Source organism: Malus domestica, chromosome 11 (genome assembly GCF_042453785.1).
Source record: "Malus domestica chromosome 11, GDT2T_hap1".
Lineage (NCBI taxonomy): Eukaryota > Viridiplantae > Streptophyta > Magnoliopsida > Rosales > Rosaceae > Malus > Malus domestica.
In genome coordinates, this window is record NC_091671.1 from 10,579,602 (window position 1) to 10,640,549 (window position 60,948).

Below are 60,948 nucleotides of genomic sequence, written 5' to 3' on the forward strand. Positions count from 1 at the left end.
ATACTTTGTCTGATCTAGTTTGGTAAGATCACCCTCAAGGTCTAAAATATCGATGATATCGAAAATATCGGTAGTCCAAAAACATGGAAATTTCAATGGAAATATCGGGATATTATCGATATTGATAAAAATTGAATAAAAACCACGGAAATTGTAAGAAAAACTTGGAAATTTTTATTGAAACTTTGCAGGATGTTTATTTAGTCAATTATCTATTAGTTTATCACAAAAAATTGGAAGGAAATGCATTGCATGATGGATTTAAGTTGATTATATAGCGAGCTGGCAAACATTGTGAGTGTAGAAAATATGTAGTAATTAATGAAAGAAGTTTAAACACACCATAATCATTTATATATAATGAATTAGTACAATATTTTACACTTTATACATTGCATGGTAAGATACATGAGTGACTTAGTACCACATAAAATTTCTATCAAGGTCTAAAATATCGATGATATCGGTAGTCCAAAAACACGAAAATTTCGATGGAAATATCGGGATATTATCGATATTTTAGACCTCGATCACCCTTCATGGGTGGCGGCAGTTGAATCATGGTTCATTCTTGAGCTAACGGAGAATCTGACCAATCAGAACTATGAACTTGGTGAATGCCTTAGGCGCTGAGTCATCTCCGTTTAGATATGCTTATTTTTTTGCTCATTCTCGCAGGACTGCTTGGCCTCATCCCACAGTGCGTGCTTCTCTACCAAAGCGTAAAAGTTTGCCAGGGTCAGGTTCTCGTCCATGATCAACTTTCCGAAAAATGGGTGATCTACTAAGAGCCATTTTCGGAATGCTGAGCATGCGATGCTGTCATCACATCCGACAATCTTTGCCTTCTCCTCATTGAATCTTTTGACGTATGTGTGGAGTGACTCATTCAGTCCTTCTTCATGTTGAATAGGTGGTCAGACTTCTTTATGATCCAGCGGTAAGACGAATATTCCTTAGTGAAAACCATGGAAAGTTTGCTGAAATTCCGGATTGAATGTGGTGGCAGGGTGTGGAACCAATCTTGCCTCTCGCCTTGGAGTGTCGCAGCAAAGATTTTGCATATGAACGCATCGTTGTTGGCGTAAAAGGTCATGGCGCTTCGGTAGTGCATCAAGTGCATGTCCAGATCTTTATCTCCTTTGAATAAAGTGAAGTATGGCGAGTTAAACTTTTGTGGTGGCTCCGTCTGCTTGATCTCGTTTGTAAATGGTGACCTACTCAGGTTGGCCACGTTTCTACGGAGGGCATCGTTAGTAGTGCCAATGCGCTGGAATCCGCGCAGCTGCTCTGTTATGAGCCTTTGTACTTCCTCATAGATTTACGCCTGGTGGGTAGAGGAACCTTCAGCTGCCCCCGGTGTTGACCTGTGGCCCATGTTGCTCTTCGGCGTGTCTTGCTCGTCTGTGCCACAGTTGCGGTGCACGTGGTTCGTCTTGTGCTGCTTGCTGTCACTCTAGGCAGGGGCTACCAATGGAACTTGAGCTAGACTGCTCACGTGCTCTTTTATGGGCGTCACGCGGCTACATACTCTGTTGCCTCGTAAGAGGATCTCCTTGCAGGCTTAGCCTCATGTGGACACTTCTCCCAAAATGTCTTGAGTGTTCATTGGAGTACGAACCCAACCTCAAATGCACACTGACTCGTGAGCCGAGTCGGGAATGAACGCTTATGTGCGTATCTATGCGGGAAAAGACGTTTCCCCGAGGGCCCAAACGAGAGTGTACACTGCCTGAACACTCGGTTCGTGGTGGGCTGAGTGGCTCTTTGTTGAGGCGTCACTGGAATGAGTCATGTTCTTCCGCCCTTGTCCTGCTTCGGGACACCTCATTTATGGCGTGCTGCATCTTGATGCGCTCAAGAAGTTGGTTCACCAACGTGGTCTGCTGCACGAGGGCGTTCATCAAATTGGCGACCTGCTAGGGCAGGGGTGCTCGCCATTTAGATTGGAAGAGCTTGGATGATGGTGTCTCCATGTGTGGTAGAAGTATAGTGAACTGCAAGTACAAAGCGGGCAGTCCTGTAGAAAAGTAGGGTGCAAGTGACCCTGAATCGATCGCTGGACCTGTGGTCGGAATCTGGATCGCTAGAGGTGGCCTCGGAATAGATTGGGTGACGGGTCGGGTCATCGGAGCAAGTCACGGAGCGCGTTGGACTGGCGTCTACTCGCCTTGGATCTGCATGGACGTAGGCCCTTCTGGCCGTTGGGTTGCCACATCTTAGCCTGCTAGCTGAGCAGGTTGAGCTTGGGCTCGTTGAGCTGCCTGGTTGGCAACAACTGCCGAATTCTGGGCTCGGGTTCATGCTTGTTGTGTAAAAAGGCTTGCTATTGCATTGGGCTGGGCCTCCTGCCCATGTGCTTGGAAGTAGACCTGGGCCTCCTGCCTAGGGTTTGGTGGGAGTGGTGTCATGGCCTGGTGGCCTTGCCGTGGCTGCTGGGTCACGATGGTGATGATGGTGGCATGGCTCCGTGGTGGTGAGGCTTCTCCTGCCATCGCGTTGAGCCTTGAGGATCTCCGTCGTGGGGCTACGTCCTCATCTCCACTCTCCAGTCCTAATCTTTCAACGTATGGGGTTCCGTTCGTCGTAGTTTCTGAATTTCCTACCATTGTATCCTTTCTCCAGGGATTGATCAAGAAATGTTTCTAGGAAAAATTAATTGATATAACGTGTAAGAATTTCAACATAACAAAAAATTCAAGAAACTAATGCGAGAAGCTTCTTCGAGTATTTTGAATCAGCTCTCAATGAAAGCACCAATTTGTGAATGCAAATTTACGCCATCTTCAGTCTTGATGAAAATGCACCTGCAAAACAATTAACACCTTTGATCATAGACCTAAGCCTCACGCGCCCACGAGGTTGGGGGGAGGGGTTAGGTCAACGGATCTCCGATGCCTAAGTTAGTTTCTTTGAGAGAGTAAATTATTTTGAGGCTTTTTAGGGTTGTCAAAGCTCTAAAAAATTGGTAGAATATGGGGTATTTATAGGGCTAGGGTTGGCCATATAGGGTTTAATGGAGAAAATATTCTCTAAATATTCCCCAAGATATTTAATATGAGATAATAGGGTAATAATCCTTAATTGATTTAAATTAGGATTACTTACTTGATTTGAGTCAATCTTCAATTAGGAATGTATTAAAGATAGGATTTGGGCAATTAATCCTTATCTTTAATTCCTAGCCATGGGCGGATGAGCTGTGGGCAGTTGTGTTTAGTTGTTGAGTCCTTCAGGGATGTGAGCTGTGCGTGGGAGAATCTGAGGAGTCTGCCCATTTATTAAGGGCAATCTTGTCATTCTTGAATAAAAATCCACGTGTCGCCTCTAGAATTTTTGGGATTATTTTTTGCTCCATAAATGTTACGTGTTCTTTATTTTTTAAACTCAAGAAAAATTAATGACATGTCCATTATTTTTTAAAACAATACATGTGTTAATTTATCATTGGACAAAATCAAAAGGTGAGTACTCACTAGTGATTATCCAAGTATTATCCATAAAAATGATACGAGTGACTTACATTACTAATTATCATGAGCAATTGTTAACCATTTGGTATATAAAATATTATAATGCATATTATTGACTAATCAGTCTAAACTTCATACTTTTTTTTACAAACGATATCGTTAGTGGTGGGGTCAAATTTTTAATTGTGAGGGATGAAGGATTGGTGGGGATTGAGCCCGCAAATCACCACCACTCTCCCTCTCCTCGCCTCGAGTCCAAGACCCCCAAATAAGTACCCAAACTCGAACTCAACCCGAGAAACAAGAAGCTTGGTTTTGAATCTGAAAACTCCGGCGAGATTCTCGCTATACCCGACCGAGGTAAGGCTCGATATCACCCTCAACCTTCATGAAATGTTGTTATGAGTTTGATTTAGACCTTGCATGTATATTTTGGATTCACATATGTAAAGTTTAAACGAAACCACTAACAACTTCGTTTTTAGGCGAAGTTGCAGGTTTTCCCCACGTGTTTTCAAACCAAACCTTGTTAAGGTGTACGAGTTTGACACTACCAAACAATTCACCATGCTTGAATCTACCACTGCATGTTTCAACAAATTCAATTTTGGCCAAGACTTCAAGGCCAAATTCCGACCACCTCCAACCAGTTTATTGACTTATTGACTTCTTTATCTTTAATGAATGTTGTATTTTCTAAATAGGAATCCTTCTGTAGTGCAGCAGATTCTACGTTTACCTATGCCTTTAAATGGAAAGGATGACAAATTGATCTAGGAGTACTGGGAAATTTTCCTTTTCTTTTGGCTATCTTCTTATTCGACAAAAACATAGTGATTGTGCTTGGGTTAAGGTTATTTGGCGATATTTTATCCCACCTCGACTTTCTATTTTGGCTTGGTGACTTTTTCATGACAAACTTCTTACTGAAGGTGCACTTCAGTGACGGGGTATTTCTTAGGCGTCCATTTGTTGTTTATGTCATAATTATGAGGAATCTACTGTTCACATTTTCTTCGGTTGTCGGATATCTAGGCAGCTTTGGAGGTGGCTAGCATGTCAATTTGCTACCTCTTTGTCTTTTTCAGATTCTTTAGTTGCTTTTTAGGATGCCTACGTACGTAAGCCTTTTTCCCAACAGTTAATCTATGGATATTTGAGGGTCTTTCTACTATTTCGGCTATTTGGAAAGCTCGAAATAAGTTTATTTTTTAGGGTCACCCAATCTATTTCCGTCGTCTTTGCATGCCTATCAATTCTAGGATCATTCATGGTGGTAAGTTTATTCCTGGTTATTATCAAGGTTTTGACACTCGTATCATTTCTTCTTTGGGGATCCAGCCTATCCCCTCCACAAGGCGCCAACTATTCTTCCTCTACTTTGGTCTTCTCCTTGGTTTCCTTGGATTAAACTTAATACAAATGGTTTGTCCAAAGGAAATCCCTGTCATATAGCTTGGGGAGGAGTTTTCAGGGATTGTCATGGTCAATTTCTTGGTGGCTTATGCCAAGGGATTGGTCATCGCAACTCTTTCTTTGCAGAATTATCAGCAATTATTATTAGTGTAGAGTTTGCATATCAGCGGGGTTAGCATTGCCTTTGGTTGAAAAGTGACTCTTCTAGTGTTCTTTTTGTACTCCAATTGACTTATTTTGATCCTCCTTGGCCTCTTCGTACGCAATGGTCTATTTGTTTGGATTGCATTCGGAAGAGGACTTTCTACGCCTCTCACATATATTGTGATGGAAATGTTTTTGTGGACAATTTTGCTAACACGGGCTTGTCTTCTCCAACTTTAGTATGGCATGATTCCCTTCCATTGGCGGCTCGTGCTGCTTTGTTTTCAAACTATGTTGGCTTTCCTGACTACCGCTTCTCAAATTAATCTACATATCGGCATACATGTTTAACTCACTTTTTTTTTCTTCTTAACCTTGTGATGTTGCTTAATCTGTTTTGCAGGTTTAGACTTTTACGTTTGGTTTTAGAGGGGTTAGGTTTCATGTCCCCCCTTCTTTTCCTTGTATCTTTATTTTTTACGTTTCTAGAAGGGTAAGGTTTATGTCCCCCTTATTTTTCATGTACTTTTTATCCATTTTTTTCTTGTATTATGAGGGGTTAGGGGGGGTTAGGTTTATGTCCTCCTTGACTAGGTGTAACTTCATTTTCATTATCAATAAAATTCCCCTCGTACCATCGAGGTTTCATAAAAAAAAATTAAAAAAATTCTAAATAAGAATTTGAGCGCCAAGTATTTTACTTTTTGCGTTTTTTGTACTCAATGACAATTATAACTATGTAAAGACGTGTTTCCTTAAGATGGAGCCAAGAAAAATTCTAACTTATTACAATATGAAGTTTTTTCCAATACATAATTGTTCCCAAGTTGAGACCGAAACTTTTATGACTTGAAGGGGTTATTTCATTATTTATAATAATGTGTTACTTTAAAAGAGGTTTTCCTGTATTCCTATACCACCAAAAGAAGAATTTAATGAGATACATAAGAATTTAATGAGATCCATCCTTTTTACCTTTTAGTACATAGACAAAATAAGTATGTTGTATTGGTATTCAAGATCACTGTATCGCTTCTTTGTCTTGATCAAAAGTTGCACACAGCTCTGGACTTTCTGAGTTCTGATATAAATTGCAAGTCTGAGTAGTTCTATTCATTTCTACTTTGTGGCTTTCAAAAAAAGAAACTAAAAGCAAAAGTAATTCGATTCACTTGCATGTGGTGTACTGGGATTAAACTCATGAACTTTATCGGACTTAAACAGAATTTTCTAGTACATATATGAATATGATTCACACGTACTCTGGGATTTTTCACAGCTTGATCGGGCAAAAAGAAGTCCCATGAGTACTTTTATCTTGATTAGCATGCATGCGTGTAAATCTTGGTCCAGCATTGATTATCGAGGACTAAATGTTAGATATGCTTCAAAATAAATCACAGCATATACTACTTGACTTAGAACTAGTTGCCAAAACTTAAAAGCCAAATAATGTGTGAATGTTACTTTTGTTCTACTTGTCTAAAATTGAAAGGGAATTTCTAGTATATTCCAGGATATTCTATATTTTAAAAATTTTAACTTTTAAAATTTGATTGAAAAAATATAGACCAATATTTAACGGTTAAAAATTTTATAATATAGGATACTTTGAAGCATCATATTTAATTTTTCCAATAACATTTGTACTTTAAAAAAATAAAATAAAATCTAGAGCTTATTACATTTTCCAGCCATGTGGTTTGAGATCAGTAATAGTTTTGTTTCTACCCTTTAAAACTACTAAAACAATTCTTAGTCTGTTTAATTAACTATCAAGTTAATCATTATTTTTTGATGTGACCATGAATGGGGCTTCTTTTACTTACATGAATGTTAGCCTTGGTTTGGTACTGAGGTAATTTTAAAAAAAATGGGTATCAAAAAAAGTTGGGAGAGTTTTTGGTGTTTGGTAAACACCCCAAACCAGCTTTATTTCAAAGTTTAGGATGAACAAAAGCCAAAAACTTGAAGCTGCAAAAAGCAGCTTAAAAAAACCGGCTTATTTGAAAAACATGGGTGAACAGTAAATTCATTAATGAATTTTTCAATTTGCCAACATTGCACTCCTTTCTCCTGCCTTCCTCGCACTTTCACTCTTGCAAGTCCCTCCGTTCCAGGCGATCTCATGGGTTCTCATCTACTGCACCAACTCCTACAAGTTCCTCCGCTCTTCCATCGACAAAGTCGCCAAAGCTTGAGACCATGAAGACCGACTCCTCCTCAGCCGCCAAAATTACCAAAAAATCCAAGACCAAGAAGATCGACCGCGTCGAGAGCAGCCTCAAGGAATCCAACCGTGATTTGTCGCTCTTCAAGTTCAAGTCCGACACCGTCATCGCCCTCGTCGTCTTCGGACTGCTCAACTCGCTGTTCGAGGGGAAGGCGGTGGCAAAATTACCCTTCAAGCCCTTTAGGTTGGTGATGAAGATAAGCCACAGAGGGCTGCAAGGGGAGGATGCAACGGACTGTTCATTGGTGTTTTTGTACTTTCTGTGCTCGATCAGTATTTGGACCAATTTGCAAAAGTTATTGTGCTTTTCGCTGCCGAGAGGCACCAGTTCTAGGTTTGTTCCCCATACCGGACCCGAAAACCAATTGATGGGTTCACTACTCAGGACTCCACTCACTGCCTATTGGGTTTGTTCTAAATTTTATTTTATTTTTTAAATTATTGTTAGGCTGTGATTTGTTATTGTTGTTCTTTAATTAGTGTTCTAATTCTCTAATGACAATTAAGATTTGCTTTTGTAATCATCATTGGGTCTCCAAAAAGGGATGAATTTTACTCTTTGTTATCAATTTTCATGTATTATTTACCAAAATAATCAGACTTTTTGTTAAGTAATTCAGTTATGAACAATTGTATGCACTCGAAGATGCTTAAAATGCCACAACATTGAATTGAATTTTTTATTTTCTAAATTATGTGGCAATGGTTATCCTCACTTAGTAGGAAAATGCTTTGTTGTTATTGTTGTTTGTATGTGGCAATGGTTATGAGTAATCAAGCTAAGTAATGTCAATGGTTTGATCATGCCAAAGTTGCGGTAATGCAATTTAATTAAGTCTCCATTTGCGAGGGTGATATGCGAGGGTCAAATGTCGTTGAAATCCGCAATTTAATTAAGTTGCGGTAATGCAATTTAACTAAGTGATGTCAATGGATTGATTAGTGTCATTAGCGAGGGTCAAATGTCGTCGAAAAAGGCATTTTGCCGTCATAAATACTTATTTCCTACGGGGAAAAAGCCCTTGTAGGGCGTCGGAAATTGTCCCATTGGAAATACTTTTTTTCCAACTAGCCATTGGAATTAATTTGTTTTCGACGCACATGACTTGTCGTTAGTAGTTAGTTTTTTTTATCGGAAATGAATTTTCAAAATGACAAATTTATTTTATTTTCGAAATAGAAATGTGGTCGTAAATAATTATTGAGTTGTCGAAATTACTTTTCAAGGGACGAAAAATATTTTTTACGGTGACTTTTTTTCTGACCAAACAATTGTGTTAGAAAATCTTTTTTCAACAAAATAAACTTTATTTACGAGAGTGCACAATCATCGCAATTACAATTACCGACCATACGAGGTTGTCGAAAATACGTAACGGCTTGACAGAAATAGGCACAAAAACATATTTGTTATGATCAAGTGTTGTCGAAAATATGTACTTCCAATGGTGAAGCTTTGTCGGTAATACATATTTGCAATGGTAAGCTTAGTTGGGAATATATATATTTCCGACAAAGAAGCCTCATCGAATATATATATTTGCAATGGTGAAGTTTCGTCGGTAATATATATTTCTAACGGTGAAGCTTCGTTAGAAATATATATTATTGACCATATTTAGTCGTTGCAAATTTTAACCAATATTTGGTTGAAAATGGGTATTTCCTATAGGAACATTTTTTCGTAACCATATTTAGTCGTCTCAAATTTTTCCATTCAGGCTTCTCCCATTTTTCAACCATTTTACACCAAATATCTTTAGATACATTTGATGGGCAGTTAATGTATCTCTCCCCAGTGAAAAACCGAATTCCTCAATGTGCTCAGCCAATCGGCATATCTTGTTTTAATATGTAGTTCAAAAGCAGCCATCATCTCTTCTTCAGAACACGTGTATGTGTATCCAATTCCCTTAAAATGACCATACAATTCATCCATTTGCTCTTTTGGATAACTTGATTAAAGAGCACCTCAATAGTTCTCATAGCATTTGTAGTTACAATTCTATAAAATTAAAATTATATAAAAACAATCACATATCTAAATAGTTAACTATTTGACAATCATGCTTTCAGTGACTTGTGCTCATTACCTGCTATTATGTATTACAATCAACGTGTCATTCTCATCTTTACCCTTGGCCTTCCCTCTACCTTTCTTTTTGGTAGGACCTAATCAATAAAAATAATAATGAGCTTGTATGTTTAATAAATAACCAATTACAAAAATGCACATTTTGAAACCGATATCAATACGGTACCTTCCATACTTGAAGATTGATTCTCAATAGATGTTTGTTGTGTCTCATGTATTTCGCTATCATGTGATGGTTGGTTAACATCAAGTTGGTCTGAAGAGTTTGTAGGTGAATGAGTAGTAGTGTGCGGTCTCATTCCTCTTGTTGACGTGGCTAACGTGGCTACAATTTTACAAAGAAAATACAAAGCCAAATAAGACATAATTATTAGAGAATTAGTTTCTTTTAACATATGACAAAGTTCATAAAACAACCAACAAAGACAAAAAAATTAGATGCCTAGTATCGAAAGATAGAAAAATGAAAAAATCCACATATAAAATTACCTTGCATATTTGCATGTTGGGTCTCTTACATTTCATTGGTGGTATCATGTTGGTTTAAAGAGAGTCTAGATGACAGAGGACGTGTGCTTGATGAATTTTTTTGGCTCCTTCCCTTTTTGCCATATCTATCAATCATACAAAGACAAGAAAATTAGATGCCTAGTACCGAAAGATAGAAAAATGAAAAAACAAAACCATGAAAACTAAAATAAAATCTACTAGAATTGGTGTTTCAATGGCAGAAGGCAAAATATATACATAAACCCTAATTGTTAGGAAATCCCAGCAGCCATGAAAAATGAATAGAATTGAAATTTAATATTTACATAAACCCTAAACTTAAAATTGGCACAAGGAGAACTATTGGTGTTTCAATGGCAGAAGGCAAAATATATAGATTAAAAAATAAAGAAACTAGAATCTTTGCTTTGAAAAATCAAAACCAAATCTAGACGGATTTGATTTGAAGTTTGAACAAGAGAACAACATGGTTGGGTTCAAGTTTGACCACTCCAATTCTAAAAAGGAAACCGAACTAGGTCGGTAATATATACATAAACCTTAATTGTTAGGCTAGTAAGCCAATTCTTACCAACTCAAATAGCGAAGAGGCACAATGTTGTCAGTACTACACTAGTTCACGATCATGCATTGGGTTTGAAACACGGTAAACAGAGTTGAGGAATTGATGTAGCCCTAATCTAATCAAGGTTAGAGGTGTTAATATAGAGAACGGCATAGATGTAGCCCTAATCTAATCAAGAGTATGATTTCCTTTTTAGTTTCCCACCCTTTTTTTTTTGCTGTGGGCAAAACAAATTCTACAAAACATTTTTGGAAATTGTGGGAGAAAAGGGAGGGACACGCCAAAACCCTAATTAATTTGGAGAAAAAGCCAACCCGCTTAAATTCCATAAAAACAAGAGTTTGAGAATTGTAGGAAAAAAAGAGGGAAGCCAAACCCTTATTTATTTGGGGGGAAACGGCCAAACACTAAATTCTACAAACATTTTCTTTTAAATAAAAAATAATATTGTTTCATTTGAGGAAAAGAGCCAAAACCCCAAACATTATCAGACATTAATATTTACAATCTGGAAAATTAATTTGAATGATCCGACAGTCATTTTTTTTTTTTTATATATCTCGAGATCACATGTGCCAAAAATCGCAAAAAATTGACATTCAGATATTAGGTGATGGGACGAAACCTTTCAACGGTTATAAAAGAAAACTCACGATTTAACGGTTATTTTAACTTCGATTTTGCTGATTTTTTACAACTACACTCCTCAACCCTATAAGAGTACAATGAACAAATTCGATCTTTAATTTAAAATATTTGCACTAGTGGATACCACAAAATATTATGTTCTACTTAATAGAAGTATAAAATAAACTCCAAGTGTTTGGTGAATCTATCGTTTTCAAAGAATACACATTCTACAAAATTAGTTTCAACGATCTAACCAACAAACTTGTTTGTATATGCTCCAAGATCGCATACGTAAAAAATCGCAAAAAAATGACATTCAGATATTAGGTAACAGGACAAAACTTTTCAACGGTTATAAATGAAAACTCACGATTTAACGGTTATTTTAATTCCGATTTTGTTGATTTTTTACAGCTACACTCCTCAACCCTATAAGAGTACGATGAACAAATTCGATCTTCAATTTAAAATATTTGCACTAGTGGATACCATAAAATATTATGTTCTACTTAATGGAAGTATAAAATAAACTCCATGTGTTTGGTGAATCTATCATTTTGAAGGGAATACACATTCTACAAAACTGGTTTCAACGATTCAATCATCAGACTTGTTTGTATATGCTCCAAGATCGCATACGTAAAAAATCACAAAAAACAGACATTCAGATATTAGGTAACGGGACAAAACATTTCGATGGTTATAAACGAAAACTCACGATTTAACGGTTATTTTAACTCCGATTTTGCTGATTTTTTACAGCTACACTCCTCAACCCTATAAGAGTACGATGAACAAATTTGATCTTCAATTTAAAATATTTGCACTAGTCGATACCACAAAATATTATGTTCTACTTAATGGAAGTGATATGGTTATACTTTATTCAATGTCCGTGACAAATGTTATGAGTTAACAAGGGCAAACAAATTATTTATTTATGATAGAATACTATATTAAGTTATACACCTTTTTGCTCAATGGTTTATTTTTAATTTTAAGTTCCAATCTTCTCCATATATATTCTAAGTTATATGATCTATTTATTGTAGAATTTAAATTAAGCATCAAACTTATTTTAAGAATATTCCCCGTAAATAATTGATTCTAACAAAACCACAAACCTTAAAAATTTATTCTGACAAAGAAAAAATTTTGTCGGAAAAAATATGATTACTTCCGACAACAACTAATCACCCTCGAAAATATAAAAGTATTACCGAGAGGACTTTTTCCCCTAAAAAATATAAAAATATTACCGAGAAAACTTTTTTCCCCTCAAAAATACTAAATCAATTTCGTCAACATGAGTAAACCTTCGGAAATAACCATTCTATTTCCGATAAGAACTTTACTCGTCGTTAATACAACTAGCACCAATTCTTCCCGCCAAACAAAAGTGCATTTCATGCGAAACTTGAGACTTTTTCCGAGGACATTATGTGCGTTGGTAATAAAAACTTGTTTCATGCCATGTTACCGACGACCCATATTTTATGGTCGCAAAATGTGCTTTTTACGACGGTTTTTTTGGGCCCTTGGAAAATCTTCGTCGGTAATGACTAATTTTTTTTTTGTAATGGTAGTTTGTCATACTAATTAATATTTAAGATAAAGTTTATAGATATTTTTCTTTTAAAAATAAAGTATGTTTAGTATTTCACCTTTATTTGTTAAGAAAATTAAATTAATGGCACATCTAGTATTATACCCTTTTTTGTCATTTCACACAGTTACAACTGTTTTACATAAAAGTTTACCAACACTATAATATTTTTTTTTTCCAAAAACACTTTTACAAAAAACATTTACCAAACACTCTACTGCTTTATTTCACAGCTATTTATTCTCACAGTACAGCAGAAGTAGTTTTTTTTTTCAAAGTACAGTAATACCAAACCAGCCCTTATATTAGTGTCATGTAAGCCATTTCGTTACTATGTAAAATCAGTATAACACTAATTTATCCTTATTTTGAAAACTATTGTTTATGATAAGGGGATAACAAAGTAAAAGCAAAGAAATGATTGGTATTTTCAGAGAGAGATTAGCAAGCTATCTTGTCACATCCCCGCCCGAGCCCCTATCACATCTCAGGCTCGATTTCACCGTAGCACGATATTGTCCGCTTTGGGGCCTGACCAGGCCTCCACGGTTTTGTTTCTGGGAACTTACACAAGAACTTCTTAGTGGGTCACCCATCCTGGAATTACTCTCGTGCGAACTCGCTTAACTTCGGAGTTCCTACGGAACCCGAAGCCAGTGAGCTCCCAAAATGCCTCGTACTAGGTAGAGATGTGAATATACATATAAGGCTTATAGGATCCACTCCCTTGGGCGATGTGGGATGTTACAATCCACCCCCTTAAGGGCCCGATGTCCTCATCGTCACACTTTCGGCCATGGATTGGCTCTGATACCAAATTGTCACATCCCCACCCGAGCCCCCATCACATCCTGGGCTCGATCCACCATAGCACGATATTGTCCGCTTTGGGCCCCGACAACGCCCTCACGGTTTTGTTTCTAAGAACTCACACGAGAACTTCCCAGTGGGTCATCCATCCTAAGATTGCTCTTGCGTAAACTCACTTAACTTCGGAGTTCCTACGGAACCCGAAGCTAATGAGCTTCCAAAATGCCTCGTGCTAGATAGAGATGAGAATATACATATAAAGCTTACAGGATCCACTCCTCTAAGCGATGTGGGATGTTACATATCTACCCTTAATAATATTGTTAATCGTTATCTAATTACCTATACTCTAATGCAATGAAGTAGTTAACTATGCTTTAAAATGGGATCAGACAATGGAGATTAAAATGTAAAGTTGGTTGTCGGTTGAAACTGTGTTCCTGGTTAGGGCCGACCCATGCCTAAAACGAGCAAGGCCTGGTAATTGAGCTACACTCTATTAAAAGGCCTCATGTTCTAATATTACAAATGTTGGTAAACAATGACTAGTTCTATCATTGTAAAACATTCTAAAATAATTTGCAATATATCTTCATCAAATTGTTAAGATTTTTAGGTTTTTTGTTATATCCTACAATGAAGAATCAACTTTTTGCGAGAAAATGGTGAACTTTAAGCGAGGAAATATTTGACGCAACAAGTTTCCACCAACGAGGAAGTTATTTCTCGCATTAGACTTTTCCTAACGGACCTGACGAGAAAAATTATGTAATTTCTGAGTAAAAATGTTTAGGGACGAAATGGGGAGCGAGGAATTTCTTTCTTGTTGCACAGCTATTTTGTTGTCGTTGCAAATAAAATTATTTATAAATATATTATACCCAACTTCTTTTATCTCACAAATATGGGTTAATTCTTCAACTTTGTTCATGTAGTATAAGAACAAAAAAGTTGGGAGAAAAAGTATGATATACAAGTAACTAATGATTAATTATATCATGGCATTCGTCCCAATTTTTCATCAATGGCTTTTTTGCAGACACTTTCCTCTTGTGCTTGATCCCAAATGGAGTGACCTCTTTATCATCACACACGTCCAAACCATGCCAAACATGGCGTGGCAATACCTGCGGAAGTAGAAGTAATTCGAGCTGAGATGGGAGTGAGACCGCTCCAAAACATGGATTTGTGCAAAACCAGGTCTCCAATCATCAGTTCCGGACAGTTTTAGATAGAGGTAGCAGACCGGCGAATCAACGCCCCTTCACTTGGAACTCATCACCACGCAGGCTTGAAATGGTTTTCTGGGGACATCGTCAAGGAGGTCAGGCTCTATTGGATCCACCCTTCTTATGTGCTTGGGGTTTAGGTGGTGAACCACAATGTCGTTAGAGTTTGTGTCACCAAATCTCAGGCTTATGTGGTTTGAGGTTCCGGCACCTTTTATGCATGTTGTTTCAATAGTAATTATAACTGCGTACGTACAGTTTTCCTATATAATGTCAAAAGTGAGATATTTATTTCATCTAGCTAGGTGTTATCAATTAAATGTGGTACAAATATTTTTGAGAAATTGGCTAAAATGATAATCACAAATCAAATAAATTATTAAACTGATCAAAATTAAATATCGACAACGTAACAATTAAATATTGACGACGCGCCAAAAAATTGATCATATCAGCAATTAAGAATCGAACATAGATCATTTTCCCAATTTCTGATGTACTTTACAGTAAGCAAAATAGTAATTAGAATGCTAACTGATTAACTAGCAAGTTTTCAATGTTAATATACTAGAAAAACAATTGCATTTGATGGGTTAAGAAATAGCCTATGTCCAACAAGTGCAAAACAATAATTAGAATACAATGCCAATCACAAAAAATAATAACAAACCAATTTTACATTAGTTTTCAATTCTCAGCTAGTGCGTGTGTGTGTGTGTGTGTGTATGCATGCATGCTGCATCTTCATCACCTTGTTTATTCTTGGCGCGACACTTTCACCTCCGGCCAATAAAACAATCAGAAGCACACAGCATATTAAGAACGATAGTCTGCAATTCTTTGTTGCCTTATGTTGTCTTTCTAGTATGCTAAAACAAATTAAATTATTGGCTAGTAAACGTATTAATATCAGCTCTCTCAACGTATATGTATGCAATTTATAGAGACCAGTCCAATGCTTCGTATTATTTGATTGGCAAGCTAAGAAAGGCATATTCTTTAGCCGTATGTGTGATCCACTATACCATATTTCATGTTTATGTGTACATTTAGACGTATGAATCAGGTTTCCTTCACTTCTACTTATACCATTTGCTTTTTTATGGAGGTTGATTACCTGGGTATTAGAGCAAAGCATCTTCTATTAGTGCTAATCTCCTTTATGTATAGGATTTTTTGGACATACATTGTTAGGGCCCACTCCATAATGTATATTCACAATTCAACTTCAACGTTTATTTTTTAGGTATTTTCTCAAAAATCATCTCTATAAAAAATAACTCAAATATGAAATTATATGATTGTTAGGTTAAATGGTACTCATTTTAGTTTTTTTATTTGTACAACCGTATCCATCCATTTTCTTTAGTACAAATGAATGTTGTAGTAGTTTTGGATTTGTTTAACTTTTTGTAAAAAAAATCCATGAATGATAAATTGAAATATAGATGTTCGGATTTTCGAAAAAAGTCACAAAATGAGAACCACAAGAAAGCGTGTCCAAAAATGTGTATCCCCCATCCTAATTACACTCGATTCAGTTGAATATCAGAATGAGCAACGAACAAGATTGCAAAATAATAAGAATATTATTAAATAAATTGAATGCCGAAACGGCTACATAATCCCAAGAGACTACATCGTGACTGACTTGTTAAAACTAACTAATACAAGCACTATTATTTATAGTGAAAACTAAAGCACAATCCTAATCCTTAAAGGATATAGAAAACTCTAATAAACCCTAAATCCTAACCCTTAAAGGATATAGAAAATTCTAACATCCTTGTCCCACAAGAAAACCATAAACAAAAATAAACTAATAACTAATTTTCCAACACTCCCCGTCAAACTCATGGCGGTACACATCATGAGTTTGCCAACAAGTAGATGTGGATGCAAGACTTCGAAATTCCAGTGCTAATGTCAATGCCGATGCCGATGTCAATACGAATACCAATGCCAATACCAATACCAATACCAACTTCTAAACAAACTTGAACAAAAACAAAAAATCTAACTTTCGCAACGTCATTCGAGTGATCACCAGTCCACGTACTCGAGCAATCATTACGGTCAATAATTACATGCCCCAAACACATGCCCAATATCAAACGTGGGCCCAAAGAAAAAACCAAAAACCAACAATTTCTTCTTGTTGCCCGTGTGGACCAAACCAATTTGACTTTTGTCCTTTTCCATCTTTCTCTTTCTTTTCTTCAATTCGCGCAAAACTAGCACAGGTGCAGATACGGGTTCAAGTTGCAGACAGCAGGTGTGTGGTGCGGAACAGAAACAGATGTAGGTTTACAGGACTTCAAGGGGAGACTAACTCGATCCGAGTGGTTCTCGGATATGGGCTTCGTTGGGGACAAAATGGTGCAGAAGGTCAGTGAGGCGGAGATGGATCCAGGAGTGAATGCATATGGGTTGCAGGTACGATGCGGGAAGAAGATCACGAAGTCACACGGGTGTAGTAGATTGTGGGTGCGGTGTGATAGCGAGGATGAATAAATTGCAGCAGTGGGTGCGTGCAGATGCGGATGGTGGTTTAACGGTCTATATGTAGAAACACTGTGGGATGTAGAAGTGGAGATGGTGGTGCAGGTTATCTGGGCAGATTGCAGTGTGGTGGTGGCGACAAGAACCGCTTTGACTACGGATGAGCGGAAGAAGACGGACGAAACTAATACCCAGTAAACTGACAACAAAACTGATACAAACAAATTGACACTAATCAAGAACATATTAAATCCCGAAGGATCAAACCTGCTCTGATACCAAGTTGAATATCAGAGTGCACAACGAACAAGATTACAAAATAATAAGAATATTATTAAACAAACTGAATGCCGAAACGGCTACATAATCCCAAGAGACTACATCGTGACTGACTTGTTAAAACTAACTAATACAAGCACTATTATATATAGTGAAAACTAAAGCACAATCCAAATCCTTAAAGGATATAGAAAACTCTAATAAACCCTAAATCCTAACCCTTAAAGGATATAGAAAATTCTAACATCCTTGTCCCACAAGAAAACCATAAACAAAAATAAACTAATAACTAATTTTCCAACAGATTCCATACTTGATTAACCTAGGATGCCTTTTTTTTTATTGTACTTCCTCGATTGCTTTCTTTAATGCATGTAATGGACCCTTTATTTCTAAACTCAACTTCTACTCACAAGCAACTTAATTTTATCTCCTCACTTAACAAAATTGAAGAATTTTAACCAAGAGCAGAGTCACTCTTGGGCTAGGTGGGCTTCATCGCTAAGTGAAAATTATCCCACCCCACCGAACTAAAAGTTGTCTTCTCTACCTGTACAACTCCTTACCCTACAAGAAAAGTGAGCAACAATTAGCCTAATTAGTAACTATTTTCGTATCTATTATTGGGATGACAATGTTGATGCCAATGGAAAAAAGTTGACAAAAAGCCAAAGAGTAGGTAAGAGCTATACAACAATGATGACTAATGTATTATCATATATATTTAACCTTTGTTACTATTTTTTCATTGGCAACATCATTGTTGAGCAACAACTACTAAAATAGTTACTAATTAAGATAGTTGTTGCTCACTTTTCTTGTTGTTAGATGAAGCAAGTGTCTATAGTTGAAAAAGAGAAAAATGTTAGCCCACCCTTGTGAAAATTCATGGCTTTGCCATTAATTGTATCTATTTACTCTTCTCACCAAGTCATGTTTTCAAAATTACCCCTTATATAATAAACTCAACTTTAACCTTCTATTATCCTTCATCTCACAATAAATTCGAAATCAAACTTAGCATCCATCACCCAACAATGACGAAACCTTCAACAATCATCACCATGCATCTAAGCACATCAAGAATTAACTTATTATTTAAATCCGTACTCTTAGGCTTTGCGATTGGATTATGTTGTGACTAAAATTAAATATCTGAATGGTTATATAACATTTGGGTTGAAATATTGAAATTTTCTAGTTTCGAATTAGAAACCCATGATTGGTTGCGCAAAATCTTCAGCCTAAGTCTGTCGAACGTTCTTCTTGATCTTTGTTAGGGTCTTTAGGGAGCAATGTCTTCCAAAAACAAATTCAAAATATATGTTCGGTAATTTATATGAAACCTTCCTATATGTGCTCGTGGGCTGGTTTGCCAACAATACACCAACCCATAAATTTTTAGAAGTGCAAAAGAACATATAATACTTGGAATTTTTTTGGTATACCTCCTTTGGAGCTCCCCAAACGACGTCTTAGTTATTCATTCTACGAAAGTTTTCATTAATGCATAAAGTGTGCAAGGTGGTAGAGGAAGATGTGTTTAAGGATTTGAAGAGAAGTCTTCTCTCAAAAATTCTCTCCCTCCGGTGAGAGTTCTTCTCTCAGACTAAGAGTGTTTCTCATTCTTGTGTGAGTGACCTGATCCTTCTTCTCCGTTCAGCCGTCAGCCCTAGCAGGGCTTGGGTCGGTGGTAGTCCTCCCTTTTTCTTCCTTTTTTCTCTTCTTTTTCTTCCTTTTTCTGTGTTCCTGTCTGTTTCCGGCCTTTCTTTCTTCCTTCTCTTGCCTTGGATCTAATGAAACCTTGGCCTTCGTCGGAAATTTCTTAATCCCGACCATCTTCTTTCTCTTCTCCTAAAGTTTTCTAACATCCATGTCACCTTTCAACCGTTTATCTACCTACCCCCAATGGTTTTGGCCCCTCCTGATCCTATTACTTCTCAGATCTGCAACCAGTTCCTCTAAATGCGCTTCGCAGCTATCCTGGAAGGTGGTGCTCAAGTGGTCACACCACCACCTTCCATTTGTGTGCCTTCGTTGGCACTATTACTTGTGGGAGGTTCTTCCCACGAGTTTCATTATCTTGATGGTTGCGGATTTGAGTCTTGTGGCATGATGGAGATGGGTGGAACCTTCTTGATTTCCGATTTGGAGGCTTCATTTGGGTGGATTCTTGTGCTTGCAAGAGGCGGTGGTTCGTGGTCGGCGGTGGTGTTGACGACAACTGTGTACTTAGGGTTTTTTGTTGTTGTTTTGATTGTTCTGGCTCATTCTTTTGATTGGGCAGTTGTGGGATTCATATCTTAGTTTTTGGGCTTTACTTGTAATTGGATCTCAGTTTGTAAATGTTATTTTTGTTGGTGATGAAACTTTACCTTTGGACCAAAAAAAAAGGATTTGAAGAGATGAAGACTAGTCCTTTTCATGCAAGGGTATTATTGGAAGAAAAAAATTGCATTAATTTGCTAGTTGTGGAGAGAGATTATTTGAGTGCAAACAGAGGCTCTATCTTAATTTCTTATTGTGTTCATCACAACTTAATTAACCACACTTTCAATTAGGGCCGGGTAATTTAGTTATATATATATATTGAATAAATGATATTATCTACACTGATGAGGGGTGGGATTAGTCTCACAATAGGCTAGCAATAATGTGAATCAAATTCGTCTATGGCGAGAATCAAACCTAAGACTTCTCACTTATAAGTGAAGAGGAATACCACTAGACCGTAGTACTAAGTGGCAATTGCTATATTTTAATAGTTGATTAATTGTAGTGATCATGAGATCAAGAAACTAATTAGTTAAGAACAAAAGCCCTTATGTAATGTTGGAGAGTTGACCTTTTGTAATTAGTTTAGTTACATATTTGAGTCCTTGTAATCAAATTGTAATTAGGTTATTTGATGTTTCTTTTCTTGTAAATCACTCTTGTACATTATCTATTTTCCTCCTTGGTGAGAAAAATGATATCAGGAAATTAAACCCCAAAATAAGCCCTAATTAGCATGGTATCAGAGCAGAGATCCTAGGATTTTTACTCTGCCCGTTCCCTCAAGCAAACTCGGCCCTCCCATGGAGAACCTACCACCACTCCATGGTGGAAACAACCTCATCCTAACCGATTCTACTCCTACACTAAACACTACAACCCTAAACACTGCTACCCTAACCGACCCTACCATGAATCCTACCCTACCTATACCTCAAGTTGTTACACAGATTGTCCATCATGATTCGTCTACTACTTCGATTGGCATCAAACTTAATGGTGCCAATTATGGAGTTTGGTATTAGATTGTTGAGATGTTTGTTGTTGGAAAAGACAAGTTGGGCTACTTGTTTAGGAGTAATCCCCAACCACCTATCGACCATCCAACCTTCATCAAATGGCGTACGGAAAATGCTATTGTGAAAGGTTGGCTCATCAACTCTATGGAACCCAAATTGATTGGGTACTTTCTTCGACTATCGACGGTAAAGGAAGTGTGGGACGCGGATGCTCGCACATATTATGACGGCTCCGATATATCTCAAGTCTATGATCTTACCTGCAAGGCCTCTCGCATGAGGCAAGATAGACGACCGGTGGAGACATACTATAGTGATCTTCGATCTTTGTGGCAGGAGATTGATTATCGTCGACCTAATCTGATGAAGTGCGGTACTGATATTGAAATTTTTAATAAAATTGTTCAAACGGATCGTATGTACACTTTGCTTGCAAGATTGGATGAGATGTTTGATAAAATTCTTAGTGATATTCTATGAACTGAGCCCCTTCCTTCTGTTGAACAAACTTTTGCCTATGTTCGCCGGGAAGGAATGCGACAAGCTGTGATGAATACCGGAGGACAGCTGCCAAGTAGGGCAGCCATGGTGGCTCATCTTGCCACACTAACCGTAGCTCCACCTCGTCCCCTCACCCTCGATAAGTCACCTGCATCGAACCCAGGACTGCAACCCTAGGCTACTACCCTGAGCCTAGCACAGGGCTCACTCTTTGCTGCTAGGACGGCCTCATGACCCACCACGGGTCCCCGTCCTCCTCGTCCTAAACCACATGTCCCTGTTGGTGGTTGTACTTACTGCGGTAGTGAGAAGCATGGCCGTGATAATTGCTTCCAATTGTATGGCTATCCTTACTGGTGGGAACCGTTGAAGCTTCAAAAACAACAGGAACGAGACAAGCAAGCCAAGCTTAGGCAAGCTAATCTCGCCACCGCCATGTCCCAATTATCTTTGATATCTCAAGATGATCCTCCTCTGGTTTCGAGTTCTTCCGACATGTCTTCGGAGTCCTCAGGTAACTGTGGTTATGTTTTTAATATGAATAGTGATGCTACCCCATCCAGATGGATCATTAACTCCGATGCCACATACCATATAACTTATGATCCCACTGATTTAGCTTGTGATATTGTTTCACTTCGACATAATATTACTAATGCTAATAGAGTCACCTCACCGGTAACTGGTGCTGGCACCGTGCGCCTCACGCCCACTCTCTCTTTGCCTCTTACATTACTTGTACCTTCACTAAAGCATCAATTAATGTCTCCTAGCCAAGCTACTGAACAATTGAACTGTTGTGTGCTAATGTATCCAAAGTTTTGTCTTCTACAGGATATTCTCACGAAAGAGATAATTGGTCGTGGTACCAAGAGTGAGAGATCTCTATTTTATGGATGATGTCAATACAGGACGGGTCAATCTCGCCCAAGGAGCCGTTGATCACAAGAGGCGTCAAATATGTTTATGGCATCACCGTTTAGGTCATCCATCTTTCAGTTATTTGCAGCATATGTTTCCGGATTTATTTATTGGTTGTTCAGTTTCAGACTTTAAATGTGACACTTGCATACACACCAAGAGTTACCATGTTTCTTATCCACTGAATTCTAATAAAAGTGTTCTTCCTTTTAGTCTTGTTCATTCGGATGTTTAGGGACCATATCCGATTACTACTTCATCTGGTATTCGATGGTTTGTAATGTTCATAGATGATTGCACGAATGACATGGTTATATCTTCTTAAGCATAAAAGTGATGTTTTTTCGGCTTTTAAGACCTTCCATGCCATGGTTCAAACACAGTTTTCTACTAAAATACGGATTTTGGGTTCTAATAATGGTGGTGAATATGTTAATAATGATTTTTCCCATTATTTAACTAATCACGAAATTCTTCACGAAACTACATGTCCTCAAACTCCTCAACAGAACGGGGTGGCTGAGCGCAAAAATCATCATTTCTTAGAAACGGCTCACTCACTCTTGATTGGGGCGTCCATTCTTCACTCTTCTTGGGATGTTGCTCTTCAGACCGCCATTTATCTTATCAACCGTCTGCCATCCAAAGTCCTTGATTTTCTTACTCCCTTACAAGTCCTTGCTACCTTCGTGCATCTACCATCGGTTTTGGTACTTCTACCTCGGGTGTTTGGATGTGTTGCATTTGTTCATCTTCATAAAAATCAACAGACGAAACTTGAACCATGTGCTATTTGTTGTATTTTTATAGGGTACGGACTCCATCAGAAAGGGTACCGTTGTTACCACCTTCATTCCCGTCGAATGTATGTTACTATGGATGTCATTTTTTCCGAGTCTGAGATGTATTACCTTTTAGATTCTTCCAATCCTCCTCCTCAAGGGAAGACACGGCATTTCAAGAAGGATTGGACCATAAGTGATACTGTTGATCTTCCGTTGCCACTAACCGAGCCTATAATGGCTGCACTGCTAGTCCAGCCAACAACAGTCGTAGTGCTGCCCACAAAATTAATGGCAGGCACAGCAATGTCATCCTCACCCACAGCACCAGTGCCGCCACTGGTTAACTTTGAGACTTCTACTGATACTACTCCCCCCTCATCTCCAAATATAGTACCACCAGATGACCATTCTCTTGAGAATATTCCTAAGGTAAGCTTTACTTTCCCTATTGATGATACCGTTATTTCGAATTATCAATTACCTTTCAGGCACAACCGGGGAAAGCCACCCAATCGATATTCATTAGACACAACAAAAGGCTCTAAATACCCCATTGCCAACTACGTGTCATCACAAAAGTTATCAGAACTCGGCAAAGCTTTTGTATGAAAAATATCCAATGATAGCACACCAAGTTCATTGAATGAGGCACTATCTGACGATCGATGAGGCAATGGAGGAAGAAATGGCTGCACTCCAGAAAAATCAAACGTGGGATTTACTTCCATTTCCCCGAGGAAAGAAAAGAGTTGGGTGTCAATGGGTGTACACCATCAAGTACAAAGCTGATGGGTCTGTTGAACAATACAAAGCACGATTAGTGGTCAAGGGATACACTCAGACGTATGGTGTTGATTATACAGAGACATTTGCCCCAGTAGCAAAGATTAATACGGTAAGAGTATTGCTCTCATTGGTAGCCAACTTAGATTGGCCATTACAGCAATTTGATGTGAAAAATGCTTTCTTACATGGTAATCTTAAAGAATAAGTGTATATGGATATTCCACCTGGTTATGCATCGGTTTTACAACCCGGAGTAGTGTGCAAGTTGAATAAAGCATTGTATAGGTTGAAACAATCACCTCGAGCATGGTTTGGTAGGTTCCGGACAGTAATGAGGAAATATGGGTTCAAGCAGAGCAATTCCGATCATACACTTTTCTTGAAACATCGAATGGGGAAATTGACGGCACTTATCATCTATGTGGACGATATGATTGTTATGGATGACGACAAAGACTGAGTTCGAGATGAAAGATCTTGGTGATTTGAAATTATTGATGCACAAAACTGGAGGGTCTTGGAACAACGTAAATCCGACCGTGAATCTGCAAGAAAGTAAATAACACAAGATGTATCGTGGTTCACACCAATGTTTGGGCTATGTCCACACTGATTATTATATTTCTCTGAGAGAATTATGAGGGAGGGAGAGAGCTTCTCTATGAGGACGAGAGCTCTGAAAGGGTGAAGTGTGGCCTAAGAACTGGCCTCCCTCAATAAGAAGAGTGAAGAGTCCTTTTATAGAATAAGGGCTCCTCACTTATTATATATTTGCCATTTCCTTTATTACATAATTACATTTGAGTCCCCCGAGTATTTATACGAGATCTAAATACGGAGGCCCTAAGTATTCAGTTAAGAGAGTCTTTTGGCTGGAGACTTGAAATTCAATCCATGTGTGGGCCGAAGTAACTAGATGTCGTCTTGAACTGATACTTAATATGAGGCGGTGCTCAAAGTGAAATGATGCTCAACTAGCAGTAGCACATGTTGCAAGGCTGCTCGACTTGTGGCTTATGTTGCCTTGGTTGACTCGGCTTGTGGCGTTAAAGGTGAGGGAGTCCCTTTTATAGAATAAGGGCTCGCTTTTCAAGACATAAGTGATGGACTAAGAGTTGATGCTCGCGGCGAGACGGTTGCTCAGTAGGCGGCGATGCTCTTTAATGATGGTGAGGGAGTCCCTTTTATAAAATAAGGGATCGCTCCTCAATACATAAGTGATGGGTTCGGAATGATGCTCGCGGAGAGGCAGTTGCTCAGCTGGCGGCGATGCTCTCTAATGATGGTGAGGGAGTCCCTTTTATAGAATAAGGGCTTGCTCCTCAATACATGAATAATGGGTGCTTTCTAATGAAAGTGAGAGAGTCCCTTTTATAGAATAAGGGTTCGCTCCTCAATACATAAATAACGAGCTAAGTCCCCCAAGTATTTTTCATGAGGCCCAATATATGGTGTATAGTGTAGTCCCCCAAGTCTTCGGTCAATAGAGTCTGTTGGCTGAAGACTTCAAATTGAATCCATGTACGGACCGAAGTGGCAGTTGTTCGGAGGCAGTATTTGTATACCCTACACTGAAGCTTTGTAGGTGAAGCTTTACAAGTGAAGCTTTGAAGCTGGAGCTCTGTAAATGAAGCTTTTGAAGCTAGAGCTTTTGTAAATGAAGCAGTTGAAGCTAGGGCTTTGTAAATGAAGCTTTTGAAGCTTGAGCTTTTGTAAATGAAGCTTTTGAAGCTGGAGCTCTTGTAAATGAAGCTTTTGAAGCTAAAGCTTTTGTAAATGAAGCTTTTGAAGCTGGAGCTCGTGTAAATGAAGCTTTCGAAGCTAATTGACATGAGTGATGCTCATGAATGTTTATGTTGATTGACATGAGTGATGCTCATGGATGTTGACATGAGTGATGCTCATGAATGTTAACATGAGTGATGCTCATGAATGTTTATGTATGATTGATATAAGTAATGCTCATGAATGTTTATGTATGATTGACATGAGTAATGCTCATGTATAATTTGAAGTACTGGGCGTACTTTTGATCACCTGGTTGGTGATAATAGCGGCAGGCTGTCGAATAATTTTAGAGTACTGGACGTACTTTTGATCACCTGGTTGGTGATAATAGCGGCGGGGTGCCGAATAATTTTTTGTAGTAATGGGCGTACTTTTGGTCATCTGGTTGGTGATAATAGCGGCAGGGTGCCGAATAATTTTTTATAGTACTTGACGTACTTTTGGTCACCTAGTTGGTGCTATTTTGGGCTTATGGGCCTTTGCCCTCCACACAACATTCCAGCCCATTTATTTTGGGCTTTGCCTTTTTTTTTTATTACCCTCTGATGGGGTTATACAGATATCTCCGAAAGATAAGAAAAATAAATTACATCATTCTGGTGGGGTGTTTATTCCTTGCTTTTGCAGTGTCCCCATTTGCCTTCCTTTTGCTTTCTCTTTATTTTCCTTTCTTTTGGCAGATGACAGACAAGGGAATAATGCCATCTCCTTTTTTTGCTTTTGCTTTTGCTTTTGCTTTCATTTTCTCTTTTCTTTTCTGCTTTTGTTTCTCCCACTCCATTTCTTTGCCCACCCATGTTCCCCATCCTTGTCTAATGCAATCCTTTAGGCGCAATTTTTGATAATCTCCAAATCCTTAAAGTAAGATCATCACTGCAGGTAATCATTTTGTCTCTATTTTGCTGTCATGCATGTGCACCCTGCACTTTACTGCTGTCACTTCCATCGCACAGTGGGAAAGTTCATGACCTCTAACACCTTTTGCTTGGCACGATTGGTGCCGGACTGAGACAAATATTGAAGCTTGGAAACGCTCCTTTGCTGGCCACCATATTACTGTAGACACCACTATTCTCGCAATTCTGCAACAATATCGCAACTGATATCTCATTCTGCCGTTGCGACCCCGCCACCATGATCTCCACCAGCATCGGAATTCTGTCTTCCTCCACCAACGCCGCGTAGGCCTCCGATACCGATACGAGGACGCTCATCATGTACACTGACTTGTCCACCATGTTCCAACCGAAGTCCGCCATCAATTCCACCAGCGGCTTCATGATTCCCGATTGTACGGCTCTAATCTTGTTCTCTTTGATTGAACAAAGCGAGTACAGAGCCGTCGATGTGTCCTTCTTCCCGCGAAAACCATCGCGCTCTAGAAGGTGCCACGGACCTAAGGATAGAGTCGATCGTGTCAGAGAAAACATTGACGATGATGCAGAGAATGGCGGTGAGAGCGGTGATGACCCTGAAGCATCTGCAGCAGATCAAGAAAGGGTCGGGTCACATCTCCAGCCGCCTCGCCTCTCTGGCGAACACGATTGGCGGGAACATCTCCTGAGTCGTCAGAACATCCCGGAGCTCGTCTGGGTCCGGGTAAACAGGTAGCTGATGGACCTGCTTGGATTTCCACGAGTCCAAGGCCCATGCTAAAGGCCCAAGATTGGTGGATGAAAGCGTGGAAGAGGAAGAATGAGAGAATGATGAATGAGTGGCGATGGTGGGGTTGGGCTTTCTGTGGGGGCATTTTCTTCTAGAAGAAACCAAGAATCCAGTGAGAGAAGTAGAAGTAGAAACTGCTCATGACTGCACGAACAAGCTCAAAGACTTCCATCCCAGAAAGCTATTCACACTGCAAATACCAAATTTCAGTTTTTTTAGGATGCCCTAAGTGGCCCAAATGCCAAATTCAAAGTCAGAACTGAAGTTGAAGAAACAATGGGGAGAGAGAGAGAAAGAGAGAGTGTTGTTCTTGGTTTTTATGATTTTTTTTTATTTTGTAAGAGGATAGCAGAGTGAGAGATATAGTATTTGGTTTCCTGGGTTTTTTGTGATTTTGCAGATTCACGGCAGATGTGAAAAAATGAAAGAGAACCGACACAACTTTTTGTATCGATTCCCACAGACGGCGCCAAATGTTGATGCATAAAACCGGAGGATCTTGGAACAACGTAAATCCGACCGTGAATCTGCAAGAAAGTAAATAACACAAAATGTATCATGATTCATCCCAATGTTTGGGCTATGTCCACACTGATTATTGTATTTCTCTGAGAGGATTATGAGGGAGAGAGGGAGCTTCTCTATGAGGACGAGAGCTCTGAGAGGGTGAGGGTGTGGCCTAAGAATTGGCCTCCCTCAATAAGGAGAGTGAGGAGTCATTTTATTGAATAAGGGCTCCTCCTTATTACATATTTACCCCTTCCTTTATTACATAATTACATTTGAGTCCCCCGAGTATTTATACGAGATCTAAATACGGAGGCCCTAAGTACAGTACAAACAGAAATATTTCTTAGGAATAGAAGTAGCTCGATCTAAACAGGGTATATTTCTGTCTCAAAGAAAATATGTTCTAGACTTATTACCAGAATGCTTGATTGTAAACCGGTTGACACCCTCATAGTCCAAAATCACCATATTGTCGTGCACCTTGATCAAGTTCCCACTAACAGAGATTGTTATCAAAGGTTTGGGAGGTTAATTTATTTATCTCACACCAGGCCTGATATTGCATACGCAATAAGTGTTGTTAGTCAATTTATGCACTCTTCAAGTGAGGCACATATGGGTGCAGTTGAACGCATCATACGATACCTGAAGTCCTCACAAGGTAAAGGAATCATGTTTTCCAAGAATGATCATTGCCGAATAGAGGGTTACACTGATGTAGATTGGGTAGGCAACGTTACTGATCGTCGGTCCACATCTAGTTACTTTACATTAGTGGGAGGAAATTTAGTGACTTGGCGGGGTAAGAAAGAGAAAGTGGTTGCTTTATCAAGTGCAGAGGCGGAATACAGGGGTATGGCAAAAGGAGTATGTAAACTATTATGGCTTCGGAGGTTACTTGGTGAACTTGGGTATCCTTCGAATTCAACCTCGGATTTATTTTGTGATAATAAAACAGCTATTGATATCTCACACAACCCAATTCAACATGATCGCACAAAACACATGGAAGTTGACAGACACTTCATTAAGGAGAAGTTGGATGGGAATATTATTCAATTCCCATTCGTAAAGTCAGAGGATCAATTGGCGGATATCTTAACTAAAGTTGTTGCAAGTCAAGTGTTCTACAACTCTCTTGTCAAGTTGGGCATGAACGACATTTATGCACCAACTTGAGGGAGAGTGTTGGAGAGTTGACCTTTTGTAATTAGTTTAGTTACCTATTTGAGTCCTTGTAATCAGATTGTAATTAGGTTATTTGATGTTTCTTTCCTTGTAAATCACTCTTGTACATTATATTTTCCTCCTTGGTGAGAAGAATGATATCAGGAAATTAAACCCCAAAATAAGCCCTAATTAGCATGTAATGGTGTGATGTTTACCTTCTGTGTCTTGATAGTGTTAGGTCTGACTCGTAACAAATAAGCCTTGTGAGCTTATCTTTCCTATTAGTTAGGTGTGGGTCTTCCGTGATTGAGGAATTGTACCTCTGAAAAGTTTATTTTGTGTTGTGTTGTCTTTTTGTTTTGTTTTGTTGTGGTACGTTGTTTATTCAATTGGCAAAGGATTATGAGGATATCTGCGTGATGTCTCATAGCAGAGTTTCTTTGCCGAAGAAGCATCAGCAAGTGATGCAAGGTTTTGTCCGTGTGAGCATTACCTTTCCGTTTGGTTAAATGTGGTTATGTGAGGTAGATTTTATATTGTTTTTCTGTTGTGATTATAATCATAAATTTGTATTCTAAATAGATGATGTTTTTCGTTTTATATGATTAATAAAATACTTATTACCTTGAAATTAAGAAGAAATTAAATATATAGATAGGTAAACCTAAAACCTGTAGTAGGTGCAACAGCAGGCGGTTAGCTCTAGTCACGACGATATGTATGTGTATATCAACAGGAGCAGTATATACAATGAAATCTTACCATCCACATTCGAATTCGATCACGACATGCAGTGCATGCATAGATAGCTTTGCTTAAGACAAAATCACGTCAAATGAGGTTTCCGTATTGATACAATTCACCCATGAGATAATGATTTAAAGAACGAATATTAACAACGACAGCTTCATATAGCAATGTTTTAATCTGCTTAATTTGTCATTACGATTAAACAGTGTAAGTGAGAAAGTTGCATTGCATGTGGAATGCATGAGGTCCAATTGAATAAATTAACCTATAGAATATTGTCCACGATATAACGCCGGGGTGGGGAGTGGAGAAGGGGTGGTGGTTGGGTTGGATTTTGTTTTTTCATTCTACTCTCGCTCTACTCTTCTTTCTCACTGGTTTATTTTTTGTCAAGTTCCTTGGAACTCAACTTTGGGGTCATCTCTGACATATTAGGGTTTATGTGCGAATTTAGTAAAAAGATCCTCCTTATTTAGAAAACATAATTTTTCAAACAATATATTCATACATAATTCAACAATCAATATTTAAATTTAATTGAAATCAGCATCTCACTTTTACTAATTGAATCCAGTTGCCATGATTGAGGGTCCATCCATGAAAAAAAAAAAAGCATAACTGAAAGAGAGATACAGAAATACGCTTATGTTTGTGGAAAAAAAGTAATACACAAGTTAGGTTTTTTTTTTTTTCTAGAGAATAGTGGAAGAAAGTAATATACAAGTTCTTGTTGCTAGAGAAAAGTGGAAAATTAATATATTAAGTATAGACTCTACTTAACCAATTGTAATATCAATAAAAATTATGACGATAATTTTTCTTTTTAGTCAAAAAGTTTTTTTTATTTGAAAATTTACACATATGTAATATATAGAAGGATAAAAAAATTTGGGGGCCCTCAGAAATTTGGGTCCAACATTACCTTTTGCACACCCCAACGCCACCTCTTGACTTCAATCCCACTTTATCTCCTGAAACTAAATTTTTACTAATTTGCCCCATAAAAATCAATAGGGGTGTGATATCCACACATCCCATTTTACTTCTCACACACCTTTTTAATTTTCGACCGTCGGATCGAATGAATTGAAGAAGATCAATGGAAGAAATTATCAAAGGTGTGTGAGAAGTAAAATGGGGTGTGTGGATAAGCACACCCCAAATCAATATTTGCTTCACTTTGGTAGGATTTTGTCTATTTCGTTAAGTATCTTTTAGGTTTGCTTAGGTGGCTTCGACGCTGCTTATGGGCATTGTACATCTTTTCTTTGCTAGAAAAATCTCCTATGGTGTAATGTTATCCGTCGAAAATGTAAATAAAAACCTAAATTTACTTTTTTGCTACGTCTTTTTGTGATGGATCCCAGTAACCAAAAAGAAAAAAATTAAGTAGGATCCCAAATTTACATCCCTCCCTAGAGTAGAACTTTCATTTACATTTGTCGTAAATGTAAAATGAGATGTAAATATGGTTTTGCATCTCAAATTTGCCTTTCCCTATTGAAGATGCTAAATATATATAATACAAATGAATTTACATAATGTGTGAACTCATAATACAGTAGCTCACAATCGTTATATGAATATGTGTCATTCAAGCTCACGTAAACTTGAGAAAACTCGATGAAAAATTAGGAGAACCCGTATTTGGAATTGGAAATATCTACTTTTTTGTTTTCTCCTAGGACAGTTCACTATTTAGTCAGACTTGCAAATTAAGTAAACTGATTTCTGTATGGCTTATTGTATCTGTACTTAGTTTATCAGAAGATGGAGAGACGTGGAATACTTAGGAAAGGATCGACTTAAAAGGGAAGGAGGTCAACAGAAATTGATTGTCTTTGACACCACTCTATATATAAAGTTGTTCTAGCAATTGCATCCTACAAATATTAAAATATATACCAAAACTCATGAAGCTCTTCACCTCTCTATTTATAAACAACCCTAAACCTTCATTCAACACACACTCCATTGCAGCAGCTTCAGTTTCATCCAAACCCTACTTACCTCTCACTTTCTTCCGCCCAAAAAAGGAGAGACAGCAAAATGGGTGTTTCTCTTTTGTCATCACCAGAATTTCTTCGACTCTTTCTCTTATCTCTCATTACATTGTGTCTCATTCCTCAGCATGTTTTTGCAAGCATAACGAGGCACTACAAGTTTGATGTATGTCTATACGTACACAAGATATTCTTTTGTCAAACAATTTGACAATTATAGGTTCTTGTTTGAATGTGTTTACACACACACCCCTCGGGATTCTTATTTTCTGTCTTTTGTATGATTTTATAGATCAAACAGCAGAATGTGACAAGACTCTGCCACACAAAGAGCATTGTAACGGTAAACGGGCAGTTTCCGGGGCCTCAAATTGTTGCTCGGGAGGGTGATCGTGTCCTTATTAAAGTGGTTAATCATGTTCAGAACAACATCTCTATCCACTGGTAATTAATAGTACGGTTATAATTAACTTATATCAAGTTCGGAAAGAAAGTATATGTGCTAGCTTAAATTTGATGCCATGCATTTTGAGTTTTGATAAAAATGGAGGTTACTTAACCATTTAAACAACCAGGCACGGCATTCGACAACTTCGATCGGGGTGGGCTGATGGGCCTGCATATGTGACCCAATGTCCCATACAATCAGGCAACAGTTATGTCTACAACTTCACCATTACAGGGCAAAGAGGCACTCTTTTCTGGCATGCTCATATTTCATGGCTTAGATCAACTGTTTATGGTCCCTTGATCATACTTCCCAAGCGCGGTGTACCTTACCCATTCGCCAAGCCCTACAAGGAGGTTCCAATCATCTTCGGTAATGCTTCATATCTGCATAAGACTACTCACCAAATGTAACGTACTAATAAGCATATATAAAAATTTATGTCTTATCAATTATATGCTAACAAAAGCTATACAATGTGAATACAGGAGAGTGGTGGAATGCAGACCCTGAGGCAGTTATTAGCCAGGCCTTGCAAACAGGTGGAGGACCAAATGTCTCCGATGCTTATACTTTCAATGGACTCCCAGGGCCCTTGTATAACTGTTCTGCCAAAGGTATCAAATTAAGGAAAAATGAAATTATATGATAATTTCGTGATTTATAACTTGCATGAGTAACTTTGTATATATATGGCGGTCTTTATGCAGATGCATTCAAGCTAAAGGTTCGATCTGGGAAGACCTACCTTCTCCGCCTAATCAATGCAGCACTCAATGACGAGCTCTTCTTCAGCATAGCAAACCACACCCTCAAAGTGGTAGAAGCTGACGCCATTTATGTCAAGCCCTTTGACACTGATACAGTTCTGATTGCCCCAGGGCAGACTACAAATGTTCTGCTCAAGACCAAACCCCATTTCCCCAGTGCCACATTTTTTATGACTGCCAGGCCGTACGTGACTGGACTAGGAACCTTTGACAACTCTACTGTTGCTGGTATTTTAGAGTATGAATCAACCTCTAAAGCCCTCCACACTACACTCCCAATGAAGAAGCTTCCGCTCTTCAAACCAATTCTTCCTGCTCTAAACGACACATCGTTTGCAACAAAGTTCAGCAACAAACTCCGTAGCTTAGCCAACGCACAATTCCCTGCTAATGTCCCCCAAAAGGTTGACAGACACTTTTTCTTCACAATAGGCCTTGGAACCAACCCCTGCAGCAGCAATAACCAAACCTGCCAGGGACCTAATGGAACAATGTTTGCGGCTTCAGTTAATAACGTTTCTTTTGCAATGCCAACCACTGCTCTACTTCAGGCCCACTTCTCCGGGCAATCAAATGGGGTTTACAGCCCTGACTTCCCAAGCAGTCCTATAATCCCATTTAACTATACAGGCACCCCACCTAATGATACTATGGTGGGCAATGGTACAAAGCTAATGGTACTTCCATATAACACTAGTGTGGAGCTGGTCATGCAGGACACAAGCATTCTGGGCGCCGAAAGCCACCCTCTTCATCTGCATGGATTTAATTTCTTTGTTGTTGGCCAAGGGTTCGGGAACTTTGACCGGAATAAAGACCCTGCAAACTTCAATTTGGTTGACCCTGTTGAAAGAAATACCGTGGGTGTGCCCTCTGGTGGATGGGTTGCCATACGATTCGTAGCAGATAACCCCGGTGAGTAAATTAATAAAGTGCAGTAGTATAATATAGTGTTGCAAATCTGACTATAAGAATGTAACATATAGAATTTAATCTAAGCTATTTCGCCTAATGTACTTACGTGATAAATAATGTATTTGCAGGTGTATGGTTCATGCATTGCCATTTGGAGATCCACACTAGTTGGGGCTTGAAGATGGCTTGGCTGGTCCTAGATGGAAAGCTTCCCAACCAGAGGTTGCTTCCTCCCCCGGCGGATCTTCCCACATGTTAATGTTTGACTCATTCCAAGCTACATTTTTTGGACGAGAAACTGCTGTCATTATTTTGTAACCCTTCTTTTATTACTGACAACTTTAATTTTTTCATGTATTATCTGATTAATTATGTTTCAATAATTCTTGTACCGATTCCTATGGAGCTGAGGGGAGAAAAAGGTTGAGGGGACACACTGTAAAAGTATCAAATATTCTAATGTGAGAGGCTGAATATGAAAGTATTGACTCTGTATGATTTTTCTCCATGGCGTCTTAGATAGCTAATTGTGTTTAATTTTTCCGTCTTTATATTTCAACCAAGTAGACAACCACTTAAACTAAGGGTTGAAGTTTCATCCGACAAAACTCTGCAACAAAGGGTTTATATTTTCGTAATAACAACGCCGACTTTATAGAAAACAAAATTAACTAATTTTCGTGCTGTATCTCTTGCATGCACTACAATGTAGGTGTCTAACCAAAGAAAGAAAAGAAGAAAATGGAGCATCAATCCACCAGAAACAATGGCGCTACCAAACTAAATCGTTCCTAATATATTTGAAGTAAACGCATTTACATTGAATTCAATTTGTTGGCAGAAGAAAAATATATTTATAGACCAATTAAATTAATGTATAGATAGTGCACAAGATTACAAAAACAAAACCATTGAGAATTCTTGTAAACGAAGAAATCGGTCAAGCATACCTAGGCATCAAGTGTTGAGATTATGAACCCCACATCGGAAAATAGAGACTTTGCATGTGTTTATAATTAATTAGACTATTTCTCATATTGCCAATTGGTTTTATGATGCAACCTCAACTTTCTTCATGATATCAAAGCATGTCGTCACATGTGTGAAGCCCAACGGCCACACATGCTCCACATCACCTAATTTGTGTTGTTCACGTGTTAGGCTTGAAATTTCGCCACATGTGAGGAGACAGATTGAGATTATGAATCCCACATAGGGGAAAGAAGGGACATTGCATGTACTTATAAGTAAATAGGCTAATCTCCATTTTCCAAATACTAAAGATGCATTACAAAGACACTAAATAAATTAAGAACTTTCAAAATGACACCTTGAAATTTCTCAATCCAATGTATTGTATCTTGTAATTTTCAAGTCTGTCTAATTTTTATAGTGAATTCCTAAAAAAAAATTAGCCTAAATTCCATGAAATTCAGAAGCCCCTCATCTAAAACAGTGGTTAAATTCATTTTATGAATAATATAAAGGTTATTAAGAGTTAATGACATTTAGTTTACACTTTACAGACAAAGAAAGATATCCAAATAAGGATGGATAACCGGTGCAACAGAAGTAAGCTCAATCTTTAATTGCATCCTTACGATATGAAACACTCAAAAGTATAATCACAATTACTAGCACTACAGTTTAGTTATATATTTTTTGGTAAATTACATAAAACTACTTCAATTATTGGGTCAGTCACAATTTCATACCTCATTTTTAAAAAAATTCAATGTCATACCTCATCTACGAATTTTTTACAATTTCATACTTTCCGTCAGTTTTCTATCAATTTTCCGTTAAAATAGTGACGTGGCTTAAAAAATAATTAAAATATTAAAAAATAATTAAATATTAAAAAACTAAAAAAAAAATTCATTTTTAATTTTTTTTATGCACGGAGACCCACCCCATACCCTTTCTTCCCCCTCCCCTTCCTCCCCCACTTCTCTCTCTCATCGTGCCCAAAACCCTTTTTCTTCCCCCTCTTTCTTCCCCACCCTTCTTCCCCAAACCCAAAATCAACCAGATACCATCCTAAACCCAGATCCCACTTCCCGCTGCCATTCTCCGGCACATCCCTCAGCGCACCCACTCCTCCCTCACCTCCTTCAACGCCCTCTTCTGCAGCCACACTCTACCACATCCAGCAAATCTGCCAAAACCCTTACCCCGAAAACCCTCTGAAACTCTTCCTTGCTTTCCTCGTACCCGGCCACCTATGCAATCACCATCATGGCGTCCTTCGCGTCGTACTAGAGCAGAGAGATTTGAGGGTTTGGAAGGGCAGGGGAAGAAGGCAGAAATGGTACTAGAGCAGAGAGAGGGCCGGTTGACCCGATTTGGTAAAGGCGGAGTCGGAATCAAAGAGGGAGTCGGTCGATGGCGGTATGGAAGGAGGGAAGGCGGAAGGGAGTCAAGCGATGGCGTGGCGCGGGTGAGGTGGGTGATCGGCACGAGGGGGAAGAAGGGAGGTAGTGATTGGCACAGAGGAAACGAGATGGGTGGGATCTGGTGAGGGAGGGTGCAGACGAGGTCGACGAGGTCGGGTTAGGGGGTGAAGGTGATGAGATGGTGAAGGGATCCAAGGTCAAGGTCGGGGCCGACGAGGCTACTGTAGCAGCGTGAAAGGGAGAAAAGAGAAAGAATATAGGAGGAAAGGGGATGGCAAATGAAAAAACCTAGGTGGGTTAGGGGGTTCTTGGCATGACGAGAGAGAGAGAAGTGGGGGAGGAAAGGGAGGGGGAAGAAAGGGTACGGGGTGGGTCCCCATGCAAAAAAAAATTAAAAATGATTTTATTTTTTAAACTGACGGAAGTATGAAATTGTAAAAAATTTGTAGATGAGGTATGACATTGAAATTTTTTAAAGATGTGATATGAAATTATGACTGACCCAATAGTTGAGGTAATTTTATGTAATTTACCGTATATTTTTCTTTTACTTTTAAGTAGAATGTCTTTAGTTTTCGCTTACTTATCCGGATGATTCACGCGATCACTTTGTTTATCAACCCTAAACCCTTCTTATTATACTAAGAAGCCCCGACACAAATTGCCGATACTTAAAGCGATATGCAAGGTGCCAATAAATTTCACATTACATATATTCATCATTAGTTCCCTTACGACTTGTGTATACATGCATGCAAAGAAGAGTTGTTTATGAGTGTTCCCTTTCGTGACAGACTCGTAGTTGTTGCTAAGCCTGGAAAGTAATATTAAGTAGGTCAAAATCACGTCCATTTATATGCAGAGGGACGTGGAAATACTTAGGAAAGGTTGGACTTGAAAGGAAAGGAGAGAGGTCAACAGAAATATTTGATTGTCTTTGACACCACTCTAAAGTTGTTCTAACAACCGTATATGCATATCCCTGTAATATAATAGCTAATTCATCAAGCTCTTCTGCTACAATCTCCTGTATCCTCCAGAAAAGTAATAGACTATATTTCTAATTTCTATGACCTTGCACCTACTCGACCAAACACTACTCTTCCCTCTCCTCTATATATACACACCCAATATCTTTCCTTGAACACGCACTCGATTGTAGCAGCTTCTCACTTTCTTGCAGAAAAAGGAGAGAGAGATCTAGAGAGAGAGAGAGTGTGTGTGTAAAATGGGTGTTCACCTTCTTTCACCACCACCATTTCTTAGGCTCTTTCTCTTTTCCTTCATAACGTTGTGTCTTATTCCTCAACATGCTCTTGCTGGCATAACCAGACACTACAAGTTTGAAGTATGTGCAAATGCATATATATGTCACAACATATATACTAGCTAGTTGTACATATATATGTAAACACACGCACCCACAAGGGAATATATTCTTGTCAAACATTATGTTAAGATTGTCACATACATGAAGTTTGAGTCCTTGCATGCATGCATGCAACCATTTCTTTCTTTCCTTTTCTGTTCTTATGTTTATCCTTTTAAATGATTTTACAGATCAAACTGCAAAACGTGACAAGATTGTGTCACACAAAGAGCATAATAACAGTGAACGGGCAGTTTCCTGGCCCCAGAATCATTGCTAGAGAGGGTGATCAACTCCTAATTAAAGTGGTTAACCACGTCCAAAACAACATCTCTATCCACTGGTAATCATCAACTACAACTTCATAAGCAATATAGAAACTAATCGTTTTTTGTTTAAACTTTAGTGTATACACACCATCACCATGCATAATTAATCTAAATTAAGTACTGATTAATAATGTTAATTAATTTCTTTAAATGGCCAGGCATGGTATTCGACAACTTCGATCGGGGTGGGCCGATGGCCCTGCATATGTGACCCAATGTCCCATACAAACAGGCAACAGTTATGTCTACAACTTCACCATTACAGGGCAAAGAGGCACTCTTTTCTGGCATGCTCACATTTCATGGCTCAGATCAACCATTTATGGTCCCTTAATCATACTTCCCAAGCGCGGTGTGCCTTACCCTTTCACTAAACCCTACAAGGAGGTTCCAATTATTTTTGGTAATTAACATTTAACTATATATATGTATGTATATATATTTATTTAACAGAAGTCCACCAGTTGGTAGTAATTCTAATTTCAAATATATTTTCTGCCTATAATGTTGCATATAATTGCCAAGAAAAGCTATATAATTTATACTTGAAATACAGGTGAGTGGTGGAATGCAGACCCTGAAGTCATAATTAGGCAGGCTTTGCAAACAGGTGGAGGTCCAAATGTCTCTGATGCTTATACCATCAATGGACTCCCAGGACCGCTATACAATTGTTCTACCAAAGGTATCAAAATATGGAACGGAAGTCGTATGAATTGTTGATTGTAGTTGATAATGTGTCAATATCATTGTAACCAACAAAAAGTATCAACATGTTATCGATATAGTATCAAAACTATCCATGGTGCTTCCATTCAATATCATTATAGAACATGTCATGCACGGAAAATTTATGTTAGTTTCATCGCAATTGTTTTGTACGTGTGGCTCTTTTCTGCAGATGCATTCAAGCTGAAGGTTCGACCTGGCAAGACCTACCTTCTCCGGCTAATCAACGCAGCACTCAACGACGAGCTTTTCTTCAGTATTGCAAATCACACCCTCAAAGTAGTAGAAGCCGACGCTGTTTATGTCAAACCCTTCGAGACTCGCACAATTCTCATTGCCCCCGGCCAAACCACAAATGTTCTTCTCAAGACCAAACCCAACTTCCCAAACGCCACATTTTTCATGACTGCTAGGCCATATGTGACTGGCCAAGGCACATTTGACAACTCCACAGTTGCTGGCATTCTAGAGTACGAATCGCCCTCCAAAACCAAAACCCTAACAACGAAGAGACATCCGCTCTTCAAACCAAACCTCCCCGCACTAAACGACACATCATTCGCAACCAAATTCGCCAACAAACTCCGCAGCTTGAACACCCAACAATTCCCAGCTAATGTCCCCCAAAAAGTTGATAAGCACTTTTTCTTCACCATAGGCCTTGGAACCAACCCTTGTAGCCAAAACAACCAAACATGCCAAGGACCCAATGGGACAATGTTTGCAGCCTCAATTAACAACATTTCTTTTGCAATGCCAAACACTGCCTTACTCCAATCCCACTTTTCTGGCCAATCAAGTGGGGTCTACAGTCCTGACTTCCCAGCCAATCCCATAGTCCCATTCAACTATACAGGGACCCCACCAAATGATACTATGGTGAGCAATGGGACAAAGCTGGTAGTGCTGCCATTTAATTCTAGGGTGGAGCTGGTGATGCAGGACACTAGCATTCTTGGTGCTGAGAGCCATCCTCTGCACCTTCATGGGTTCAATTTCTTTGTTGTGGGTCAAGGGTTTGGGAACTTTGACCGGAATAAGGACCCTAAAATGTTCAACCTGGTTGACCCTGTTGAGAGGAACACTGTGGGTGTGCCCTCTGGTGGGTGGGTTGCTATCCGTTTTCTTGCCGATAACCCAGGTAACTCATTGAATTGACCTAAAAAGTAATTATTAAAATCAATAACTATACTATCACACTAATGATCACATATCTCTTATAAGAGAACTTCCTGTGTCCAACACTCTGGACCACAAGGCAGTCCTATCAACTAAGCTCTATGATTTTACACCGTTCACTTTGGTGCCCTAATCGGGCATCTGGGAACAAGAATTTTCTCATGGTCATAGATGTAAGACTTACGTAAAGGCAAAGATATAGTTACTAATGTGATTAGTAACGGTGAATGAGTCAATAACAACTCGTAAAGATAAATCATATTTTCCTATTGTTGATTATGATTGTTGATGCATCGTGTGTCAACGCACAGGTGTGTGGTTTATGCATTGCCACCTGGAGATCCACACAAGCTGGGGCTTGAAGATGGGCTGGGTAGTCTTGGATGGCAAGCTTCCCAATCAAAAACTGCTCCCTCCCCCCGCAGATCTTCCCAAATGCTGAATATTTTCAACCCATTCTTCTGACCGTAACTTGCCCGAATAATTTTGTGACCCATTAATATTTGTTTATTCTTTGGTACCTTTTTGCATTTTAATTACTTTCCCAAATTAAATTGTTTGAGTGTGATTGCATTTTTCTTAAGAATAGCCGAAGGGAGCAAAAGAGTGAGACAATTACTTAAACACTCTAATTATATTATTAATGTACAATGCCTCTCAATATTCAATAATATTTACCAGCAGATTCTTGCTGTTCTTTTTCATTTCTTGGAATATAAGAAACAAACACAGAAAAGGACTGGCCTGCAGTATTTTAAATCCACACTTTTGGTAACAAACAAGAAGTGTTATTGAATTGTTCGGCTAAGGCGTGTCGGTCGCACAAAGTTCAGATTTCCTAGTATACAGAAGAAACCAACCAATCCCAGATAAAGCATACCTGTGCACGCAGCCGCAGGGAAAAAGACACCCGAAAGTTACATAGCCGCCCAAGAAGACGGGATCCTATCTTTAGCTTAAGTGTCTGGAAGTTACTCCACTCTAATGAAAACAAGAACAGCATGGTTTTCTTCTAGGTGTGCAGTAGCATGTCACGATAGAAGACTGATCGCTGATTGAATGGATGGCATGTTGCGTCTGCATATTCAAATTCCAGCACCTAATCAACAATTTGACATCATAACACCTACGATTAATGAGAAAAAAACTAATTTTGTCAAGTTAATGGAGCCCTGCAAATGAAGTAGAACTTATTGTTTCACATAATTGATTAATAAGGGTTTCCACTTTCCAGTTAATGGAGCCCTGCAAATGATTGATCAGAAGTAGACAAGCAATTGTGTCGAAATAGCTTTCATAAGGGTTTCATGTTAATGGAGCCTTACAATTAACTAATCGATCGGTAGTAGACATGCATTCACGTCAAATAGATGATAGCTCTATGCAATAAGCAGTCTCACTATATTCCTTACCAAATATATACCTAAGAATCCAAAGACTAGGATACGTTTGTAATACGACATTCTGCATAGGTTCTTAATTACTTAATTAATCAATTCAACGCTTTGTATCCAAATGAGACAAGTTGAATTCTTAATAAACAAAAAATGATATCTATTATGTATCTGTTGGTTCGTGACATCCGCCAAGAAATCATATATTCTTGTCAACATACTTGATGGGGAATCAAATGAATTTGCGAAGCAGTAACATTATCCTTCAAAAGAATGAGACACCAGCACCAAAACAAAAGTAATTCCATGTGAGGCTCACCTGTATAAGTACCTCCAAACGAGGTAGCACAATTGGCCCCAGAAGTAGGAAACTTTCACAGTTCCACTTGTAGCCATGACTTCGTTTAAGCTCCTACCGTTCCTTTTTCTTCAAATGTTTTTCACAGCAGCGTCAATGATCAAAGCAGCCCCAGCAAACCCAAAGCTCTTTAGAGAATACATAGGAGCTGAGAACAAAGGTGTCACTTTCACAGAAGTACCCGTTGATTCCAATGTTGAGTTTCACTTCATCCTCTCCTTTGCTATTGATTATACAACACAATCTCATAATCCTTCTCCCACCAACGGAGACTTTAATGTCTTCTGGGACACAGAGAACCTCACCGCTGCCCATGTTTCCGCCATTAAGGCCCTTCATCCAAATGCTAAAGTAGCTCTGAGTCTTGGAGGTGATACCGTTGGCAACAAAAATGTGTCCTTCAATCCTAAATCAATCAATTCTTGGGTTAGAAATGCTGTCTACTCACTAACTCAGATAATCAGAAAATATCATTTGGATGGAATTGATATTGACTACGAACACTTCCAGACAGATCCCAATACATTTGCCGAATGCATTGGGCGACTGTTGTTCTCCCTTAAACAAAACAATATTGTGTCCTTCACATCAATAGCACCATATGATGATGACTCGGTGCAGCCAAATTACTTGGCATTGTGGGGGAAGTACGGGCATCTCATTGACTATGTTAACTTTCAGTTCTATGCCTACGACAAGGGCACGACTATAACTCAGTTTTTGAAATATTTTGAGATGCAGAGCTCAAATTACAAGGGTGGCAAGATTCTAGTGAGCTTTGGAACAGATAACAGCGGGGGTTTGTCTCCTGAACACGGGTTCTTTGCGGCTTGTACTAGGCTTAAACGCGAGGGCAAACTTCATGGCATTTTCGTTTGGTCTGCAGATGACTCCAGGAAGGATCATTTTCGTTACGAGAAGCAATCACAAGCCTTTCTATCTAGTGTAATTTGATCTTTATTTTTTTTCTTTCCCTTGTTGTATTTGTTGTTATTTTATTCCTAACTGGAAAGAAGAAAATAAAGAGTCCCTCTTTATTATGGTTGTTGCCCAGTCAATCCCTCTCTATACTATGAATGTTTCCTCCTACCAAAGTTTTTTTGCGACGATTTGAACCGGCTTGTGGCCAAATGTTTCCTCCTACCAAAGTTTTTCTTTCCCTTAATCCCTCTTTATTAAGGGGAGATGAAGTGAGAATTTGGGAAGATAGATGGCTCCCAATTCCCTCTCGGTCCCATATTTTTTCCCCGAAACCGACCCACTGTGACTTAGTTCTTGTAGAATACCTTATTGATGAGTCTAAGAATCGGAACATTCCTCTCCTGAGCCATCTCTTCCCGGATGTGGAGGTTCAAAGCATTCTGTCCCTTTCCGAGCTTCGGCTTGCCGAATGACAAACTCATATGGCATTATGACAGGAAAGGTATCTTCTCAGTCAAGAGTGCGTATCATGTCGCTCGGGACTGGATTCAATCTCGAAGGGAGGCTGCTTCATCCTCCTCTGCTAATTCTTCCGGTGAGGTTTGGAAGAAACCATGGGCTGCTAGGGTGCCTCCCAAGGTTTAGATTGGGGTTTGGAGGATTGGATTGGATATCATCCCGACATGTATCAATCTCCATAGAAAGAAGATTCAAAACGGATATGGTATATGTTCTCTGTGGAGCGTATGACGAACACACGAACCATCTAATGTGGGACTGCACTTTCAGAGGGAATTCAAATATACATGGTATACGAAAAATACATACACATCGAAAGAATCATTACAGAGGAGTAAAGATTCTATAATTTCTGCAGTATTTAGTGTTGAACTGGTACTGTGTACCCTTCTTTTTTGTTTTCAATTACATGAATAGACATGGATATATTAAGGCAAATAGGAAGAACAATTGACAAAGGAGAAAGCAAGATGGTGGAGACAATATTGTTAAATAAGAGGAAACACGAACACGGAAAAGTTGATACAGAGATATCATACCTGGTAGTGCTCTTATATAACTGGTTACCACGGTATCTGATAGGTTTATGCGTTATTCTGTTCAAACTTCAAAAAGGTATAAGCCTTGAGGAAACAAGTTGACAGACTATTGTAAATGAACTGATCCAAGAAGAACAAAAAAAGATGCCCAAAATTAGAATATGCTGGTGGAGAACCTTATGCATATACAGGGCCTTGGATCATTATATACAAGAGCAAAGGAAATACCAAATACCCATCAAAGAAAAAAAGAACAGGGATAAAAGAACGTAAACGGAAAACGTGTATTTATGCAAAGAATGTAATGTATGGAATCCCCAACAAGTGAAAGAAGCATCCTTAATTTCTTGGAAATATGAGTAACCACAGTTTTCTCAATTGATTACACATCATCCAACGGCGCTTTCTAGGCCTTTTTTTTTTTTTTTTTTCCTTTCGTAGGCCAGTATTTCATTAGCCATCTACAAAATTGCAAGTGATAGAATCAGTGTTCTTTGAAATAATCATAACACTTGACATACAAAACCGAGAAAACACAAACTGAAATAACATTCGTATTAAGAATCAAAATCGATAGGGCATTATCAAAGTTTTCATTGCAATCAATAATATCACCTGGCATTAGTAATTAGCATTACATAGAAAACAGTATCCCCACAAAATTACCCTGAACGTGCAGAGCAGCCCTCATGGAATTGAAATCTCCACCGAATCCCAGAAAACTCAAAACCGACAGCAATGAACAATTGTGTCATTGTCTTCTCAACTTTTCCTCCTCTTCTTTTTCTTATCCCCTTGTTCTTCCGAAGCATCAGAACCTCCATCTTCTAATACCCCACTCTTCCTCTTCTTACTATCTTCCTTCTTAATTTTACCCCTATTTTCACCGGAATTGCTAACATTGTCCCTCTTTTTCTTCTTCTTATTTTGTGTATCAACTGAATCAGCCGGCTCTCTACTTTCAACACCCCCATTTGCCCTCTCTGCAATTTTAACCCCACCATCTCCCTTGTCAATTCGCCCCCCATTTTCATTAGAATTACCATCATTGTCCCTCTTCTTCTTCTTCTTCCTAGGCACCTCTACTGAATCAGATGCCTCTTTCTTTTCACCACCGTCCCCTCCCCTCTCTGCAATTCCACCTCCATCTTCCCCAAAATTAGGAACTTCACCCTTCTTCCTCTCCTTCTTCTTCCCCTCGGCATCCACTACCTGTCTCTGCGTTTTCGGCTTGAACTCTAGCCCATGACTCACTTCACTCACACCGGCACTCTGCGCTGGATTCTCTCCGACGGTCTCTGCGTCGTCGTTTTCGGCCTCCGACCTGTGCCGCCGCGATCGCTTCCGTTCCGACCTCGGCGATTTGAGCTCCTTGTGCAGCTGCTTCAGCTCCTTGAACGATGTCAAGGTGCGTCGGAGGTAGACGCTGAACTCTTGCGACGCGCCGGTGTCGCTGGTGACGAAGGAGGACAGAGTGGAGGTCGCTTTGGAGAGAGAGATTGGCTTCGACGAGACGACGACCCCTGAGACCGTTTTCATGGTTAGGATTTCTAGGGTTTTAGGGAGAAAGGGGACGTGGTTTCATCTAGGGTTTTCAATTTAGGGACGCATGGTTTAAATAAAACACGTTTATTTATTGATTGGCCGTGAAAAATTTGAAATGCATATATTAATCACTACAAGTTAGCAAGTGACCTTGGGAAAGGTCACTGTGCCCTTGCATGACAGCGTAGGTTCGAATATCATCGGTGGTTAATTTAACATTTAACTTGCTAACGTTATCGGGTCACTAAAAAAAAATCACTTCAAGTTTTTTACAAGAATTCCGCATACTACTTTTGTTTTTACTGTTATATCAGGAGTTACTCCACGTATTACTTGACATAAAATAGATAGAGAGCTTTATATAAAGAGATAAAAAAAATTAATATATTCAAGGAACTCTACTAATCTTTAAACATTTCAATAAGAGATCAAAAAAAGCATAAAAACAACTAAAGCACAGCCCAGAAACATGGAAACAATGTTTTAAAATACTAGCAATACCCCTAAGGCTTTAGGGCTATTAATATAACTCAATCCTCACAACTCCTACAAAATTAATGTGTCATAAACTCAACTCATCATCGACTATTTCTGCAAAATTAGTTCAACCCGTCCTTAACTATTTTGCAAAATCAGTTCAATCAGTTCTCGATCATTTTTGCAGAATTAGTTCAATCAATTCTCGATCATTTTTGCAGAATCAGTTCAACCCGTCCTCGACTTTTTTTTTTGCAGAATCAGTTCAACTCGTCTTTGATCATTATTTTTCTAGATTTTCCTAGCCTGAGTCAATCGACTTGGCTTTTCCATTAATTTTTTTTTATAGATTTTCCTAGCTAAGGGAAGAACAATTCTTCACAAATTGACTGGAGGCGCAACCACACATTACACAATCTCGCAAACAATATTATACATGTTATTCCAAAATTAACACATTATATACAAATCAAAATTTAATACTATATTTGAAAATATGAAGGCAAATGGGTTTAATACTACATCAGAAGCTACAAACAGAATCAATCTAATCGAAACATAAAGGCAATGACACACCCCGACCGAGATCAAGGCATGTTGCCCGTTACGTAAGAGTGACGTAGCCATGTGTACAGTGCGGAAGCGATAATGATAAGAAATATACAAATAAATAAAAACTAAATTACTAGAGTGCACTACTAAACAAGGAGTGATAGGAGTTAGTTACAACAGTATACACTCTTATTCAGAGCATAAAAGTCTAGATGCAGTCCAATAGGACAAGTACTAGTTATACAATACCAGGAATGTCCTACTATTATTTAGATAAGTCAGAACTGCCGACGTCCTTAAGCCACCAACAGCAAGCTTACTTAAAACCTAGAAGGGCGCAAAATAGAAAACGTGAGTGGGCAAAAAAAAATGCTTTACAAAACCATTTCATTTATCAATATACTAACCCCTCGCTGTAAAACATGTATAATTTTTCCCAAAACCAAGATATAAGCATATACATAATATATATATATATATATATATATATATATATGATCATATCAATTCAATTCATGCTTCACATAATCATATTCAAATGTATGTCATGCCAAGATATAATAGAGTAAGCAATTCAGGTAAGAATAAATTCGTAGAAATATGATATGTTAGCCGGAACCCCTGTGGTAGTCTGTATGGCTGAATTCATAGCTCAAAAGTCAATCTAGCCGGAGTCGCTACAATTACCTATATGGCAATATACTGCACATAAGTCAGAACCACTAAAAATGGGTCTGTACGACAAGATTGGATGTAATATAATTGTTGATGCACAAAACCGGATGGTCTTGGTACAACGTAAATCCGACCGTGAATCTGCAAGTAATGTAAATAACACAAGAGTTATCGTGGTTCACCCCAAGGTTTGGGCTACGTCCACACTGATTGTATTATATTTCTCTGTTGAAGAGGGAGAGAGAGCTTGGGGGATGTAAGGAGCTTTGAGAGGGGGTGAGAGGCTTCAGAAATGGCCTCTGAGGGTGAGAATGAGCCCTCCTCAATTGTGAGGGTGAGGGGTCCTTTTATAGAATAAGGACTCCTCACTTATTACATATTTGCCCCTTCCTTTATCCCATAATTACATTTAAGTCCCCCGAGTATTTGTACGAGATCTAAATACGAGGCCCTAAATATGGTATAAACAGTAGTCCCCCAAGTCTTCAGTCAAGAGAGTCTTTTGGCTGGAGACTTGAAATTCAGTCCATGTGTGGGCCGAAGTAACTAGATGTCGTCTTGAACTGGTGCTTGATATGAGGCGGTGCCCAATCTGAAATGATGCTCAACTAGAAGTAGCACATGTTGTGAGGCCGCTTTGCTTGTAGCTTATGTTGCCTTGGTTGGCTTGGCTTGTGGCGTTTGAAGGTGAGGGAGTCCCTTTTATAGAATAAGGGCTCGTTCCTCAATACATAAATGATGGGCTAGAGTTGATGCTCGCGGCGAGGCGGTTGCTCAGCTGGCGGCGTTTCTCTCTAATGAAGGTGAGGGAGTCCCTTTTATAGAATAAGGGCTCACTCCTCAATACATAAGTGATGGGCTAGAGTCCCCCAAGTATTTTTCATGAGTGCTCTCTAAAAGTGAAGGAGTCCCTTTTATAGAATAAGGGCTCGCTCCTCAATACATAAGTCGGCTAGAGTCTCCCAAGTATTTTTTATGAGGCCCAGTTGAGGCCCAATATATGGTACATAATGTAGTCCCCCAAGTCTTCGGTCAATAGAGTCTGTTGGCTGGAGACTTCAAATTGAATCCATGTATGGGCCGAAGTGGTGGTTGTTCGGAGGCGGTATTTGTATACCCTGCACTGAAGCTTTGTAGGTAAAGCTTTGCAAGTGAAGCTTTGAAGCTAGAGCTCTGTAAATGAAGCTTTCGAAACTGGAGCTTTTTTAAATGAAGTTGTTGAAGCTAGAGCTCTGTAAATGAAGCTTTTGAAGCTGATTGACATGAGTGATGCTCATGAATGTTTATGTTGATTGACATGAGTGATGCTCATGGATGTTGTCATGAGTGATGTTCATGAATGTTAACATGAGTGATGCTCATGAATGTTGACATGAATGATGGTTATGAATGTTTATGTATGATTATCACGAGTGATGCTCATGAATGTTTATGTATGAATGACTTGAGTAATCCTCATGTATAATTTGGAGTAGTAGGCGTACTTTTGATCGTCTGGTTGGAGCTATTTTGAGCTTATAGGCTTTCGCCCTCCACAACATGCTAGCCCATTTGTTTTGGGCTTTGCCGTTTTTTTTTTTTTTTTTTTTTTTTTTTTTTTTTTTTTTTTTTTTTTTTCTTTCTCTTTTCCTTTTGCTTTGTCCGCCACTGCCTTTCTCTTTCAGCCTGGTTTCTACTGTTTGAACACAAGATGGTGTACTCCAGCTGTAAAAAATGTAAATAACGTAAAGAACGTGGCCTCCCACTCCATTTCTTTGTCTTCAGAAACCCCACCTCAATGACCATTTGCTATTCTTTATCTCTCCACTCATTCTCTGTCCTTGATCCGTAAGGCCAAGTGGTGTGTAATGCTGGCTCCTGCGCTGTCTCCACTCCTTCTTTGTTCTTGACAGCAACTTTAGTCCCATCACTGAGAAGGAGATTTCTTGCAGATGTTTCTAGAATCTCTCTACCAGGCGGTTTCTCTCCTTCATAAAAAACAATGGGATCCAGCGCATAAAACAATAGTATTCGCACAAGCTTGCTCTATTTTCAACATCATCATTCTTGCTAGTTATGGATGCAATGAAATGCCCACAAGCTTCTTAGCTGTTTCCCTTGTCCGAGTTGACTGCGAGACTAAGAGAGTTGACAGCGGAGGGAGAGAGAGAGTTCAGACTTCAGATGCTCTAGTTCTTTCTCCTCCCGTCTATCCAGCAAGTTGACTTGGTGAATAACAACCTGACAGGTGTCGAGATCCCGGAGCGCAATGGCGGTGGAGAGCTCGTCGCCCTTGATTTGGGTTTTAACAAAATCGAAGGTTACGTGCCAGTAAATTTTGGGAGCACTATTCTCACAAATCTGCAACAATATATCGCAACTGATATCTCCTTCTGCCGCTGCGACCCCGCCTCTATGATCTCCACCTGCTCCGGAATTCTGCCTTCCTCTACCAACGCCGTGCAGGCCTCCAATACCGATACGGGGACGCTCAGCGCGTACGCTGACTTGTCCACCATGTTCGAAACGAAGTCCGTCATCGATTCCACTAGCAACTTCCTGATTCCCGATTGCATGGCTCCTAATCTTGTTCTGTTTGACTGAAAAGATCGAGTACAGATCCGTCGACGTGTCCTTCTTCCCGAACGTGAAGGTGCCACGGACCTAAGGATAGAGTCGATCACATCCTTGTTCTCTAATCTTACGCTTCAGAAGATGCCACGGACCTAAGGATGGAGTTGATTGCGTCCGCGTCGGAGGCCGAGTCGACTTGGTCCGAGTCAGACTCGTTATCGGGAAAACCAGCGGCGGACGACTCGTCGTCTTGGAGGAAGTGGTGGACGAGCTCGGAGAGGCAGGGGGCGTCGGGATTGGTCTGTTTGCAGAGTTTGAGGGATAGGGAGTCGGGATCTGTCAGTTTTGTGGTTGCCGAGTCGAACCTTTGGCCCTCCACCTCCGACCACAATGATATAATTGCCATAGCAGAGGACTTTGAAGAGGAGTTTGGTGGTTGCAGCAAAACTCATGGTTTCGAATTGATGTGGCATAGTTTCGTACAGAAATTGTATTCCTGATATGATTCGTGCAGGAACACCTTCCTCGCGATGCTCTTGCAGATCAGAGTGGCCTGATCGAACAAGGAGTCGATTGAAGGGTTTGCCAGTTGCGGGTTTGGGCTCGCATTTGGGTTCGGGTTGAGACGGTGGGGTGGTCTGTGCAGGTTTGCCGAACTTCTAGAGGGCCGAGAAGAGTCGGGGGATTTGATCATACGGCTTGTGATGATTGGGCACAAACCGCGTTGTCTTCCGCTGTCTATGGAGGAGACAATGAAGCGACGGTTGAGATCATACCACTTGGCGCATTCGTGGAACCAGCTGTTGCTGTGGTAGTGGTAGACATGGCTGGCGGGTTTGGCGAAATTTGTCGATAATCGCCAGCCTGAGAGATGGAAGACTGAAAGTTGCAAGTTGTGATTTCAGACTGAGAATTCGCGGAAGGGTAGCAGGGGACCTTCATTTTTCTGAAGCATGGAGCTGTAAGTTGTGAGTTCGGGCTGGCGAGATTAAGAATGGCTCCTTATTTCTCAGTTGGGCTTTTTCGCTGGCCCCATTTCTGGGTTTCTAGAGAGAGAGATCTGAGATTTTGGTTTGGTGTTTATGCAGATTCACGGTGGATGTGAAGAATCGAGAGAGAACCGACATAACTTTTCGTGTCGTTTCCCACAGACGGCGCCAAATGTTGATGCACAAAACCGGATGGTCTTGGTACAACGTAAATCCGACCGTGAATCTGCAAGTAATGTAAATAACACAAGAGTTATCGTGGTTCACCCCAAGGTTTGGGCTACGTCCACACTGATTGTATTATATTTCTCTGTTGAAGAGGGAGAGAGAGCTTGGGGGATGTGAGGAGCTTTGAGAGGGGGTGAGAGGCTTCAGAAATGGCCTCTGAGGGTGAGAATGAGCCCTCCTCAATTGTGAGGGTGAGGGGTCCTTTTATAGAATAAGGACTCCTCACTTATTACATATTTGCCCCTTCCTTTATCCCATAATTACATTTAAGTCCCCCGAGTATTTGTACGAGATCTAAATACGAGGCCCTAAATATGGTATAAACAATAATTATGCTCAATTTTACTCTCTCATAATAGCCGGGCAATAAATCGCTAGTCACGTACGAGTCAGAATCATAAATAAGGTCTATACGACAAGACTGTGCACTTAAGTTGGATCCAATATGAGCATATAATGCGGAAGGTGACATAAATAAAAAGGCTTGTACTTCATATCTCTGGCTAAATCACAATCACCCTAGGTGCAATTTTATGAGCTCAAAATTATTCAATCACATGTCATATCATCGATGATTCACATAACCAAACATAACTTACCTGAACTTACATGTGCCTCCACAGCACCACATTTATATATATATGCAACCATGAAATGCATATTCAGAATATAAAAGCATTTGGCATATTATTTCAAAGCATACTTTCCTTAAAAATGCATTTCTGGGAAATATATCAAGTATATAAATATATACTGAAAACAAAAGCCCACTCACTGGTATGTCGACGGGTCGTAACCCCCGAGTCGCCCTTGGATACGTTCGTCCTCGAGATAAGTCTCACCTATATGCGAATTAACTATAAAAACGTTATTTTAAAGCTCATAGGAAAAACTAGCTAATAACTTCTCATACATTGCTCAAAATGGGTATATGAATACACCACAGTGACCTACACAACCTCATGATCATCCCCAAATTTTTAGATAAATTTTTTAAGCTCCCACGTGCAGCCATGCGCTGCTAAGGGCACGGCAAAACGCGCCCCCCACGCGCGGCCATGTGCCAGGCACATGTAACGGAACAGGAATGGCGTTAGGAATATTCCTCGGAATATTCTATTAAAACTCAACGGTAACCGTCCAAACTAACTGACGGCGTTAGAATATTCCGTCAAAATTGACGGAAGATTCCCCTGTCTTCTCCGGCGAGTCGCCGGTCACCAGTGACTTCGCAGGTTTCTGGAAAAATATTAAAATTGTCCTAACTTCTTCATTATGCACCATTTTTCATGAAATTTGAACCATTGGAAAGCTAACAACATGTAGAATCACGTTATACTATTTTTAAGCCTTGAAATCCACTAGAATTTACCTGAGGAAGCTCGATAATCCGGTCAACTTCAAAACTAGCTATCCCGACGTCCAAATTTATCCAACAAACCACCCCGAGCCTCCTTAGGACCTCCTAAAGCTCTCTATGAGCTTGAAATTCCCTGAAACCAACATATTTACGTCCACATGAATAGTGACCAAAATCGGGGCTAGGGTTTCCACGTGAAATCGAAGGTTTCCTTACCTGAAATTGATACCTTTGAACTCATAGGGTCCTCATGAACACAATGGTACCATTTTCTTCCTTGATCTGTGAAGTTTTGGGGTGTTCTTCCCCTTGTCCGTACGTAGCAAGGAGAAAGATAGTGAAACCAAGAGAGAAAGAGTACGGGAGAGAAAACAGAAAGGGTAGGGATGTGTGTGTGGTCCCAAAATGCACACCAATCACAACTAAGAGGACACTTAGCTCTGATTGGATCCAATAAAAGAGGAATATAATTAATTGGTCCAAAATCTTAAGTTTAAACCACCACATCCCATAATAATTCTCAACATCCTAGGATATTTAGGTAATTTCACACCATCGATAACATAATTAACGTACATCTCCGGGACGGGCTGTGACATGCAACAAGTATACACGAGAATTAATTCAAAACTACGAAAAAGATAAGTAACTTGCCAAACATTAGACAATAACTTATAAGCAAATGATTCCAGAAATTATCACCACAAAAATATGTGTGAGAGAGTGAGATCAATAGGCAATAGACTTGGGCTACCAGCTGGCAAATGATCAACATATGTGGCATGTTACGGCCAATGTGATCAATAGATCATTGGGCTGCCAGCTCACAAATTAATTTATTAAGAAACCAATAGAACCAAGAGGCCCTGAAATGCGCTCGTTTGAGATCTTTAGTTATATCCCGCGGAGCCACAAAAGTTATATAAACACTCGGGTCATATTGTTCAATCCATTCTGTCTCAACTGTATTATCATTAGCAGGCGATGGAAAATTCTTAGATCTCACACCATTATCGCCATCTTGAAATAGCCAGCATTCCTTACCATCAAAATTTTCAGACACACTGTTATTGTCCTTCCAAAATGATCCACCACTATTAGGTAGTTTATCTGGGGATTTTATCATCCCATTGGAGGTCAGAAGCTCCGACTCTACTGCACATTTGTTTCATTCGTTCCAAATGGATCCTTGGGTGAATGAGTGGGCCGTGATTTCCATTTGTTGTAGAAGAGTTAATTCCCAAAGATGAGATTGAGTAAGAACGGTTGATGGAATTATTTGGCTTCAAGCCATTTGTCACATCCAGGCCCGAGCCCCACCACATCCCAGGCTCGACTTTGCCGTAGCATGATATTATCTGCTTTGGGCCCTACCACGCCCTCACAGTTTTGATCTGGCAACTCACAGGAGAACTTCCTAGTGGGTCACCCGTCCTGGGATTGCTTTCGCGCGAACTCACTTAACTTCGGAGTTCCGATAGAACCTGAAGCCAGTGAGTTCCCAAAAGACCTCATGTTAGGAAAAGATGGGCATGTACATATAAAGCATAGAGGATCCACTCCCCTAGACGATGTGGGATGTTACACCATTTGGCAAGAATGTCCTCTTTATGATCTCTGTATCATGAATCCCAGGTGGCAGCCGTCACTGTTTTGCGATATAGTCTGAGAAGGTATTTTCGTAACTCACGATTCAGAGAAAAAAAGCTAATGATGTCGTCTTCTACATTGTATTAACTTTTGTCTATCCTTGAAATGTTTAAAAAGTGTTGTCTCAATATAAAATTAAATATTAAATTATACTCTATGTGTAATTTTTCCAAACAGATAGTATATTTGTTTCATTTTATTTTAGTATTTTGTCGAGAACTTATTCAAAATACATTTTTTCTAAGACCAACTCTAACGCTTGGAGCAAGTCTCAAATTTTGGCTTCTATACTCACCTCAGTTCACTACAACTATCCTAAAATTTGATTTTGGGTTCAAACATCCACACAAAATTCACTTTTCTCCTACAATTCTTCCAATTTTTCTCTCTACCATCTTACAAAACATTTGTATCATGTGTTTCATATTCTTTCATGCATTTCATATTCTTTCATAGTGTCTAATGAGTTTCATAGTGTAGGTTTAGTGGTTTTTCAATATTTATCGGAATTTAAAATATTTTTAGGTTAAAATGTTCATAAAATTAATTTAGGATAGTCTACATAATTTTTTTTAAGTTAATTAAAAAAATCCTAAATTTATTTTTTAATAATCTAGGGCTAAAATTTTAGGCCAAAAAGGTTGGAGCAGAAAAATTATTTTTGCGTTAAAACCTAAATTTTATGGGGTAAAAATTTTAGGTTTTACTCCAAGGGTTAAAGATTGACACACCCCGACCCGGAAAGTTCCATTGGACTCTGAATCGAGTTGTGTTGGCCAATACCTGGAGGAGGACGAAGCCATAAAGTGTAGTGTAGTGGAAAAAAAGAATATGAATAAATTTAAATCTAAAAGTGTCTAAACAAAGGAGTGCGTGGGTGAGTGGGATTGAACCCTTTTCACACGTGATGTTAGAGCATAAGACAGTATAATGAATAGGATGAGGGTTATACCACTGAAGTTAACCATCTCCTGAGATTTGCCAGAATCCTTGTAAATACGTAAGCACAGTTACTAAATCTGGAAGGGCGAAAAACAAAGTTGAGTGGGTTAGCAAAACAACATTTTGTAAAAACCTTTATTTTCGAATATACTAACCCCTCGCCATAAAACAAGTATATTTTCCTTAAAACATACTATGTAAGTATGTAAACAATAATACAACAGTATTATAACCAGAAATATGCCAAGTCATGATATATAAATGCCACAGTAATAAAATCATGTGATAATCAAGTATAGCTAAGTGCTCATCCATCTAAGCTGACACACGAGTTCGAACAGATAATTTCTGACACGAACAGGACTAGGTGTAATCAATATGCTCTAGTATTACGATCACGTGAAGGTTGGTGTAGAAGCATGATCACATACAAGTCGGATTGCCTAATGCAATCTACCCGACAGGACTGGCACCTACCTTGGATCCAAGGCAAGCGAACGGTGTGATGTGAACATACACGTGAAGGACTAGCCCTAGCCCTGGGGCGAATACTAACACTGGTGCAGCAAGATGAGCATGTACAAATATGTATGAATGTTATGACAGTAATATCTCAACCATATAGCAGCATTTATCACAATTATATCGCAATTATCAATTATTTGGCAATATATACGTAAAGTGATATATTTATGCAATTCTGGAAACTATAAATACTTATAGATATAAAATAAACTGCCCACTCACATATACGCAGTCGAAACGAAGCCTCCTAGCCTTGCTTGACCTCTTACGTCATCGGGATATGTTTCCCCTATATGTGAAATTACTTATTAACTTAGTTTAATAACACATACACGGAAACTTAAATAAAACCTCCGTAGATTGCTCAAACATAGGGTTTGAATACATGAAATCGATCTACTCGACATCACGGACCTACACAAATAGACAGAAGGTCAAACGGAGGCCGGACGCACCGCCATGCACCACCACAACTGGCTGCATTGGCAGTCACATGCGCCCACGCGCCTGCGAGTACGGCTGTACTCGCCTTTCTCATGAGCTCCTGCGTTTTGCAGGTTGAAGGTCAAACTTCTAAAGCTTCTAACGAGCTCGATTCTCAATCAAATTCAATTCTACAAAAACCAATTTGTACCTAGGAATGTAATAAATCGATCTATATTCACAGAAAGTTCAAATGTGGTCCGTGCTGTCCAAGAATTTGGCCTGAAAGTGGCCAAATGGCCATGGTCAAACTTTTCCAAAAATTTGGGAATTTCTTCCCAACTTTTAGAGTTGATCCCTAACTCGATAGTTAATCAAACTCAATGATTCAAAAGTCATTTTAATATAGAGAACAAGTCTATACCTATTAGGAGTCCAGTCGTGGTCGAGGTTAGTCGGAAAAAAATAGTTGAAAGTGACCAAATGGTCACGGCTCCTTTGTTGGAAAACTGAGCAGTCTTTCCCCCCTCGAGCTTTATGTGCTAAAACGTTCATTCAAAACATGAACACGAGGTCAATATCAACCCATAGGGATGAAATGAAGGTTCTTAGGATTTCCCGAGGCTTACCTAAGCCGTGAACGGCCTGAAAATCGTTGAACCAAAACTCACCGAGTCGGACCTTTCGAGTTGGTGAGTCAAAACTCGTTCGTTCTCGAATATGGTTGCATGGTTGTGTTCGTGGGGTCGAGGAGGATTCAATGGTGTAGGTTGCAGGTCTCGCTTGTGACTTTTGAGGGTGGTTCTTCTTTGTTGCAGAGAGAGAGTGAAAGAGAGACCTTCATGGGAGAAATAGAAAAGGCTGAGTTTTTTATTGGTGGCTATTGTGAGTGTGAATGTCATTGATTGGATGCCAAATTGAGGGAACAAGAGTGATTGGGTGCCATAAGGAAGGAAATGATGTGAGTGGTGGAGAGGAAAAGAAGGAAAAAGCAAAAGTTTTATGGTTGACGGGTATGAAAGAAGGGGACCGGATCCCTTTTAGGGATTAGATGGATTTGTACAATTTTAATTATACAAAATCTATCCTCTTGACAGTGTTTTGATACTGTAAATTTGCACGTACGTATACAAAAATACACGTAGTTAACATACTTTAACGGAGCATAACTTTCTCATTACATATCCGATTCAAGTCTAACACGCGCTCACACGTTCGTAGCGACGGGTACTAATTTAATACAAAACCAAGAAAATGAAACTGAAAGCCGAAAACCATGTCTACGTCAGATTTCACTTTTGTCCAAAAATGGGTAAAATCGTTAGTTCACACCAATGGAAAGGAACTTATAGTGAAAAGTAAGGACGGGTCGTCACAAAGATGGTCTAAAAGTACTCTTAAACAAAACTATCAAATTTATGTCAACATGAATGTAAATAAGGTGAAATAGCTCAATTATGTAAATTTCAGAAAGTAGAGTGAGATAATTTCAGTTTCATAGAATAAAGTGAGATTAAATGAAAGTTTCGAAGTTAAATCAATAAATAAGCTTAAAAAAAATAAATAAACAAAAGAATATTTATAAACCAAACAAAAACCGGGCGTATGAGTTTTGGTTCAACAGTTTTTAACATTGCAACCGGTTTGAGCGGTTCGAACCGGTCGCAGAAGCATGTGCTGCCATTTAAACAGCCTAAAACCCAACTAAAAACCTTTCTGAGCGCGCGCTCTCACTCAAACTGCAGATGCTTCTGCGCCACCTCCGATGAAGGCTCCACCGTTGGCAGCACCACCACCTTTCTGAGCGCGCGCTCTCACTCTAACTGAATGTATTTTTCCATGAGCAGTGTTTCTTCAGATATGGGGCTACCGCGTTCAGATGTGCAACTCGATTATGGGCCACAACCGATTCTTACGTGATTTGAAGAAAAATGGTTTGTAAAGCATCACATTTCTCCCGAACTGTGTCACGCAGCCTCGATGCTTCTATCATTTTGGTGGCGCTACTGTCATGTCTTGATGGCTCCCGTCTTTCACCTCAGTTACTTGAGAATTGACCGGAAATCGTTTAACTGGGAAGCTCGTATACATTGCAACATGTAGCAGCCGGATCTCGAGTCATTTGTGTAAACTCGTCTGATTCATTTCCGGCTTGAACTTTGCCTACGAGAGATGGGTACCGGTATAATTTGTATGTAACATTTTCATAGCATTGATCTTCAAAATTGACATCTCTCTGTAAATTCTAGCTGCTCAGAGAAAGAATGTTCAGAAACCGTAAAAAAATGTTTCCATTTCAGACATTTGTAGGTCACAGTGCCTTAGAGTTGTGTAGTTTTCGCTCGTGAGCGCCAACAAAAACTATGCGATAAAAACTGGTACGGAATACAAAAGTATTGCTTTTATGTACGTGTACATTGTATGTAGATTTTATTCAGCTTGGATAGTCACAAACAGTTATTTGCAACTGAGTATTTTCCTGCTCCGATACGTGTCTGATAAAAGCTCTTCTCCACCAAACCTCGAATGCCTTCTGAATGTTGGGGCAGTCGTCTCCCTTGTTTAGAAACCGATCGAACCAATTAAGCAAAATTGTCTGCTGCTGCTGCAATGGCAGTGTGAGAATTGTCTGGCTTATTCCCTCTTCAACCAGTTTCTTATCAATAGATCTTGAAGAAGCCCTCCTCATCCATCCGAAATCTTCATACAGAGCTTCCAGCCATGTCGATAGCAACAAGAATCTTGTTTCTTTTGGCACAAGCAAATTCCTGCTCCCAATTGCAACGCATAGCTGAGCAGTGATCCTGCTGATTTCGTGCCTGTACATGGTTGGAATCTTCGAATGCAGGTCCACAAGCTCCTTCTGATCTGCCCATAACTTGACAAACTCCTCGCCCATTTTCTTGTCCACCAGAATACCAACGATCCACTGCATGTTATCAGCCTCTCTCGCTATCTCTGCCATCAAAACCCCACGGTCCCGCCTGCCGTCATCCGCAGATGTAGCTTCAGATAAGCACAGGACAAGAGAACTCAGACATCTGTGGCAAAGATGGTAAAGGGTTTCTTTAGATACATCAATCCTATTGCTGTCACTGCCTGCATCCTCTCTGAGCAACCGAGAAATGAGAGCCTTCATTTCCCTCCGAGCTCTATCATCTTTCGCTTGAAGAACGCCGGTCAGCAGTCTCATGAAAATGCCATCAGCTCTTGCAGAAGTGGACAATTCAGACGAAACTCTGAGCAGAACTTCACTGGATAAGTCTTCATGAAGCTGGAGCTCACCGAGTTGCGATACAACTTTCTCCTCTTCTTCCTCGGACCACGGAACAGCTTCCAAATACTCCAAGCATGAGGCAATCCCCTCATCATACATTATAGCAGCAGATACCTGCAACAAAACAAAAAATTTCACAAATATTCATCGTCACAAACTCGATAAACAAATACAGAGACCGTGACTCCTAGATACCGAATATTCGATTCTTTTATTCAATTTTTCATATAGATTTAAGAAAATACAGATTCGGGCTGTTGATTTTAAAAGATAAACAACTAGGACAACAAAAATGCAGCTTTGCACAAGAAATTGCAAATGTCAAATGGGATTTCTTGAATTTAAAAAAAAAAAAATTAACGATACATCAAAGACGTGTACAATACAAGAATTAGGATTCCTAAATTCGATAAGTTTTTATTTGCGCCTATTTTAGTAACTTTAACAGTACATCAACAACCTCTATTGACCATCCCAAAAGTGCACAGATTTCCAAAACTCATATGTCCTAATCCAAAATTTTCTCACCAACCAAACAGAGCATAAGACAGAGAGAAACAAAACAGAGAAAATGCTAAAAGCAAAAGCCAAAAGCCAAAAGCACATACCTTTAGCAAACCCAAAACCCTAGAGACCTCCTCACCCATCAACCTCCCCTTCAGATCATCAGAGTACATGAGCACCACAGCCTCCACATACACCTCCACGTCATCGCAGTCCGAAATCTCCACGCAGTGCGAAACCCCCCGTTCTTTTCGGAGCTTTTCGGCAAAGAACCGGCTTTTCGCCGCCAGCACGCTCTTGTGCACGTCCATCGAGATCCTGAACCCGTCCTTGGCCACCACCGTCAGCCTGACGTCGCCGGACACCAGCCCTCCCCAATTGGGGTTCCGAAACGGCGCGTCTTGGAGAAGCCTGTGGACTTTCTCATGGATTTTCCGGTCCGGGAGGAGCTTAGAGTCCCGATTCTGGTCGTCGGACATCATCTCGTAGAGGGTTTGGGACGGGGTCGGTCGAGTCAGAGACTGATTTGACCCGGCGAGTTGGGGCGGCGGCGGTTGGGGAGAAGGAGGGGAGGAGAGGGGCTTGGAGGGCGAGGAGGTGGGGGAATAGAGCTTGGAGAGGGATCTTGACGGCGAGAAGGAGAGGGTTTGATCGGAGATGAAGCCCTGTTTGATCATGGCGGAGACCTCCCTCGATTTCAGCGCGTTCTCGGCCGCCATTGGAGCTCTGAGAGCTCGGTGGGGGAATTAAGTGAATGGGAAAGAAAACCCAGAAGTGGGATTTTCGTGGGGATGCAAGGATTGAAAGAAAGATGGGTTCTTGGAGGATTGGAGTGAGAGAAAATGAGTAATCAATCAATCAAAGAAAGAAGTGAACTTTTCTAGGAAAGTAGAGAGCGCGAGGGGGAAAGTAATAAAGAATGTTTTCTCGGGAAGTAGACAGTAAAATATTTTCCGGGAAAATGAAGAAAGTAGGAATCCAAGAAATAGAGAGAGAGAGAGAGAGAGAGAGAGACGGGTAATGGTGTGAATGATTATAACGAACCTGAGTAAAAGAGTTTGTTTATGGAAGGAAGAAGGTAATATTTATCTGAACAGCTGAGCTGCCCACCCACTCTCACTCACTCACTCACTCCAGGTCGTACAATTTTGTTTGGTTTGCTGTAAAATTATGCTTTATAGGTATGGAGGAAAGGAGTTCATGTGGACCCATCTGTGCATCATTATGTATAAATTATAATATTAATCAGCTTTTAAATTAGTTTATCAAATGGATCTAACTTTTGTTTAAATTAGTTTAATATTTTGGATGTTTGGATGATAATGGTTGGAGATTCTTCCTGTTTGCTGCAGAATGCAGAGAACCCTAATCCAGATTTAATAATCTAATCATAATTAGTAAAATAGAATAGTGTTTTTTCTTTCTTTCTATTTTTGATACAAAGAAAGTGTTTTTAGTTGCGTAGGAGGACCTAGAAGTGGGATCTGAACTCTGCATTCTGTGCAGTAGCGACACTGTCGTATGCAGTGGTTGAGCAATGGGGCATAGCATGTCTCCAACTTCAACTTCAACTTCAACTTCATCTTAGGTAATGATTCTCCCTTTCTCATCAACCAAATAACTTTCATGCGACGGGTGAATCATATCACGTGAGAAACAAGATAGTCGGATAAGTAGTGTGTTTCACCCGCAACACTGAAATGGGTATTCTTGAGGGC

At 39.4% G+C, this 60,948-nt stretch overlaps 6 protein-coding genes and 1 pseudogene across 11 annotated transcripts; 4 read left to right on the forward strand and 3 right to left on the reverse strand.

Annotated features, from left to right (window-relative positions):
- Nucleotides 1-7,084: 7,084 nt before the first annotated feature.
- On the forward strand, nucleotides 7,085-7,881 carry LOC103429990 (uncharacterized; annotated as a pseudogene).
- Nucleotides 7,882-31,587: 23,706 nt separating this feature from the next.
- Nucleotides 31,588-34,292, forward strand: LOC103447786 (laccase-17). The gene is made up of 6 exons (XM_008386993.4): nucleotides 31,588-31,830; nucleotides 31,957-32,108; nucleotides 32,240-32,484; nucleotides 32,601-32,729; nucleotides 32,823-33,797; nucleotides 33,926-34,292. Exons 1-6 carry the CDS (start codon nucleotides 31,711-31,713, stop codon nucleotides 34,054-34,056), a joined length of 1,752 nt encoding a protein of 583 aa, XP_008385215.1. The 5' UTR covers nucleotides 31,588-31,710; the 3' UTR covers nucleotides 34,057-34,292.
- A 3,045-nt stretch (nucleotides 34,293-37,337) lies between these two features.
- On the forward strand, nucleotides 37,338-40,503 carry LOC103447784 (laccase-17-like). Its single transcript, XM_008386991.4, has 6 exons — nucleotides 37,338-37,541; nucleotides 37,754-37,905; nucleotides 38,050-38,294; nucleotides 38,448-38,576; nucleotides 38,793-39,761; nucleotides 40,111-40,503. Exons 1-6 carry the CDS (start codon nucleotides 37,422-37,424, stop codon nucleotides 40,239-40,241), a joined length of 1,746 nt encoding a protein of 581 aa, XP_008385213.2. The 5' UTR covers nucleotides 37,338-37,421; the 3' UTR covers nucleotides 40,242-40,503.
- On the reverse strand, nucleotides 40,415-45,160 carry LOC103447783 (uncharacterized). Of its 3 annotated transcripts, none has more exons than XM_029088455.2 (4): nucleotides 44,197-45,160; nucleotides 43,531-43,650; nucleotides 41,513-41,957; nucleotides 40,415-40,876 (listed from the first exon to the last, which is right to left on the reverse strand). In XM_029088455.2, the coding sequence occupies exon 1, from the start codon at nucleotides 45,067-45,069 to the stop codon at nucleotides 44,293-44,295; it is 777 nt and encodes a 258-aa protein (XP_028944288.1). In that variant the 5' UTR covers nucleotides 45,070-45,160; the 3' UTR covers nucleotides 40,415-40,876; nucleotides 41,513-41,957; nucleotides 43,531-43,650; nucleotides 44,197-44,292. The 3 variants fall into 3 exon arrangements, with proteins under 3 accessions (XP_028944288.1, XP_008385212.2, XP_070663960.1); XM_008386990.4 differs by having other exon boundaries at nucleotides 43,531-43,991; XM_070807859.1 differs by having other exon boundaries at nucleotides 40,415-40,898; nucleotides 43,531-43,991.
- LOC103447785 (chitinase 2-like) lies at nucleotides 41,588-42,544 on the forward strand. The gene has a single exon (XM_008386992.4). The coding sequence runs from the start codon at nucleotides 41,588-41,590 to the stop codon at nucleotides 42,503-42,505; it is 918 nt and encodes a 305-aa protein (XP_008385214.2). The 3' UTR covers nucleotides 42,506-42,544.
- Nucleotides 45,161-46,213: 1,053 nt separating the features above from the next.
- On the reverse strand, nucleotides 46,214-56,288 carry LOC103412997 (uncharacterized). Of its 4 annotated transcripts, XR_011572976.1 has the most exons (6): nucleotides 56,079-56,288; nucleotides 55,874-55,991; nucleotides 55,249-55,315; nucleotides 54,512-54,578; nucleotides 51,325-51,391; nucleotides 46,214-46,431 (listed from the first exon to the last, which is right to left on the reverse strand). XR_011572976.1 is itself a non-coding variant. In XM_070807860.1 (5 exons), exons 1-5 carry the CDS (start codon nucleotides 55,562-55,564, stop codon nucleotides 46,421-46,423), a joined length of 336 nt encoding a protein of 111 aa, XP_070663961.1. In that variant the 5' UTR covers nucleotides 55,565-55,648; the 3' UTR covers nucleotides 46,214-46,420. The 4 variants fall into 4 exon arrangements, 1 of the variants encoding a protein (XP_070663961.1); XM_070807860.1 differs by lacking the exons at nucleotides 55,874-55,991; nucleotides 56,079-56,288 and adding an exon at nucleotides 55,441-55,648; XR_003767133.2 differs by lacking the exons at nucleotides 46,214-46,431; nucleotides 51,325-51,391 and adding an exon at nucleotides 54,205-54,342 and having other exon boundaries at nucleotides 56,079-56,282.
- A 1,426-nt stretch (nucleotides 56,289-57,714) lies between these two features.
- On the reverse strand, nucleotides 57,715-60,425 carry LOC103412998 (BTB/POZ domain-containing protein At5g60050-like). The gene is made up of 2 exons (XM_008351501.4): nucleotides 59,335-60,425; nucleotides 57,715-58,840 (listed from the first exon to the last, which is right to left on the reverse strand). The coding sequence occupies exons 1-2, from the start codon at nucleotides 59,947-59,949 to the stop codon at nucleotides 57,884-57,886; spliced, it is 1,572 nt and encodes a 523-aa protein (XP_008349723.1). The 5' UTR covers nucleotides 59,950-60,425; the 3' UTR covers nucleotides 57,715-57,883.
- Nucleotides 60,426-60,948: the final 523 nt, after the last annotated feature.

Excerpts from the sequence above, each read along its gene's own strand:
- LOC103447783 (XM_029088455.2), bottom strand. The coding sequence starts at position 45,069 with ATGAAAACGGTCTCAGGGGTCGTCGTCTCGTCGAAGCCAATCTCTCTC.
- LOC103412997 (XM_070807860.1), bottom strand. The coding sequence starts at position 55,564 with ATGAGAAAGGCGAGTACAGCCGTACTCGCAGGCGCGTGGGCGCATGTG. Across the intron at positions 55,316-55,440 it reads CCTTCTGTCTATTTGTGTAG|GGGAAACATATCCCGATGAC; the intron begins GTCCGTGATGTC and ends TTTCACATATAG. Across the intron at positions 54,579-55,248 it reads TTCGTTTCGACTGCGTATAT|ATTTAGTAACTGTGCTTACG; the intron begins GTGAGTGGGCAG and ends TCGCCCTTCCAG.
- LOC103447785 (XM_008386992.4), top strand. The coding sequence starts at position 41,588 with ATGACTTCGTTTAAGCTCCTACCGTTCCTTTTTCTTCAAATGTTTTTC.
- LOC103412998 (XM_008351501.4), bottom strand. The coding sequence starts at position 59,949 with ATGGCGGCCGAGAACGCGCTGAAATCGAGGGAGGTCTCCGCCATGATC. Across the intron at positions 58,841-59,334 it reads GGGTTTTGGGTTTGCTAAAG|GTATCTGCTGCTATAATGTA; the intron begins GTATGTGCTTTT and ends GTTTTGTTGCAG.
- LOC103447786 (XM_008386993.4), top strand. The coding sequence starts at position 31,711 with ATGGGTGTTTCTCTTTTGTCATCACCAGAATTTCTTCGACTCTTTCTC. Across the intron at positions 32,109-32,239 it reads AACAACATCTCTATCCACTG|GCACGGCATTCGACAACTTC; the intron begins GTAATTAATAGT and ends TTAAACAACCAG. Across the intron at positions 32,485-32,600 it reads GGAGGTTCCAATCATCTTCG|GAGAGTGGTGGAATGCAGAC; the intron begins GTAATGCTTCAT and ends ATGTGAATACAG.
- LOC103447784 (XM_008386991.4), top strand. The coding sequence starts at position 37,422 with ATGGGTGTTCACCTTCTTTCACCACCACCATTTCTTAGGCTCTTTCTC. Across the intron at positions 37,542-37,753 it reads CCAGACACTACAAGTTTGAA|ATCAAACTGCAAAACGTGAC; the intron begins GTATGTGCAAAT and ends ATGATTTTACAG. Across the intron at positions 37,906-38,049 it reads AACAACATCTCTATCCACTG|GCATGGTATTCGACAACTTC; the intron begins GTAATCATCAAC and ends TTAAATGGCCAG.